General features: G+C 42.9%; 1 protein-coding gene across 1 annotated transcript; it reads right to left on the bottom strand.

The window, feature by feature from the left end:
• Positions 1–8331: 8331 nt before the first annotated feature.
• Positions 8332–30968, bottom strand: LOC139381713 (BTB (POZ) domain containing 17a). The gene is made up of 6 exons (XM_071125440.1): positions 30667–30968; positions 26534–26661; positions 26161–26318; positions 12341–12499; positions 11826–11985; positions 8332–9610 (listed from the first exon to the last, which is right to left on the bottom strand). The coding sequence occupies exons 1-6, from the start codon at positions 30767–30769 to the stop codon at positions 8855–8857; spliced, it is 1464 nt and encodes a 487-aa protein (XP_070981541.1). The 5' UTR covers positions 30770–30968; the 3' UTR covers positions 8332–8854.
• Positions 30969–60948: the final 29980 nt, after the last annotated feature.

The raw sequence follows: 60948 nt of genomic DNA, 5'->3' as shown, positions 1-60948 counted from the left end.
TCTTCTCTTATTTCCGGTATATATAAACGCAACATGCAACAATTTCAAAGATATTACTGAGTTACAGTTCACATGAGGAAATTGAAATAAATTAATTTGGCCACATGACTGGGGATATAGATATGCATCTGTTGGTCACAGATACCATGGATTTGTTTATATTTTTGTGCATTCAAATTGCCATCGATAAAATACATGCCTGCCCATACCATAACCCTACCGCCACCATGGAGCACTCTGTTCACAACGTTGACATCAGCAAGTCGCTCGACCACACGACATGATACACATGGTTTGTGGTTGTGAGGCCAATTGGATGTACTGCCAAACTTTCTAAAATGATGATGGAGGGGGCTTATGGTAGAGAAATGAACATTAAATTATCTAGTAACAGCTCTGGTGGACATTCCTGCAGTCAGCATGCCAATTTCACACTCCCTCAAAACTTGAGACATCCGTGGCATTGTGTTGTGTGACAGTACTGCACATTTTAGAGGGGCCTCTTATTGTCCCCAGCACAAGGTGCACCTGTGTAATGTTCATGCTGTTTAATCAGCTTCTTGATATGGCACACCTGTCAGGTGGATGGATTATCTTGGCAAATAAGAAATGCTCACTAACAGGGATGTAAACAAACCCAGACGATGGCAATTTGAATACACAAAAATACAACCGCAACATGTGTGATAGGTGGGTGTGTGCGTGTGTGGTGATGAGTTTGTGTATCTATTAAGGATGTAACGATTCACCAATATGCATCTGTCACCGATTCAACATTTTAAGATATGAGTGGATTGGTCCAACAACCCCAAACCAATCCAAATATAGCTTAAAAAATGTAAGCATTTTTTCAAACATTAAGAATCGCCGGTTCACAAAATGATTTTGCTCATAGGACATTCAGTAAATAAAGGATAATAGTTTTCACCTGGATTCACCTGGTCAGTCTGTCATGGAAAGAACAGGTGTTTCTAATGTTTTGTACACTCGGTGTATACTGCATGGTCATCTTTAGGTATACAGGGTAAAGTTGATAATTTCATAACGAGGACAGTAATCACTTTTGCAAGGCACACGGGATTTAACAAGTGTAATCAATAAGGGATCATAGCTTTTACCTGGATTCACCTGGTCAGTCTATGTCATGGAAAAACCGGAAATATATAAATACTTATGGTAATATACTAGTGGTAATGTCATGTACTTCTGGAAGAAGTGGGTGGAGGAGTCAGGCGCAGAGAGCAGGGTAGTTGATATGTGGAATGTTTATTCCCAAAACAACAGTGTCGGCCAACGCCACACACACGGGCGCAATAAGACCAAGTCCAAAACAGCAGGACGAAACGGTTCGAGAACAAAATAATTCCACAGAAATCACACACATCAAATAACAGAAAACAAGCCGGCACAAAAGCCGGCAGGCCTACCGGGATTAAATAGCCCAAAACCAAAACAAGAAACAGGTGCAACTAATCAGAAAATAACTAAATGAAACAGGAAAGGGAATTGGTGGCAGCTAGTAAGCCGGTGACGACAACCGCTGAGCGCCGCCCGAACAGGAAGAGGCACCATCTTCGGCGGGATTCGTGACAGGTAATATATACATGTTACAGTTTTCTGGTGAAAGAGAGGACCAAAATGCAGCGTGGTTATCTTTATACATCTTTAATGAAAGATGAAAAATGAACAATATACAAAAACAAGAACCGTGAAAAACCGAAACAGCCCTATCTGGTGCAACAAACACAGAGACAGGAACAATCACCCACGAAATACTCAAAGAATATGGCTGCCTAAATATGGTTCCCAATCAGAGACAACGATAAACACCTGCCTCTGATTGAGAACCACTCTAGGCAACCATAGACTTACCTAGACTACTCTACTAAACACAACCCCATTAATCTACAAAACCCCTAGACATGACAAACACATAATCACCCATGTCACACCCTGGCCTGACCAAAATAATAAAGAAAACATAAAATACTAAGGCCAGGGCGTGACACATGTGAACAGGAGTAATAGTGACCAGTAGCAGGATAAAATGGATAGATACAAATGGTAATGGCAAACAATAATTTAACAGTGGCCAGGGGATAGAAGCTGTTTAGGAATCTGCTGGTCTGATCCTTGATGTACCGGTACCGTCTGCCAGACAGGAGCATGGAGAATAGTCTGGCTGGATGGTCTCGATGGAGCAGTTGTAGAAGTTACTGAGGGCATCTGAGAGGCCATGACAACTCTTTTCAGCCTCCTGAGGGAGAAGATGCACTGCCGTGCATTCTTCACAACTGTGCTGGTGTGAGAGGACCATGATAAGTCCTCAGCGATGTGGACACAGAGGAACTTGAAGATCTTGACCCTCTTTACTGCGGCCTCGTGGATGTAGGGTGTGCACCCACCCCTGTTTCCTGAAGTCCACGATCAGCTCCTTGATCTTGCTGATGTTGTGAGAGAGGTTGTTGTCCTGGCACCACACTGCCAGGTCTCTGACTTCCTCCCTGTATGCTGTCTCATCGGCATTGGTGATCAGGTTGACCACGGTTGTGTCGTCAGCAAACTTGATGATGGAGTTGGTGTTGTGGGTGAAAATATAATACAATTGTATTTGTCATGTGCTTCGTGAACAACAATTAAAACACGTAATAATAAAAGTATACTAGATACACAATGAGCAATAATAACCTGGCTATAGACAAGTGGTACCAGTACTGAGCCGATGTGCAGTGGTATGAGGTAATTGAGGTAGATATAACTAGAAATAAAGTGACTTTATTTGATTTTTATTGTTTCAAAAAATTCTTTCAAAAAAAAAATGGAAAAGTGGTGCGTGCTATGAAGCCCCTAAATAAGATCTGGTGCAGCCAATTACCTTCAGAAGTCTCATAATTAGTTAAATAAAGTCCACCTGTATGCAATTTAAGTGTCACATGATCTGTCACATGATCTCAGTATATGTTCTGAAAGGCCCCAGAGTCTGCAACACCACTAAGCAAGCGGCACCACCAAGCAAGCGGCACCACCAAGCAAGCGGCACCACCAAGCAAGCGGCACCACCAAGCAAGCGGCACCACCAAGCAAGGGGCACCACCAAGCAAGCGGCACCACCAAGCAAGCGGCACCACCAAGCAAGCGGCACCACCAAGCAAGCGGCACTATGAAGACCAAGGATCTCTCCAAACAGGTCAGGGACAAAGTTATGGAGAAGTACAGATCAGGGTTGAGTTATAAAAAATATCTGAAACTTTTAACTTCTCACGGAGCACCATTAAATCCATTATTAAAAAATTGAAAGAATATGGCACCACAACAAACCTGCCAAGAGAGGGCCTCCCACCAAAACTCATGGACCTGGCAAGGAGGGCATTAATCAGAGAGGCAACAAAGAGACCAAATATAACCCTGAAGGAAATGCAAAGATCCACAGTGGGGATTGGAGTATCTGTCCATAGGACCACTTTAAGTCATACACTCCACAGAGCTGGGCTTTACGGAAGAGTGGCCAGAAAAAAAGCAATTTCTTAAAGAAAAAAATAAGCAAACATGTTTGGTGTTCGCCAAAAGGCATGTGGGAGTCTCACCAAAAATATGGAAGAAGGTACTCTGGTCAGATAAGACTAAAATTGAGCTTTTTGGCCATCAAGGAAAACGCTATGTCTGGCGCAAACCCAACACCTCTCATCACCCTGAGAACACCATCCCCACAGTGAAGCATGGTGGTGGCAGCATCATGCTGTGGGGATGTTTTTCATCAGCAGGGACTGAGAAACTGGTCAGAATTAAGGGAATGATGGATGGTGCTAAATACAGGAAAATTCTTGAGGGAAACCTGTTTCAGTCTTCCAGAGATTTGAGATTGGGATGGAGGTACACCTTCCAGCAGGTCAATGACCCTAAGCATACTGCTAAAGCAACACTTGAGTGGTTTAAGGGGAAATATGTACATTTCTTGGAATGGCCTAGTCAAAGCCCAGGCCTATATCTAATTGACAATCTGTGGTATGACTTAAAGATTGTTGTACACCAGCAGAACCCATCCAACTGGAAGGAGCTGGAGCGGTTTTGCCTTGAAGAATGGGCAAATATCCCAATGACTAGATGTGCCAAGCTTATAGAGACATACCCCAAGAGACTTGCAGCTGTAATTGCTGCATAAGGTGGCTCTACAAAGTATTGAATTTGGGGGGTGTGAATAGTTACGTACACTCAAGTCTTCTGTTTTTTTGTCTTATTTCTTGTTTGTTTCACAATAAATAAAAAAAATAGCATCTTCAAAGTGGTAGGTATGTTGTGTAAATCAAATGATACAAACCCCCCAAAAATCCATTTTAATTCCAGGTTGTAAGGCAACAAAATAGGAAAAATGCCAAGGGGGTGAATACTTTCGCAAGCCACTGTATTAATAACATCTATTAATTATTGCAATAATGAAGGTGGTAGATGCATCACCCCTAGATGATTTGTTTAGAGCCCAAGGAGCGGATTTGAGACACAGCAAATTATAGCTAAGTACATCCTCCTGCATGTTCATGACAAACAACATATACCTGTATATGGAATGAGTCACAAGGTTAGGATTTGTATGAAAGATGACAATAATTCACATTAGACAGTATCTGCTGTAAAGACTGTTCTCATTGTGTAGAAACCAGGGTCTGGCCCCCAAAACAAAGTTCCTCTCATCATTATCCATACCCGAGCCATCTTCACCTTGGTACCTCCTGGCACACAAACACCAACTCCTTCTATGGAATGCGGGCTCTGAGAGAGGACAAGACCATCTTAAATCAGTTGCTAGAGTTAAATCTCAGAAGCTCCTCTCAGTTCACACAGACACAATAGAGTTCTAAGAACCCTAACAGTATAATTAACATAATCTTTTAATTTCTCCACGATATGGGTCAATGCATATAGTCCGGGTAGCTATTTGGATAAACTATTTAACAAACAATTTAAGAAATCGTATGGCTTGAAACAGGGAAAAGGGAGTACAGAAGGTGGCTAAGCACGCACCCCTGGTGCCACCGTGTTGAGGGTCAGTGTGGCGGAGGTGTTGTTGCCGACTCTAACCACCACACACCAGAAAACACACGCACTCTGCACACACGTACACATGGGTTTTGTGTTGTAGATACAGTGCATTGCGAAAGTATTCGTCCCCCTTGAACTTTGCGACCTTTTGCCACATTTCAGGCTTCAAACATAAAGATATAAAACTGTATTTTTTTGTGAAGAATCAACAACAAGTGGGACACAATCATGAAGTGGAACGACATTTATTGGATATTTCAAACTTTTTTAACAAATCAAAAACTGAAAAATTGTGCGTGCAAAATTATTCAGCCCCTTTACTTTCAGTGCAGCAAACTCTCTCCAGAAGTTCAGTGAGGATCTCTGAATGATCCAATGTTGACCTAAATGACTAATGATGATAAATACAATCCACCTGTGTGTAATCAAGTCTCCGTATAAATGCACCTGCACTGTGATAGTCTCAGAGGTCGGTTAAAAGCGCAGAGAGCATCATGAAGAACAAGGAACACACCAGGCAGGTCCGAGATACTGTTGTGAAGAAGTTTAAAGCCGGATTTGGATACAAAAAGATTTCCCAAGCTTTAAACATCCCAAGGAGCACTGTGCAAGCGATAATATTGAAATGGAAGGAGTATCAGACCACTGCAAATCTACCAAGACCTGGCCGTCCCTCTAAACTTTCAGCTCATACAAGGAGAAGACTGATCAGAGATGCAGCCAAGAGGCCCATGATCACTCTGGATGAACTGCAGAGATCTACAGCTGAGGTGGGAGACTCTGTCCATAGGACAACAATCAGTCGTATATTGCACAAATCTGGCCTTTATGGAAGAGTGGCAAGAAGAAAGCCATTTCTTAAAGATATCCATAAAAAGTGTTGTTTAAAGTTTGCCACAAGCCACCTGGGAGACACACCAAACATGTGGAAGAAGGTGCTCTGGTCAGATGAAACCAAAATTGAACTTTTTGGCAACAATGCAAAACGTTATGTTTGGCGTAAAAGCAACACAGCTCATCACCCTGAACACACCATCCCCACTGTCAAACATGGTGGTGGCAGCATCATGGTTTGGGCCTGCTTTTCTTCAGCAGGGACAGGGAAGATGGTTAAAATTGATGGGAAGATGGATGGAGCCAAATACAGGACCATTCTGGAAGAAAACCTGATGGAGTCTGCAAAAGACCTGAGACTGGGACGGAGATTTGTCTTCCAACAAGACAATGATCCAAAACATAAAGCAGAATCTACAATGGAATGGTTCAAAAATAAACATATCCAGGTGTTAGAATGGCCAAGTCAAAGTCCAGACCTGAATCCAATCGAGAATCTGTGGAAAGAACTGAAAACTGCTGTTCACAAATGCTCTCCATCCAACCTCACTGAGCTCGAGCTGTTTTGCAAGGAGGAATGGGAAAAAAATTCAGTCTCTCGATGTGCAAAACTGATAGAGACATACCCCAAGCAACTTACAGCTGTAATCGCAGCAAAAGGTGGCGCTACAAAGTATTAACTTAAGGGGCTGAATAATTTTGCATGCCCAATTTTTCAGTTTTTGATTTGTTAAAAAAGTTTGAAATATCCAAAAAATGTCGTTCCACTTCATGATTGTGTCCCACTTGTTGTTGATTCTTCACAAAAAAATACAGTTTTATATATTTATGTTTGAAGCCTGAAATGTGGCAAAAGGTCGCAAAGTTCAAGGGGGCCGAATACTTTCGCAATGCACTGTATGTGGTAGTAGAGTAGTGGCCTGAGGGCACACGTTTAATGTGTTGTGAAATCTGTTGTGAAATGTATTTATGTGTTTTAATGTTTTTATGTGTTGTAATGCTCTTATCCAGAGCGACTTACAGTAGTCAGTGCATACATTTTCATACTTTTTTCTTCTTGATACTGATTCCCGGTGGGACAATATACAATTTAAAATTGTATATAACTACCTTAATTTTGCTGGACTCCAGGAAGAGTAGCTACTGCTTTGGCAGCAGATAATGGGGATTCATAATAAATACAAATACCTGGTGTCAACCCGTCAGGAAGTCCAGGATCAAGTTGCAGAGGTGGGTGTTCAGTACCAGCCTGGTGATGACTTTAGAGCGCACTATGGTGTTGAACGCTGAGCAGTAGTCAATGAACAGCATCCTCACATAGGCACTGCTCTTTTCAAGGTGGGAGAGGGCAGAGTGGAGTGCAATTGAGATTGTGGCATCTATGGTTCTGTTGGGGTAGTATGCAAGTTGGAGTGGGTCCAGGGTGTCTGGCATGATAGACTTGATGTGTGCAATGACCAGCCTTTCAATGCCCTTCATTATTACAGATGTGAGTGCTTGAGGGTGGTAGTTACTGTGGCAGGATGGCTTGAAGTTTTTTGGGGGATAGGAATGATGGTAGTTAGATTGAAATGTGGGGATTACAGACTGGGACATTGAGAGGTTGAACATATCTGAATACGCCTACCAGCTGGTCTGCACATGCCCTGAGGACACGCCCTGGAATATCGTCTTGCCCTGTGGCCTTACAAGTGTTGACCTGTTTAAAAACCTTACTCATGTTAGCCTCGGAGAGAGAGATCACCGAGTCCTACGGATTAGCGTGGAGCCTTAGGCAGGGCTCCTCGTTGTTCTTTGTCGAAGTGTGCATAAAAGGCATTAGGTTTGTCTGGTAGAGAGGTATCGTTGGGCAAGTCACGGCTAGGGCTTCATTTGTAGTCCGTAATGCACTGTAGCCCCTGCCACGTGTGTCGAGCGTCGGAGCAGGTATAATAGGATTCCGATATTGTCCTTTTGCCTGTTTGATGGCTAGGCGGAGGTCGTAGCGATACGTCACAATATTCATTTAAAGTGTATTATGATTTACATTAAATGAAACTTGGAAGTTCCCCATTTGAATGCACTCATATGCTGGCATAATCAATAAACAAAGACATAAGCTATATTTGTAATACATCACTCTAAAATATTGGAAACACAGAAAATGCCCTGGAAGAACTTCGCTTTATTGGATGGTACCACAAGCAACATATATCTTCAACAGTAATGTCAATGAAGAGGAAACACTCTGTTTCTGAACCTTGGTGAACAGCTTGAGAATAATAAAAGCTCCTAAAAAACTTTGTATGATTTTTTACATTTTCTAAGATAACTAATATTTACTATTATTAATCAAAATAAGTGACAATTAATCTAATCTAAAAATGTTTTTGATAAACTTAGTGTTATTTATTATACAAACTGGCTATATGGATTCAATCCATTTCACTATCAATTTCTAGTACTTTGGTTTGTAGACCTTGGTATGCTACATGAGAAACAGAATGGCTATAAGCACCTGGACAGGGTGACCATGTCAGATGTGATGAATGGCAAAGACCCCTTTGAGGTAAATGCCTGGCGTATAATATCACCAAGAGACATAGTATTTAAAACATAGCTAAGTTTGAAAGACATATTGATCTTGAATAAATACTGTTCAAAATGTTTCTAAAAGCTATCAAACAGATATCGTCTACTATCCATGTATCCCATACACTGCAGACATGATGGGGTGGGTTGGTTCTCCCTTGACATTGCGTATTATGCGATATGAGTGTGATGCTTTAAGAGGGCAGTGCTTGGCTTACATGGTGTCCACCATACCACTGCATGTACGGAGAGGGATTTCTCCCAAAATGTGCACTCATGCACTCCTCCACATGCATGAAGGGAAGTGAACAAGTGACCTGAAGGGAAGTGAACAAGTGACCTGAAGGAAAGTGAACAAGTGCACACTCAGAGCAGAAGGATAGAGAATTGGGACGCATAGAAAGAGTGGAGGTGGTCATTTCTTTGTAGCTATGAGGGTCTGGTAGAGCGGCTTCACCACGATGTGTAGATGGAGGGAACCATCGACCAAGTACTCAGATGTCTTACGGTGCAGATCGGCTTCCACCAGGAAGTCACCAGTCTCCTCGGTGCTCTGGTGGAAATTATAAACATGTCTCACCACCATCTTTCCCTGCTTCCTCGTCATCACCACCACCGTCTTCTGGAAGCTCACCCCGGCAAACTCTGCACTCGACGTAGCGGGAGTAATAATGATGCGCAGGCGGCCTCCGTCAACACGTGTCGGCTGTGTGGAACCTTGTTCGGAGTACATTGGCCTCATGCTGAGGGGCAACCAACGGGGCGAGAACAGGGAGTTCCAGGTCACCCTCTTGTTGGCATCATGGCCGCTGGGGCCCAGCTGCGTCTGGAAGCTGGTGCTGCGGTCGTCCCTCATGGGGTTGTTAATGACCCAAGGACTCCCCCAGGCAGGGGAGAGGTAGTTTCTGGGCATGAAGAGACTGCAGTTCACGTCAAAGTACTTGGCCATATGGAGGGGGGAGGAGGAGTGGAACTGGTAGGACTGATAGAGGAGGTCCCGGACCGACTCCTGGTAGCGGGCCAGAACAGGAGACTGGGTCTGCAGGCGAAAGAGCTCCAGAGGGGGCATCATGGCATAACGGACGGCTCTCAGAGCGTTCTCGGCCGTTAGAGCATCCGGTTCGTTCTGGTTGATCCAGGCCTCCAGTGCCGCGAAGAGCTCCATTTCACTCTGCAATTCAAAGTCACATTTTTAAAACATTATTGTTCCCACAGGCCGGGGAAATTAATTTTGCAGACAGTATTATATTAGACACAAATATAATCGGAAAGTATTCAGACCCTTTGCTATGAGACTCAAAATTGAGCTCAGGTGCATCCTGTTTCCATTGATCATCCTTGATATGTTTCTACAACTAGATTGGAGTCCACCTGTGGTAAATTCAATTGATTGGACACGATTTGGAAAGGCACACACCTCTCTATATAAGGTCACACAGTTGACAGTGCATGTCAGAGCAAAAATCAAGCCATAAGGTCGAAGGAATTGTCCATAGAGCTCCGAGACAGGATTGTCTCGAGGAACAGATCTGAGGAAGGGTACCAAAAAATGTCTGCAGCATTGAAGGTCCCCAAGAACACAGTGGCCTCCATCATTCTTAAATGGAAGAAGTTTGGAACCACCAAGACTCCTCCTAGAGCTTGCCGCCCGGCCAAACTGAGCAATCAGGGGAGAAGGGCCTTGGTCAGGGAGGTGACCAAGAACTTGATTGTCACTCTGACAGAGCTCCAGAGTTCCTCTGTGGAGATGGGAGAATCTTCCAGAAGGATAACCATCTCTGTAGCACTCTACCAATCAGGCCTTTATGGTAGAGTGGCCAGACGGAAACCACTCCTCAGTAAAAGGCACATGACAGCCCGCTTGGACCTAAAGACTCTCTGACCATGAGAAACAAGATGAAACCAAGATTGACCTCTTTGGCCTGAATGCCAAGCGTCACATCTGGAGGAAACCTTCCACCATCCCTACGGTGAAGCATGGTGGTGGCAGCATCATGCTGTGGGGATGTTTTTCAGCAGCAGGGACTAGGAGTCTAGTCAGGATTAAGAGAAAGTTGAATGGAGCAAAGAACAGAGAGATCCTTGGTGAAAACCTGCTCCAACAGGACAAGAACCCTAAGCACATAGCCAAGACAACGCAGGAGTTTCTTTGGGACAAGTCTCTGAATGTCCTTAAGTGTCCCAGCCAGAGCCCAGACTTGAACCCAATTGAACATCTCTGGAGAGACTTGAAAATAGCCGCACTCCCCATCCAACCTGACAGTGCTTCAGAGGATCTGCAGAGAAGAATGGGAGAAACTGCCCAAATACAGGTGTGCCAAGCTTGTAGCATCATACTCAAGAAGACTTGAGCCTGTAATCACTGCCAAAGGTGATTCAACAAAGTACAGAATACTTATTTATCTCAGATTTTTTTTAATATAAATTTGCCAACATTTCTAAAAACCTTTTTTGTTGTTGTAATTATTGGGTAGATTAATGAGGAAAACAACAATTTAATACATTTTAGAATAAGGCTGTAACGAAACAAAATGTTGTTACTGTTATTACTGCTATTGTTACTGTTATTACTGCATTGTCGGAACTAGAAGCACAAGCATTTCGCTACACTCGCATTAACATCTGCTAACCATGTGTATGTGACAAATAAAATTTGATTTGATTTGATTTGAAATGCGGAAAAAGTCAAGGGGTCTGAATACATTCTGAATGTACTGTAGACCATTCTCAAGACCAATTCTTGTTAGTCTACATCAACTCATTGCCTAAAGCTTGCAGATATATTTTCATTATTTTTATGGAGTCAGATAAACATTTTAATAGGTTAATTGCTTATTCTTATTACGAGTCGTGTGATGTGAGATATTTATAATATAATATAAACTTTATATGCACATGTAAAAAATTACTGCCCACTACATAAGCTAATTTAGCTTTGCACTTATGTTGTCATCTGATGAAAATTAATCTATTTTCTGCCGAATGTGTTGCACTAATGTATTTTGTGTAAAGGAAAACTATAGTTGCACATCCCTGATCACTCTATTGAAGAAAAATAACACTGTTGACTTTCAATGGTTAAAACGCAGATTTTTTTATTGGCCTGCGTTTTGAAAATGCGACCCCGTTTTGCTATTACGGCCCCTGCTCATAACAGAGCAAGCAGTAAAGCTTCATATGACAGTAATTTTTGCTTTGCTTTCATCTACAGATGAAAGGCCAAAATGTCATAAATATGCAGACTTTCATTAATTATTTCTCAAATATGCATTAAGAAAGGACTATTCAATGGATTACATTTCGTGAAAATCGCCCAAATTATGGTATTTGTTGTTGTCTGAGTTTTGTGAGGAATGACTCTCAAACAGATCTGGGATCAGGCGTACCTGCAGGATGAGGTCTGAGCGCTGCAGCAGGGTCATGAGCAGGTCGTTGCTGACATGCGTCCACTCCCCACTCTGCAGCACAGAGGACAGGTTCCAGGACAGGTACTGCAGACAGCTGTCCCGCAGGGCCATGTCTCCAGTCTGCAGGGCGTACTGGTACCTGCAATGTTGTCAACAAAAAGTCCAGACCATATTTCCATGATACCAACCGATGCACTTAGGTAATAGTACCTGCAATGGTGTCAACAAATAGTCCAGTCCATGCTTTCATGTTACCAACTGATGCATTTACGTACTTGTACCTGGAATAGTGATAACAATTAATAAGTCAAGTATATGTTTTACAAGTTGAACTAGTTGTTAATAAATGCAATCTTTATTGTAAAGACTAATATATGGATGTCATAATGAAAATACAGGTCTCTCTTGTGAAAGACGTCTTCTGACCTCAATGGGACTTGGTTAAATAATGGGACCTGGTTAAATAAACATTAAATAAATAAACGGTACAGTACCATTCCACCACGTGTCCAGAAGGGGAGTTGCTGGCCAGGTTCTGGGTCATGTACTGGGTGACCCCCTGCTGAAGGCCCTGGACGCGGTATTTAGTGGCCAGCTTGTGTAGAGAGGTGGCCTGCTCCAGACACAGGGAGATCTCTCCACAATACAGGTACCTGGATAGAGAGAGTGAGAAGGGGGAGATTAATAGATATTCAACATCTCTTAGTTGCACAATGGAACAACAAATATACTGTATACTGAACAAAAATGTAAACATGTAAAGTGTTGGTCTCATGTTTCATGAGCTGAAATAAAAGATCCCAGAAATGTTCCATACGCACAAAAAGCTTATTTCTCTCAAATGCTCTGCACCCATTTGTTTACATCCCAGTTAGTGAGCATTTCTCCTTTGCCAAGATAACCCATCCACCTGACAGGTGTGGCATATCAAGAAGCTGATTAAACAGCATTATCATTACACAGCTGCACTTTATTCTGGGGACAATAAAAGGCTACTCTAAAATGTACCGTTTTGTCACACAACACAATGTCACAGATATCTCAAGTTTTTAGGGAGCATGCATTTGGCATGTTGATTGTAGCTATGTCCACCAGAGCTGTTGCAACGTCTGCAACGTCGTTGTAGAGAATTTGGCAGTATGTCCAACCGGCCTCAGAACAGCAGATCACGTTTAACCACGCCAGCCCAGGACCTCCACATCCGGAGACCAGCCACCCGGACAGCTAATGAAACTGATGAGTATTTCTGTCTCTAATAAAGCCCTTTTGTGAGGAAAAACAAATTCTGAGTGAGTGGGCCTATACCCACCCAGGCCCATCCATGGCTGCGACCCTGCCCAGTCATTTGAAATGCACAGATTAGGGCCTAATGAATGTATTTCAATTGACTGCTTTCCTTTATATATGAAGTGTAATTTAGTAAATCTGTTGAAATTGTTGCATGTTGCGTTTTTTTTATTTTTTTTATTTAACCTTTATTTAACCAGGAAAGGCTCATTTAGATTTAAAATCTATTTTTCAAGAGCGTCCTGGCCAAGATAGGCAGCACCAAGTCATTACAAAAATTACAGACAAACAACATGAAAAACTACAAGTAATCTAGTAAAAACCATAGAATTCACAAGAGTATAACAAAATCAAAAACAGCAAATTAAAAACATTGACAGGTCAGGGAATCAGTCTCAAAATCATTCATCAATGATTTAAAAAATACCCATCGGGACAAGTTCTTCCAGTTGAAATTTTTGTTCAGTATATTATGTTAAAACCAAGGAGAGGAAAACAGCCATAGGGATACACAGGAAGATCCTTCCATAATACTAGGAGAGAAGGATAGAGAGAAAGAAGAGCAGGGGGTCAGAGGTCAGTCTCTCAGAAACTAGGTAACTTGGTTAGGGATAAATACTGTTTACGTTTGCACTTGATGCAGTCTACATCATAACTGAACTGAACTGACAACTGAAACAGTACCTCTAACACACACACACAGGTAAAATACACAGTCTTTGATCATCAAGCAAACATGTAAAGTTTTACTTGTGTTTGAAGCCAGCACTTTCAGCCAGAGGATTTTGAAAAGGAACTGAAGTCTCAACTCATGGTCACGTCATAGCTAGCGAACTACATTTGTTTATTTATCTAAACTAAAATCTATCTAGCTAGCTTTCATAATACGCTGGCTAGACATTCCGAAGCATATCAATGTAATTAGCAAGCTGCTATCTGTGTGATGTGATTTGTAACTTTGCAAGCTAACATTAGCTTCGTTAGGTTACGTTAACTAAGCGCTAGCTTGTTAAATAACTACTGTAGAGGCTAATGTGAGTATATGTGTTATATTTAGAGTCTGATCCCAAGAATATCTGCAGCGGCCTCAACATCAAGCTCAGCACCAGGAAATAGTGTGTCACCTTATAAAATCTTACTAAAATCTACTAAATCTTTCAATGACTCCATGATGAGCAAATAAATATACTGGAGCTAGACATAAACATGGTCCGTGTCTTGTTGTCATAGTTGCTGTGTTTACAAGTAGGCTACAACTTCTACTGTAGTTTTCTCTGTATTATGGAGGCTTAGTTGATTGTTCAGGCGAAGTCTACATTTGAGAAAATTAGGTATTAGTAAGGAGGGGATGGTGTGGGCGACTGAATGGTGTCTGTTGGGTGGTGGGTATTGTGTGTGAAGGTTAATATGCATGATCTATTGATACAAAGAAGAAAAAAATCACCAATACACTAAACTGTCTACCAGAAGAGTATTTCTCAACCTTTTCACACCTTTGCAGTCAGTTCGTTGGCATGGGGGAGAGGGGTTGTTAGTATACTCTTCTAGCCTATTCACTATATTGTTGGCAGTGCTTGTCTACTCAACAGCACAACTGTAGGTGCTCATATACAATAATACACAACTAGACTCTACAAGTCAATCACCCCTCAAACTTTTCACATCTTTGCTAAAAGCCGATCTCAATGCTCCATCATTGACTCATTGAGTGTAACAAAACGCATACCAGTCTACTGTACCCTTTTTTGTTTACAGACTAACATGGTTTATTGTATCCTCATGATCAGTCTTCATGACTTTCCAGGAGACTTGCAGTACAAACAAATATTTTGCAAGCGGTTGAAGCAGAAGATGGTGAAGAATGTGGACAACAGGCTTGTCCACCTGGCTGTGGAGTGCAGAAAGGACCAGACGGTTGTCTACAAGGAGCCAGAGTCACAGCCCCCGAAACTCAACATCCCTGCCAACATCGCCACAGCGCCAAAGCCGGCTAAACCAGCTGCAATTACCGAACACAAGAAGAGGTTCACCAGTTGAAGAACATTCTGGAACCTGCCTGGAACATTCAACCAACATAACATCCATATTTGGTTAGACTGGCGTTATAGTATAATATCCACTGAACAAAAATATAAATCCAACATGCAACAATTTCTAAGATTTCAGTCAATTGAAATAAATTCATAATCTATGGATTTCACATGACTGGGAATACAGATATGCATTTGTTGGTCACAGATACTGTAAAAAGAGGTAGGGGTGTGGATCAGAAAACCAGTCAGTATCTGGTGTGATCACCATTTGCCTCATGCAGCGCAACACATCTCCTTTGCATAGAGTTGATCAGGCTGTTGATTGGGGCCTGTGGCATGTTGTCCCAGTCCTCTTCAATGTCGGTGCGAAGTTGTTGGATATTGGCAGAAACTGGAACACGCTGTCGATCCACAGCATCCTAAACATGCTCAATGAGTGACATGTCTGTTGAGTATGCAGGCATGGAAGAACTGGGGCATTTTCAGCTTCAGGGAATTGTGTACAGATCCTTGGGACATGGGGCTGTGCATTATCATGCTGAAACATGAGGTGATGGCGGTGGATGAATGGCACGACAATGGGCCTCAGGTTCTCTTCACGGTATCTCTGTGCATTCAAATTGCAATCGATAAAATGCATTTGTGTTAATTGTCCGTAGCTTATGCCTACCAATACTATAACCCCTCTGCCTCCATTGGGCACTGTTTATAACGTTGACATCAGCAAACCTCTTGCCCCCATGATGCCATACACGCTGTCAGTCATCTGCCTGGTACAGATGAGCACATTTCTCCAACAATGGCAATCGAAGGTGAGCATTTGCCACTGAAGTCGGTTATGACACCGAACTGCAGTCAGGTCAAGACCCTGTTGAGGACGACGAGCACACAGATGAGCTTCCCTGAGACGGTTTCTGACCGTTTGTGCAGAAATTCTTCGTTGTGCAAACCCACAGTTTCATCAGCTGTCTGGGTGGCTGTTCTCAGATGATCCCTTAGGTGAAGAAGTTGGATGTGTAGGTACTGGGCTGGCGTGGTTGGAGGCAGGTTATGGTAGAGAAATGAACATTAAATTATTTAATTATTGTTATTTAATTAGTATTAAATACGGAAATATTACATTTACATAAGTATTCAGACCCTTTACTCAGTACTTTGTTGAAGCACCTTTGGCAGCGATTATAGCCTCAAGTCTTCTTGGTTATGATGCTACAAGCTTGGCATACCTGTATTTGGGGAGTTTCTCCATTCTTCTTTACAGATCCTCTCAAGCTCTGTCAGGATGGATGGGGAGCGTTGCTGCACAGCTATTTTCAGGTCTCTCCAGAGATGTTCGATCGGGTTCACTCAAAGACATTCAGAGACTTGTTCCAAAGCCACTCCTGCGTTGTCTTAGCTGTGTGTTTAGGGTCATTGTCCTGTTGGAAGATGAATCCCCCCCTTCTAAGGTCCTGTGCACTCTGGAGTAGGTTTTCACCAATTATCTTTCTGTACTTTGCTTCGTTCATCTTTCCCTCGATCCTGACTAGTCTCGCAGTCCCTGCCTCTGAAAAACATCCCCACAGCATGATGCTGCCACCACCATGCTTCACCGTAGGGATGGTGCCAGGTTTCCTCCAGACGTGACACTTGGCATTCAGGCCAAAGGGTTCAACTTTAGTTTAATCAGACCAGAGAATCTTGTTTCTCAGGGTCTGAAAGTCCTTTGGGTGACTTTTGGAAATCTCCAAGTGGGCTGTCATGTGCCTTTTACTATAAGAGTGGCTTCCGTCTGCCACTCCACCATAAAGGCCTGATTGATTGAGTGCTGCAGAGAAGGTTGTCCTTCTGGAAGATTCTTCCATCCCCCCATTTTCAACCTGAGTTTGTGGGATCTTGTTTTTGCACAGTAGCTGTATAGCCCTGCAGAACTTTACGTTTGTTTATCTTTTGTTGTTTTTTAGTGTTTATTTTAAATAAAGAAGATGTACACTTTCCACACTGCGCTTTGGTCTCATTCCAACAATGGACGTAACAGCCACTATGTTATTGGGGACCTTCAATGCTGCAGAAATGTTTTAAGGTGGACTCCAATCAAATTCTTTTCAAGAATAATCAATGGGAACAGGAAGCACCCGAGCTCAATTTCGAGTCTCATAGCAAAGGGTCTGAATACTTATGTAAACAAGGTATTTTAGTTTTTATTACTTAGAAATTTGCAAACATTTCTAGAAACCTGTTTTCGATTTGTCATTATGGCGTAGAGTGTGTAAATTGATGAGTAAAATGTTTTAATTTTAACGTAATAAAATGTGGAAAAAGTATACTTTTCGAATGCAGTGTATATAATGGTGTTTTCTATAAAAAAAAATACAAGTGTACTGACAAGTGACTAAATACAGTCAACATGTTTTAATAAAACAGTCCATTAGTGTGTCACTATAGGAAATAAGTAAACATTGCTTGTATTCAACACAGTTAATTTGCTCTGACCAGGTAATCAAATGGATATCCGGACTATTTGCACTGAGCCTGAGTAACCGGTTCCCCAGCACATTGACTCTGTACCAGTACCACCTGTATATAGCCTCGCTACTGTTATTTTCACTGTAATTTTACAGTTTTTTTTTATTTCTTTACTTATCTATTGTTTACCTAATACTTATTTTTTCTTAAAAATTGCACAGTTGGTTAGGGCTTGTAAGTAAGCATTTCACTGTAACGTCTACACTTGTTGTATTCGGCACACGTGACAAATAAGCTTTGATTTCATTAGAAATAAATAGGGCTGTATGTTCCTATTTAAAAATAACATTTAACTGTCACGTTCTGACCTTAGTTCCTTTGTTTTGTCTTTGTTTTAGTATGGTCAGGGCGTGAGTTGGGGTGGGCAGTCTGTTTTTCTAGGTTGGTTTTTGAGTTTGGCCTGGTATGGTTCTCAATCAGAGGCAGGTGTCGTTAGTTGTCTCTGATTGAGAATCATACTTAGGTAGCCTTTTTCCACCTGTGTTTCGTGGGTGTTTATTTTCTGTTTTGTGTGTCATCACTAGACAGGACTGTTTCGTTTGTTCGTTCTTCCTAGTTGTTATTTTGTTTAGTGTTCAGTTTTGATTATATTAAAAATCATGAACACTTACCACCCTGCACCTTGGTCCTCACCTTCTTCCACCGACGGCGGCCATTACATTAACATTTCGACGTCCAGCTCTTCTTGGAAGGAGGAATCATCAGATTCATAATAATTATTTAGCAATCTTTGAGGATAGTCAGTGACATCGCAGTAACATCGCACCTGTAAACTAGTTCCGCCCCAATTTTCAAAAGACTGCCTTCGAGGGTGGGAACAAGGAAGTTTGGCTCCTGTCAGGTTGTAGTCTTTACAAAGCCGGGGAAGATGAGTCAACCAAGATATCCTGCAATGGCCTGGCAGCAGTGGCGACTGGTCATTCAAGGAAGGTTTTGAGCCTCAACTGTTTAGCTAAAAACCTATCAAAAGATTGGACACACCTACTAATTAATGGTTTTTTCTTTCTTTTTTTAAATGTTCTACATTGTTGAATGATAACGTGAACATCACAACTATGAAATAACACATATGGAATCATGTGCATGACACAAGTCATTTTTCCAACACTTGTTTACAGACAGATTATTTCACTGTATCACAATTCCAGTGGGTCAGAAGTTGACATACACTAAGTTGACTGTGCCTTTAAACAGCTTGCAGAAAATGATGTCATGGCTTTAGAAGCTTCTGATAGGCTAATTGACATCATTTGAGTTAATTGGAGGTGTACCTGTGGATGTACTTCAAGGGCTGCCTTTGCTTGACATCATGGGAAAATCAAAAGAAATCAGCCAAGACCTCAGAAAACAATTGTAGATCTCCACAAGTCTGGTTCATCCTTGGGAGCAATTTCCAAATGCCTGAAGGTACCACGTTCATCTGTACAAACAATAGTAGCAAGTATAAACACCATGGGACCACACAGCCATCATACTGCTCAGGAAGGAGATGCGTTCTGTCTCCTAGAGATTAACGTACTTTGGTGCGAAAAGTGCAAATCAATCCCAGAACAACAGCAAAGGACCTTGTGAAGATGCTGGAGGAAACAGGTACAAAAGTATCTATATCCACAGTAAAACGAGTCCTATATCAACTTAACCTCAAAGGCCGCTCAGTAGGGAAGAAGCCACTGCTCCAAAACCACCATAAAAAAGCCAGACTACAGTTTGCAACTGCACATGGGGACAAAGATCATACTTTTTGGAGAAATGTCCTCTGGTCTGATGAAACAAAAATAGAACATTCAAGCCGAGAACACCATCCCAACCGTGAAGCACGGGGCAGGCAGCATCATGTTGTGGGGGTGCTTTGCTGCAGGAGGGACTGGTGCACTTCACAAAATAGATGGCATCATGAGGCAGGAAAATTATGTGGATATATTGAAGCAACATCTCAGGAAGTTAAATCTTGGTCGCAAATGGCTCTTCCAAATGGACAATGACCCCAAGCATACTCCTAAAGTTTGGAATTGAACCAGGGTCTGTAGTGACGCCTCTAGCATTGATATGCAGTGCCTTAGACCGCCGTCCCACTCAGTTGCCACTTCATGAAGTAGTCACATGGAAAGAATTTCAATTAACAGGCGTGCCTTTTAAAAGTTAATTTGTGGAATTTCTTTCCTCTTAATGCGTTTGAGCCAATCAGTTGTGTTGTGACATGGTAGGGGTGGTATACAGACGATAGCCCTATTTTCTAAAAAGAACAAGTCCATATTATGGCAAGAACAGCTCAAATAAGCAAAGAGAAACGACAGTCCATCATTACTTTAAGACATGAAGATCAGTCAATCCAGATGATTTGAAGAACTTTGAAAGTTTCTTCAAGTGCAGTCGCAAAAACCATCAAGCGCTATGATGAAACTGGCTCATGAGGACTGCCACAGGAAAGGACGACCCAATATAACCTCTGCTGCAGAGGATAAGTTCATTAGTTACCAGCCTCAGAAGTGGCAGCCTAAATAAATGCTTCACATTGTTCAAGTAACAAACATATCTCAACATCAACTGTTCAAAGGAGATTGTGTGAATCAGGCCTTCAAGGTCTAATTGCTGCAAAGAAATCCCTACTAAAGGACACCAATAAGAAGAAGAGACTTGCTTGGGCCAAGAAACACGAGCAATGAACATTGGACCAGTGGAAATCGGTGGACTCTGATGAGTCAATATTTGAGATTTTTGGTCTTTGTGAGGTCTTTGTGAGACGCAGAGTAGGTGAAAGGATTATCTCCGCATTATTTAGAATTCAAGGCATACTTAACCAGAATGGCAACCACATCATTCTGCAGCGATACGCCATCAAATCTGGTTTGCACTTAGTGGGACTATCATTTGTTTTTCAACAAGACAATGATGCAACACATCTCCAGGCTGTGTAAGGGATATTTGACCAAGAAGGAGAGTGATGGAGAGCTGCATCAGATAACCTGGCCTTCACAATCACCCGACCTCAACCCAATTGAGATGGTTTGGGATGAGTTGGACCGCAGAGTGAAGTAAAAGCATCCAACAAGCGCTCAGCATATGTGGGAACTCCTTCAAGACTGTTGGAAAAGCATTCCAGGTGAATCTGGTTGAGGGAATGCAAAGTGTGTGCAAAGCTGTCATCAAGGCAAAGGGTGTTTAATTTTAAGAATCCCAAATATAACATGTATTTTGATTCATTTAACACTTTTTTTGCTTACATGATTCAATATGTGTTATTTCATAGTTGTGATGTCTTCACTATTATTATACCATGTAGAAAATAGTAAAAATAGACAAAGACCCTTGAACCCAAAGTTTGTGTGCCCAAACTTTTGACTTGTACTGTTTATTATGTAAATATATAATTTTTCCTTGTTTTGCATGTTATTTTGGTATTATTAATACGTGTCACATATCAGTTTGAGAATGTAAAAATATAAATAATCATTGAGTTAATGTACATGTACAAATTTGGTCTCTTTTTTGCATTCTTGAGTATGGCAGCTCCAAAATGCAGGTGTTTCAGCCTAGCCCAGTGCTTTGTCTGGTGGTTGGTAATGTTTTCTAGTTTGGGTATCATTTTGGTAATGAGTATTGTGATGGTATTAAGTATTGAGATACTAAACCTAGTATCGGTATCGAAGCCAAAAATGATGGTATCGTGACAACACTACTATGATCAATGATTGATGTGCTGACTCCTCCATTGACCATTAGGTTTTACTACTCATTGATGTACTGTATTCTCACACCAACCAACCATGCTGAATTAGTCAAGAGGCTGCAGTTACTTAGTACACCCACAAGATGTCACACAAGCTATATGAAAATACAGAACTGTTGTACACTTTCATAAATACTGTATATAAAGCATTTGTGACATATACAGAAAAACTCCCTCTCCTCCAATTTTTTTTCAATTAACCCTAAACCTTGGTGTGTAATGCTTGTCAGGAGGGGAATTCCTCATTGTATAATTCCCTCTGACTTATTACCTACTTCCTCTAGTGGGGAGGGCAGCGGTCCACATCGTTAACCAGGCTACTTCCTCTAGTCTCCCTCCTCAACTGAAGAACCTGATATGGCAACACACACTGTGTATGTATGTGTGTGTGTGTGTGTGTGTACGCGCGCATGCAAGTGTCTCCCTTTTCACCCAAACTTAGAAGGCAGCACACTCAATGCTCTCCCTCACTTTAGCACCTTTGATGTGAGAAATATGCTTTATAAATCAAATGAATCAATGTGGGGCTTGCAAAGCAAAGCCCCAGCTTCAATCGCACTTGAGTTGCTTCTTTACAACTTTTGATCACTTTTATGCTTTTTAAAATATTACACATTGTCCTCCATTTCCTTGTTTGGGATTTCCTCAAGATTCTAAAAAGCCCCATCGTGACATCATCACTTCCATCTTCCATTCACTGTAAATGCAATAATGCAACTTTTGACACCAATCAGCTACTTTGACCATGTTGCAACAACTTAGGGAAGAAGTTAAAGCGTTTACATCTTGGTCTACTTCTCTGTTACTCAAATATGGGTTTTGAACCCTAAAAATGATTCTACACGTACGCAGGCCTCCTAATTGTCCCTAGAATTTCTAAGCAAACAGCTGGAGGCAGGGCTTTCTCCTATAGAGCTCCATTTTTATGGAATGGTCTGCCTACCCATGTGAGAGACGCAAACTCGGTCTCAACCTTTAAGTCCTTACTGAAGACTCATCTCTTCAGTGGGTCATATGATTGAGTGTAGTCTGGCCCAGGAGTGTGAAGGTGAACGGAAAGGCTCTGGAGCAACGAACCGCCCTTGCTGTCTCTGCCTGGCCGGTTCCCCTCTTTCCACTGGGATTCTCTGCCTCTAACCCTATTACAGGGGCTGAGTCACTGGCTACTAGGGCTCTTTTATACCATCCCTAGGAGGGTGGTGTGGGGGCTGTGCTTTGGCAAAGTGGGTGGGGTTATATCCTTCCTGTTTGGCCCTGTCCGGGGGTGTCCTCGGATGGAGCCACAGTGTCTCTTGACCCCTCCTGTCTCAGCCTCCAGTATTTATGCTGCAGTAGTTTATGTGTCAGGGGGCTAGGGTCAGTTTGTTATATCTGGAGTACTTATCCTGTCCTATCCGGTGTCCTGTGTGAATTTAAGTATGCTCTCTCTAATTCTCTCTTTCTTTCTCTCGGAGGACCTGAGCCCTAGGACCATGCCTCAGGACTACCTGACATGATGACTCCTTGCTGTCCCCAGTCCACCTGGCCGTGCTGCTGCTCCAGTTTCAACTGTTCTGCCTGTGATTATTATTATTTGACCATGCTGGTCATTTATGAACATTTGAACATCTTGGCCATGTTCTGTTACAATCTCCACCCGGCACAGCCAGAAGACGACTGGCCACCCCACATAGCCTGGTTCCTCTCTAGTTCCTCTTTCTAGGGAGTTTTTCCTAGCCACCGTGCTTCTACACCTGCATTGCTTGCTGTTTGGGGTTTTAGGCTGGGTTTCTGTACAGCACTTTGAGATATCAGCTGATGTACGAAGGGCTATATAAATAAATTTGATTTGATAAAAAATTACAGCTGATTTAGTAACCACATCAACATTTTCAGATTTTTTTTTTGCAGACAGCTGCCACTTTGACCACTGCCCCAACAAGTTAGACAAAAAGTTAGAGGGTATGACATCTTCGTCTACTTCTCTGCTATTCATATCTGTTTACGGAACAAAAATATTCACTACGGAACTAACGGTTCAGCTGTTTTAGTAACTGCATTTACCACACTTTTTCCAAACAACTGCCGCTATGACCACTCCCCCAGCAAGTCAGACAAAAACATATAAAATGTTCATCTACTTATCCGATTTTCAAAACAGAAGAAATATTAGGAATAGCTTGTATCAATCTGTAGATATAGCTTTTTATTTAAGTTACCCATCAACTGCTTTCTTTCTAGATGCAGCAAGTCATGTCAGAAGCTAGCAGATTAATTATTTACCAATAACATCTCCAAATTCCAATAAACTACATCGCGTTGAAGTTCACTTTTCTTGCTTTGTCTATAAACACTGTCACGAATCTAGCAAATACGTTTTGTGGGTCTATGTGCAGTATTTATTTAGTTTTAGCACAAACAAACTGCATTTTAGCATGGGCGGCAGGGTAGCCTAGCGGTTAGAGCGTTGGACTAGTAACCGGAAGGTACAAACCTGTCGTTCTGCCCCTGAACAGGAAGCTAACCAGTGGTTCCTAGGCCGTCATTGAAAATAAGAATTTGTTCTTAACTGACTTGCCTAGTTAAATAAAGGTAAAATAAAAATTAATTAGCTACAGTATAAGGGAGAAGTGTTGACAAGGCTACAGTTGCCTAGCAACTGAACCATACAGAAGCTAACCAGTGGTTCCTAGGCCGTCATTGAAAATAAGAATTTGTTCTTAACTGACTTGCCTAGTTAAATAAAGGTAAAATAAAAATTAATTAGCTACAGTATAAGGGAGAAGTGTTGACAAGGCTACAGTTGCCTAGCAACTGAACCATACAGATACTGACCACAACTACTAACCATAACCACAACTACTAACCATGACTAGTCTACTGACCATAACTATGACTGTATTGTATGTATCAAAATAGGCTCACGCGGTAAAAAAAAAAAAAAAAAACTGTTATGTCCACAACTAAGAATTGGCGGACAAGCGCTTTCATTTTCTGCTGCCGATGAAAATAGCCAAAATGTCGGAAAAACCAAACTAAAGGAATGAAAGGACAGGCAATGAAAGACATTGAGGCCTTCGGGGAAACCCTATATTAATCATAAGGGGCAAAAAAAAACTGGGAAAACTTGTCCAAAAGAGGCATGTGAAAGAACCATATATCAACCAAGCTAGCTTGCTAGCTGGCTAACGACGTTATTTAGTTCTGTTTAACTAGCTGCAGCGAAACATATCAGTTAATAGGCAATACATTAAGAAAGTGGTTGCTAGATTAGTCCGGAGAACGTATCATTTACATCTATCTATCCACCTGATGATTCGGTAACATTACACTGATTCCTGCATAAGGGCGAGTGTGTGGCTATAATGTTTCGTGCAGAATTGATTGTGTAAAGTTGACGGAGGAGCGCAGGTTGCAGCGGATTCTACACAGTCCCATACGAGAAGGAGCAAGCTTGGATTCTCTCAGGCTTGGAGTGACTGAATAGGTATATTATTGTACACTCAATGAACGTGAAGCAGATGATACACCAACAGAAGTTGCAATCCTGCAGCTGCTGGTCTAAAGAGAGAGTGTATGACCATTACTCAAGTAGTGTAAGCTAGACAAGGATATTCAAGCAGATTGTCTATCATCATTGTTACTGTTCGTTTTGGGTTAATGGACCTGTATAGACGCTACTTTGTTTTAGCTTATTTTTCGTTCATATTATTATAATATTATTTATGCTAGGCTTGTTAGGGACATGTAGAATTATACAGGCATCAGTTTATTTTTGTACCTTAATGAGATATTAGTGCCTGACATGAACGCAGGTCTTTGTGACTGTCAAGAGTGGGATGGCGCCCTAATGAGACCATCATCAAAACTGTCAAGGCTCTTGGTGTAATGTGTTGATTGACAGACACAGGGACTGAGGTCCTGGTCAGTCAGTAATGATACAATGTTGCAAACCTGGAGAATGTGTGTGTTGTGTAACTAAAAAATACCAATACTAGTAGGAATAGTTAAGTGTGCTTCATATACATTTTAGCTGCAAAACTCCAGATGTGGTTCACAAACAAAAACAATTAGAAATGATTGATTATCTGAAAATTTGGAATGATGCACATATATGGTTCTTTGTCTGCAGGGCTAGATTAAGCTATAAAATCAACTTTAAAACATTCAGGCTATCCTAACTTCAAGTGTTTGAAAGATATTTATCAACTATAACTATATACAGTTGCATAAATAACCCACCAAGAGTAAACTCGAGACACTAAAACAACTTTTACATGTTCAGGCTATCCTAACTTCAAATTCTTAAATTGTTCATTGTCTAAAACAATGGAAATTAGCATAATACAACTCACCAACAGTAACTCTTGAACCTTTCAATCTAGATACAGCAAACCAACTTTTACATGTTCAGGAAATCCTAACTTCAAATTCTTTAATTGTTTATTGTCTAAAACGATAGACATTAGCATAAATTAGCACAATATAACTCACCAACAGTAACTCTTAAACCTTTCAAGCTATTCTAACTTATCATCTACTTACCTTTTCAACTATAACCAGTCACTACAATTACTACTGCAGACACTATCACTACTATAACGTTTTTCAAAACCATACATACTTTAGAACTGCTTTGCTTTAAATAGTAAAGTATAACTTTTTAAACTTCTACCACTACTACAAAAATATGTTTAAAGTGTTAAAGCAAGTCCCATCAATTGTACTTCATGTACAATTACCATCTAGTTGTTGTTATTATTATTATTATTATTATTATTACCTGATGAACTTGTCGAAGACGGCAGCACACTCAGCGGTCTCCAGGAGGACCAGGGTGGTGCCGTTACGGCTGAGCAGCAGTTCCTCGAACACAGGGCTCTGCAGGGACAGCATCAGGGAGTGGGCCTGGATCACCTTTACCTGCTCTGCTCCCACTGTCTGGAAGAAGAGGAGGAGGAGGAAGAGAAGATTACTTTTTTAAAAGTCACAAACACTGTGATTTGTCTCTTTCCTTTATCCTCCCAAGACACATACATAAATACACAGAGAGGTTCAAGAACAGTGTCAGCCACCAGATTTTTCCCAGTAAGACCTAGGATTTAAACCGGTAACCCTCCGGCCCGCCTCTTTAACTCTCTAGGCTAGTTTCCTACCTGCACCCTGAGGGCCACATCACTGCCATTCCCCTGAGCCAGCAGGGCCTCCAGATGCTGCACCAGGGCCAGGGAGTGGCTGATGGTGTCCCCGCCACCATTCTGGGTCTCATCAGCCTTCATTATGCCTAGAATAGGAAGTTTTAGGTTTTAAAGGGCAATGACATTCTATGGTTTAACTTTTTGTTTCTACAAAACCAAAACATTTACCGTATTCACATGCAGACACTGGTATGATGCTGGAGATAATTAATATGAGGTTGAAAAGTGGTGTATTTGCCCTTTAGCAAGGGCATAGACGCAGGAGATGGCCTGGGCACCCTCACCAATGGATAGAGAAGGATGGGGAAAGGATGGTCGTTAAATAAAGAAACGGGACAAAGCCCAATCTATGCCCCCTCAACCTTCACCATGACTATTGGGAGTAGGGGGTAGAGTCCCAATCCATGGGATCAATCATCACAGCTGTGCACACTGGGTGATCGTAGGTCAGTTTTAATTCAACTTTGATTAATGTGCTGCTAATGTAGGCTGTGATACATGCCCTGACCAGATTCAAATGGGACTCAGAGACTGTATATTATTTGAATTGAAGATCTATTTTAGCTTTTATTAATTTGTCAGAGGCAGTTCCTCTTTTTCTGTTGGTCAAACTTCCTTTTCCGGAAGAAAGGGGAACAAGAAACATCAGTTACCTTTGTGTAAATTTACACTTTAACTTAATGTTTCCAGAAATCTCAACCAGTACTGATTCACACAGGCATGAGGATGACAGTGTAAATTACTATAAGACTGCACTAATTGTTGAAAACAATTAGTAGGCCTGCGGATCAATTTCCCAAAACTCAGTCGGGGTCTCAACTTATTGTTGATAGTTAGAATGGTACAATCCACAAGGTGCAATTTCGAAATTTGGTTGTGCATCAGCAGTTTTTCTCTTGTTATGTCAGTCACTGACATTCAAGTTTTATTACTCGTATGTACAGGATACACATGGTATACACCGCCCACCGAAATGCTTACTTGCAGGTTCCTTCTGGACAATGCAACAACAATAAGAAATAAGATAAGATAAGAATACAAACATAAAGTAAATGGCTCAGTAGAATAGATTAAACATTTTATAGTACAATATTTACACTTGTTTCGGGGAAGGGGGAATTGGAAAATTGGGGGCAAGTGTTGAAATGGTGCATTATTTAGCAATCGTAATAAGAGCCTGGTAGCTGCAGTTGTGATGTGTGTGTAGCATGAATGTATGTGTGTGTGTGTGGATGAGTGTATATCAGTGTGTGCTTGAGTTAGTGCATGTGTGCTAAGGTGCAGAGAGTCAGTGCAGGTGGTCAGTCCAATTCAAGTGTTAAGCACGCTGATGGCTTGTAAATACCAACAGGCTCAGAGACAGTTTCAATCAGACCTCATGAAGTAGTTGTTTCCCTTGCTCTGCTTTTGTGGAACGATAGGCAACGATGCTTCGTGGGAGGCAGTTGTTGATGTGTGCAGAGGGTCCCTGGTTTGAGCCCAGGTAGGGGCGAAGAGAGGGACGGAAGCAAAACTGTTACATTGATGCTGTTGACGTGGATTACTGGTTGCTGCAGAAAAGGAGGAGGTCAAAAGGGTGGTGAGTGTAACTGGTGGGAAATGGCTAGCTAGATAGCGGGGTGTGCGCTAATAGCCTTTCAATTGGTGACGTCACTCGCTCTGAGACCTTGAAGTAGTTGTTTCCCTTGCTCTGCAAGGGCTGCAGCTTTTGTGGAGCGATGGGTAACAATGCTTTGTGGGTGTCAGTTGTTGATGTGTGCAGAGGGCTCCTGGTTCAAGCCCAGGTAGGGGCGAGGAGAGGGATGGAAACAATACTGTTACACTGGCACCACAATGCCAGTTCACTTACCTCCTCCCTATAGGCTGACTATAGGTTATCAGGCCAACAAGCATGATGTCAGCAGCAAATGTGATGATAGAGTTGGTGTCATGCAAACAATGCAGTCGTGGGTGAATAGGGAGTACAGCAGAGGGCTGAGGACACACCCCTGGGGTGCCCCTGTGTTAAGAGTCAGTGTGGAGGAGGGGTTGTTGTGGTCTGCCCATCAGGAAGTCCAGAATCCGGTTGCAGATGGTGGTCTCCAGAACCAGGGCTCTGAGCTTTGTGTCAAGCTTGGAGGGAACAATAGTGTTGAATGCTGAACTGTATTCAATGAACAGCATTCTCACATAGATGTGTTATGGCTGTGTGAATAGTGATGGAAATGGCATCTTCTGTGGATCTGTTGGAGCGGTAGGATAATTGGAGTAGGTCAAGTGTGTATAGCATAGCATATGTTTCTTAGAACTTGGTGAGTGCGTGGTCCTATGGTTATTTTGCATACAACTTTCCCATAACTTTCTGGGAATTGTGCAGGATACCCAGCTAGCGCCTAAGAAACAACGTTCTTCCGTGGGTATTTCAGTACTTCGGCATAACATTTTCTGCAGGTTTCCTCATGGTTCTATTTAAAGTCATGTACTCAGAACTTCAAGAAGACGTTACATAAAAACCACAAGAAAACATTAGTAATGTTCAAAGAACGTTTTAAGAATATTATTCTGGTGGCACAGTGGACTAAATCCATGGATAGGGAACAGAAGATTATTGGTCTTTATCAATAAAACATCACATTACGGTACGGAGTGTTTGATTTGGCTGCTGGGGGGCAGCTTCGCTAAAACATTGACAACTAGCTACATGCAGTTTTCAAGGGATTGTTAAATAAATGTTAGCTATACCTATTTGGTTTTAATATCATCACCTCATGAAGAGCATAGTCTACACATTTCCAATTATTCCACATTTAGCTCTATCATCCGAGTTATAAAGCAAGTAACTGTTTATCTATATCATCAGAGTTATACAGCAAGTAACTGTTTATCTCTATCATCAGAGTTATACAACAAGTAACTGTTTATCTATATCATCAGAGTTATACAGCAAGTAACTGTTTATCTCTGTCATCAGAATTATACAGAAAGTAACTGTTTAGCTCTATCATCAGAGTTATACAGAAAGTAACTGTTTATCTCTATCATCAGAGTTATACAGAAAGTAACTGTTTAGCTCTATCATCAGAGTTATACAGAAAGTAACTGTTTATATCTATCATCAGAGTTATACAGAAAGTAACTGCATGCTTTTAATGACCAGTAAACATCAGTTGATCATGTAATTTCAGATACGTGAGGGTAGCCTATTCATTTGGCATGTTATTTAACTTGCTTCATCAGAAATTGGGCTTTTGGAAAGAGCTTGACATTGGCAAGCCCTGGTAAAGTTGTCTGTCGGACTACTGTCATCATCACTATAGACGGCAAGCAAATCAAACAATATTTGTTAGCTAGCCAGTTTGACGTGGTCAATAAATCAATGTAGCCAATCATGTCTGTCAGCAGCAATCTTGAAAAACTCTTAAAAACAATGTTGAAAAAGGGATGTTAGCTAATGCCGCTAGGTAGGCCTAAATTGGTCAGTGAAAAAAGTGCATTAGGTCTACTTAATATATGTTTAGCCAACTGTACAAAGTTTCTACTGGTAGCTTGCAAAGTAAAGATTATTGGCAAATGTGCCCTTCTGATGCTTGACAGGCAGAGCCCACAAAGGATGTAAAATGACCTAACCCACTCATTCTTGTCAGGTATAGTTAAACTTTATTTTATAACATTTAAATATCCAATTAATGGTGGCCAATATTGAGAGATATTGTGTGGCTACCCTCACGTATCTGAAATTACATGATCAATTGATGTTTACTGATCATTAAACACATGGAGTTACTTTCTGTATAACTCGGACGATGGAGCTAAATGTGCACAATTGTTTTTACATGGAATAGTCAGACATTTGTAGTTCTGACTACGCTCTTTAATTATGATGTGACGATACTAAAGTAAATAGTTAACATGTATTTAACAATCCCTTGAAAACGGCACCATCAATGGTTTTAGCGGAGCTTAGGGTTTCCCTGCCCCCCAGCAGGCAAATCGAACGCTCTGCACCTTATAGTGACATTTTATTGATAACAACCTATAGTATTGCATCTCACTGATGCTGTGCCACAATAAAAAAATACAGCACAGACAGTGGTGGTGTTGGGTGGCCTTACCTCCAGTGACAGAGCCGGTGTGGAGACAGAGAGACAACAGCAGCGTGCTGATCAGGTTGGTCTGGGCCAGGGGCACTCTGGGTCTGAGAAGGGCAGCAGGCATCTCTCCTTCTTTTCCTCTACTCTTACAGAAAGTACTTTTCTTCTGTCTCACTTGTCTCCCTTTCTCCTCTCAATCTCTCGACCTCCCTCTCTTTGTCTATTTTCCTCTTCTTCTTTTTCTCCTCTATATCCCCTTCTCTGTCTCTCTCTTCTCCCCTTCTTAGCTGGGCATGTGGTATCCTATGGCTGTCCTGCTCTGTCGGTCGGTCTGGCCTGATGCTGAAAGTGGAAAGAGGGGTCTGTATGTGGGACACTGGCTCTTCTAGGTCTATAGACATTGGCACACATCCGCTAGTTCCAGACCGCAGGATTCTGCACATGCACAGATACAATAGAACCATCCATCGATTGGTGGAATGAATCTGTCTCCAGCCCGCCCGGGTAGGCCATTGTCATGACGACCGCTTTGATTTTTGTAGTACTTTCTCTTATTTGGGTGTATTGCTGCTCAGTGCATGTCATAGATCTGGATCTGTATAGCAGGCCTTGGGCGGACATAGCTGCGATGTGAAGGATATAGAGTATTAGGAAGGTGCTAGGATAGAGCTTCTTCACTGGCAAAGGAACTACTGCATCAATTGATGGTAACATGTCATGCTGTGGTGTACAAAACAAATCTATGTGCCTGAGTGTGTTAGTGCGTGTTTGATTGTGCGTGTTTGTTAGTTTGTGTGTGTTAGTACATGTGCGTGTGGTCTGCTCTGAGCCAACCAAAATATCCAAATTTTCTAAATAATATACAGTATATCTCATTCAATTATTTAATCATAGCTAGTATGCTGGCATCATCATACAAATGGGACAATTGAGGCCATAGAACGTATTGACTAGGTTTGGTAGTGTTAGTCTGCACATTACATTGTATATGTGTTTGTGTGTCAGTGTTACCAGCGAGCTCAGTCCCTATGCGTGACACAGTGACCCAAGCCAATAATGTATCTAAGGCTTCAGGCGAGATCACGTTTAATTAATTAGAGAGACAATAAATGAGGCAATCAATGGTCAATCGTTCCATCTGTTTGTGTAGAGCAAACATCTTTTGGAATGTGACCTATACACAGACAAAACACAGATCTTATGACCCCACTAAAGAATGATAATTTAAGTTTAGGCACAGGGGAGAGTGGGGTACATTAAGCCAAAGGGGTAAGTTTGTTTCTAGGAATATATACACCAAATTAATAATTTGACAAAATATTTAAGAAGATGTTATCATTTCATGGAGTTTGTAAAGGAACCAACCAAATGGAAAAAGTGTTAAACAAGTTAGGTACAAAAAACAGATTTTCAACAAGTCAAATTATTTTTTAGTGTTAGTGGTTTCATGATGCTTGCATCTAAACCAAATTAGATAATTTAAAAAAAAATTCGATACATAAATTGGGGTCTCCATAAGCTTCAATATGAGGTCCTAAACATAGTATGAAAGTGCATCCTGAGCTAATATAGTTAAAATGTTGGCCATGGGGTAAGTTGAGCAAATATATGTTTTTTGTTCCAAGGCACTATCACTGGAATATTAATTGTTTGACCTTTATTTAACTATGCAGGTCAGTTAAGAACAAATTCTTATTTTCAATGATGGCCTAGGAACAGTGGGTTAACTGCCTTGTTCAGGGGCAGAACAACAAATGTTTACCTTGTCAGCTCAGGGATTCAATCTTGCAACCTTTTGGTTACAAATCCAATGCTCTAACCACTAAGCTACCTACCACCCCAATATAAGATAACAACAGGGCCTGGCCTATATCCGTTTTCTGCGGGAGACACCATGTGACCACTTGCTAAATATGGTCCCTTACGGCTATTCTTCAACGGAAATGCGTAAAAAGACGTCACACTGCTGTAGACACCTTGGGGAATACGTAGAAAACATAAGCTCATTCGTAGCTCATTCGCAGCCATATAAGGAGTCATTGGCATGAGGCGGTTTCAAAAAATGTGGCACTTCCAGGTTGGATTTTTATCTGGGTTTCGCCTGTAACATCACTTATTTTGTACTCACAGACAATATCTTTACAGTTTTGGAAACATCAGAGTGTTTTCTATCCAAAGCTGTCAATTATATGCATAGTCAAGCATATTTTTTCGTGACAAAATATCTTGTTTAAAATGGGAACGTTTTTCATCCAAAAATGAAAATACTGCCCCCTAACACCAAGAGGTTGCCTGATTTAAAAGATGCTGAACATGATTACAAGACAAAATTCAATTGTGAATGTGTTGAATTAAGTGTTTGGGAAGTAAAGATAGACATTGTAGTGGTAATATTTAATTCTGTACAGAAATTTGTAGGCAGGCAGGTTAACTTAGCTTGTCTCGCGGCTCAACTTACCGCATACGCAGGTTGTGCCACGAGACCACTTTTTATGGACAAGCTATGTTTTGAAAACGGTTATGCTTACATGAATGCTGATTATTTCCAGGGATACACAACATGCTGAATGTAGATATCTTTGTTAGAAAGAATACTATATTCTTTACTGAATTTAAAAAATGGCTCAACTTACCCCATTCTCCCCTAAGAAATAAAATGTATTAATGTTAGGTTTAGGAAAGAGTAAGGTTAAGGTAAGGGTTAGATAAGATAATGACTTTATTTTCCCCATTAACATTTTGGTTGTGGCTCTGCATAGATAACACATAATCGAAGATAGACAAAGGAAATATACAGACAATATATAGGGTTAGGGAAAGGCATAAAAATGTACATTGCCCCCATTCATTTTCTGCCGGTTATTAAACATGCACTGGCTTTAATTTACCCCAAGATCCCACAAAGACCCAAACTTTAACATGATTGTCCAGGCAGAATATAATCAATGGCTGGCTGCGGAAGCAGCAGCAGTAGCAGTCAGTGGTCCAGTATCATATCAATGTTGACCTTAGTCTATTCTGGCTGTCCTGGGGTGATTATTGATTACGTATGATGAACCTGTCAAAGTCAATAACCATCCAAGCAGGAAGTCACATTGTCTTTTGGGTTTTTAATTAGGCTTTTAGGAGAGGAGAGGGGGCAACATTGTCTGGCTGGGATCCAAAGAACAAATTCCTGGTCAGCAGAGAGTGCATGGACTTTAACCATGTGGGCAAGAAGTACTCTGGGATGGGTCTCAGAGAAAGCTCTCCTCTTTTTTCCCTCTCCTCTATTTTTTCCCTCTCTTTCTTAATGTGTGTTAAGATATAAATTTTTGTGCCAGAACTCAGAAAATACACAATAAACCCATTGGTTTTGATTATACATTTTGCACAGGAGTCCTAAATCTGGCCAATCATCAATACTAGCATCCTATTGCCACAAGAGGGTAGGCTCACTTCACGTCAAACACAAACCGTCTGCTTGTCTGTATGATCGAAAGGAGTCACAGCCTTATAGCCTCTGTGCTATCTAACTCTTGGCATCAACATTAGTCCTTGCATTCGTCATGGAAACAGTCTGAAGATAATGATGTCCATCTGTGAGTCCTCACCAGATAAAGAGATCCCTTCCCTTCGCCCTGATGATAAAGTAATTCTCTGTATCTTGTTTTGACTGTTTGAGTTTGTGGGTGTGTGTGTGTGTCTGATTGCTTGTTTTGTCATTTAACCCCCTGCTAACTAAATCTGTGTTAATGAACTAACTACTAAATTAATTCTGTGTAGTGTAAGATGTTGTTATGTAACCAATCACATTAGTGTATGTACACATTGTAGGTTAACAGATGAATTCATTCGCATAGCAAATCAGCTCATTCCATCTAATGGCTCCCTATCAGCCAGAGAAAGCACTTCTGTGACAATTAATTATTTACACAAAACACACCGAAGACAAGAAATCCCTCCCAAAAGTAGGGTTTTGATAATACCAGTATCGCGATATTTGATTTTCCATGTAAAATATTATGTGATATATATAAAAAAAATAATAAAAGCCAACAAAAAATTATAATGATGTTTGTTTCCAACATTAGGGCAGTTTTCCTAAAGAATTTAAAACTACTTCAAGTTATGTTTCCTTGCCATTATACCACTGTATTGTGATACTGATGTCGTCACAACCCTGCCCAAAAGGAAACACATTTTAGCAGACACTCTTACCAGTGCAATTAGATTTAAGTGCCTTGCTCAAGGGAACATAGAAAGATTTTCCACCTAGTTGGCTCTGGGAATCAAACCAGCGACGTTTCAGTTACTGGCCCAAATCTCTTAACTACTACGCTACCTTATCCCTATATAGAGCCCTGGTCAAAAGTAGTGCACTATATAGGTAAGGCATTTGGGACACCATCAAGGTATCTGTGAGTACATTTTTATGGGACGTGTCAGCCAAGAGGAGTGTCATTGCAGTGGTATGAGTCTGATAACATGCAGGAACCAACACTGTAAGCTCTAAGGCTGCATCTCAATTGGCACCCTATTCCTTGGACAAGGTATGACAGCAGGCCTCTGGTCAAAAGTAGTGCACTATATAGGGGATCGGGTGCCATTTGGGATGTCGCCTTACTGCATTATCACTCAGATAGGCCTTAACTAGGAACAAACAGAAAATAACTCCGGTATTTGGAGATCAAGCTCGTCTTAAAGGGATAGTTCCCACAAATTACAAAAAATTGCACATTAGTTTACTTACCCTGTAAGTAGTCTATGGATAAGATATGACAGCATTCCATGCTTTGGTTAAGTTTCCCTGGCAGTGGTTGGCACTGTTCCCAAACACGTAAGCATTTGTAAGTAGTGCCAGGGGAACTAAACCAAAGCATGTATTGCTGGCATACCTTGTCCATAGACTGCTTACAGGGTAAGGAAACTAATATGTAATTTTGTAATTTGGGTGAACTATCCATTTAACCTTTTCCAGCAGGACATCAAGTTTACATATTCATGTCCTCCCATACTGTCACAACTCCCGCAGAAGTCGGCTCCTCTCCTTGTTCGGGTGGCGCTCGGCGGTCGACGTCAACGGTCTTCTAGCCATCGCCGCTCCTTCTCATTGTAGCAAACAATCTCCACTTATTTAGTTTGGCCTAAACTATAACACGAGAGCTGTAATGTTTTGTACATTTTGACATTGGAGGACCAAAACATCTTACCCTCAGAAGAGTATACGTAAATATATATAAATCCAGACCATAGACCGCTGGGAGAGACAGAGAGTCCCTCCAGCGCCTCCACCAGCACAACAGGGGTTACCACTACTCGTCCCTCCTGTACCCGGTCCCAGTGGGATGCGTCTCGCCCTTCCCAGGGAATATGATGGGACGGCGGCACGCTGCCAAGGTTTCCTACTACAGCTGGACCTATATCTGACCACTGTTTACCCAGCTTCCTCGGGAAGGGAGAGGGTGTCCGCCCTCGTCTTGTGCCTCTCAGGGAGAGCTCTGGAGTGGGCTAACGCTTTGTGGGGAGAAGGAGATGCGGCGTTGGAAGACTTCAAGGAGTTCACCCTCAGGCAGGGGACAAGGAGCGCCCAGGAATTCGCCCTGGAATTTCGGACCCTGGCCGCCAGAGAAGGATGGAACGACAGGGCCCTTATCGACCACTACCGCTGCAGCTTGCGCGAGAATGTCCGTCGGGAGTTGGCCTGCAGGGATACCACCCTCACTTTCGACCAGCTGGTGGACCTGTCCATTCAGTTGGACAACCTGCTGGTCACCTGCGGACATCCAGAGAGGGCTCTGTCGGTTCCCTCTCCCAGCACCGCCGCTCTGGTGCCTATGGAGCTGGGAGGTGCTGCGCTCAGGGAGGCCGGAGGAGGGGCCTTCACGTGCACCATCTGTGGCCGCAGAGGTCACAATGCCGGTCGGTGCCAGGTTGGTTCATCTAGGGGTCGAGGCAGCAGGCAGGGCACTCTGGCGTCACTCCAGGTGAGATTGCACCACTGTCATCCAGAGCCCTTTGTTGTACACCTGTCTGTGCATGTAAAATTTTCCCTGCATTCCCAGCATAAGGCGCTTGTCGATTCAGGCGTGGCTAGGAATTTTATTGACAGAGCATTCGCCCATAGTTTAGGGATCCCATTGTTCCAGTGGTTAGGCTTTTCCCAGTTCACGCTTTGGATAGTCGACCATTGCGGTCCGGGTTGATTAGGGAGGCCACCACTCCCCTGGGCATGGTGACGCAGGGGGGTCACGAGGAGAGAATCAGTCTCTTCCTCATTGACTCTCCTGCATTTCCCGTGGTACTTGGCCTTCCCTGGTTAGCTCGTCATGGCCCCACCATTTCATGGCAACAGAGGGCTCTCACTGGGTGGTCCCGGGAGTGCTCGGGGAGGTGTTATGGGGTTTCCGTTGGTGCTACTACGGTGGAAAGTCCAGACCAGGTCTTCACCGTGCGCATTCCCCCTGAATATGCCGATTTGGCTCTCGCCTTCTCCAAAAAGAAGGTGACTCAATTACCACCCCATTGACAGGGGGATTGTGTGATATATCACCTGGTAGGCGCCACACTTTCCAGGAGTCACGTGTATCCCCTGTCACAGGTGGAGACGGCGGCGATGGAAACATATGTCTCCGAATCTCTGCGTCAGGGATACAGTCGGTCCTCCACTTTACCCGCCTCCTCGAGTTTCTTTTTTGTGAAGAAGGAGGGAGGTCTGCGCCCGTGTATTGTCTTTTGAGGTCTAAACCAGATGACTGTGAGGTACAGTTACCCACTACCTCTCATAGCCACAGCGATTGAGTCAATACATGGGGCGCTCTTCTTCACCAAGCTAGACCTCAAGAGCGCTTACAACCTGGTGCGTATCAGGGAGACGAGTGGAAGACGGCTTTCAGTACTACCTCAGGCCGTTATGAGGTACTCATAACGAGGTACTCGTCATTCCGTACGGGTTGATGAATGCTCCATCAGTCTTCCAAGCCTTTGTAGACGATATTTTCAGGGACCTGCACGGGCAGGGTGTAGTGGTGTATATTGATGACATTCTGATATACTCCGCTACACGCGCCGAGCATGTGTCCCTGGTGTGCAGTGTGCTTGGCCGTCTGTTGGAGCATGACCTGTACGTCAAGGCTGAGAAATGCCTGTTCTTCCAACAGTCCGTCTCCTTCCTAGGGTACCACATTTCCACCTCAGGGGTGGAGATGGAGAGTGACTGCATTTCAGCTGTGCGTAATTGGCCGACTCCCACCACGGTAAAGGAGGTGCAGCGGTTTCTAGCTTTTGCCAATTACTACCGGAGGTTTATCCGGGGTTTTAATCAGGTAGCGGCTCCCATTATCTCACTGCTGAAGGGGGGACTGGTACATTTGCGGTGGTCGGCTGAGGCGGACAGGGCTATGGTCACCTAAGAGCTCTGTTTGCCTCGGCTCCCGTGCTGGCCCATCCGGATCCCTCTTTGGCATTCATAGTGGAGGTGGACGCGTCCGAGGCTGTGATAGGAGCCGTGCTCTCGCAGGCTTGGGCACGCCACCGAGGCCAAAACTATGATGTGGGGGACCGGGAGCTGTTGGTTGTGGTCAAGGCTTTGAAGGCGTGGAGACATTGGCTTGAGGATGCTAAACACCCTTTTCTCATCTGGACTGACCACCGCAACCTGGACTACATCCGGGAAATGAGGAGACTGAATCCATGTTTTTTTTACCCGTTTTGTTTTCACCCTGTCCTACAGACCAGGTTCCCAAAATGCGAAGGCAGACGCACTGTCCCGGCTGTATGACACTGAGGAGTGGCCCATGGATCAGACTCCCATACTCCCGGCCTCCTGCCTGGTAGCGCCGGTGGTGTGGGAGCTGGACGCAGACATTGAGCGGGCGTTACGTGCAGAGCCCGCTCCCCTCCAGTGTCCCGCTGGGCGTCTGTATGTTCCGTCTGCAGTCCGTGACCGGTTGATCTATTGGGCCCACACGTCACCCTCCTCTGGTCATCCTGGTATCAGTCGGACGGTGCGCTGTTTGAGTGGGAAGTACTGGTGGCCTACCTTGGCCAAGGACGTGAGGGTTTATGTCTCCTCCTACTCAGTGAGCGCCCAGTGTAAGGCTCCTAGGCACCTGCCCAGAGGGAAGCTACACCTCTTACCCGTTCCACAACAGCCTTTCTAACCGATCTTCCTCCCTCACAGGGAAACACCACGATCCTGGTCGTTGTGGATTGGTTCTCTAAGTCCAGCCATCTCCTCCCTCTGCCCGGTCTCCCTATGGCCCTACAGACTGCGGAGGCCTTGTTTACTCACGTCTTCCGGCACTACGGGGTACCTGAGGATATAGTGTCTGATCGAGGTCCGCAGTTCACTTCAAGGGTCTGGAAGGCGTTCATGGAACGTCTGGGGGTCTCGATCAGCCTTACTTCAGGGTTTCATCCCGAGAGTAATGGGCAGGTGGAGAAAGTGAACCAGGATGTGGGCAGGTTTCTGCGACCGGCCGGGGGAGTGGGCGAAGTTCGTGCCCTGGGCCGAGATGGCTCAGAACTAGCTCCGCTAGTTCTAAAATAATGGATAAATACCACCCCCCCCCTGTTTTATATAATGTACTCTCTTATAGTTTTTACTTGCCATTTTCCTTAAAGCTACACTAAAGAAAATTGTTTTGGTAAACATCTGATGGATGGGGCTGTTGAGACGTAACCATACACATTTATAGACAGAGCTATGGACTGAATATCCATGAGATTGAAATAATAGTTTTAACCAGAGCCATAAACAGTGCCTAGTGAAAGTCTACACAACCATTACACCCATTGTGTTCTCATTATGCTGCCTTAAATTATATTTAAAAAGGGATCAAATCAGATTTTTACCCCTGATCTACACAACCTACTCCACGTTTCAAAGTGAAAGAAAATTAAAACCAAGATGTCTATATATTGTATTTTCATGTATTAAATCTTATTCTAAATGATTCACCGCTGTAATAGCTGCCAAAGATGCTTCCACCCAGTGTTAACTCTGGGATGTGAAAACATACAAATTCATTATTTTGTGTTAATTTGGAAAATGTCCTATAATTGTTTGTTCACTTTGAAAATGTGGAGCAGGTTGTGTAGATTTGTAGGGAGAAATTTCAAATGAATCCCTTTCTACATTTAATTTCAAGGCAGCAAAATGTGAAGACTGAGCAAGGTGTATGTAGACTATTTAGATGGCTCTGGTTTGAACCATGTTTTGAGTCTATTCATGGGTTGCACCTCCGTTACACGTTTGTGCCATTATTGTGAACGTTCTAAAAATGTCTCAACCATAGGGGTACGAGGTAGTTGAGCTAATATGTGCATGTAGGTAGAGGTAGACGTGACTAGGCAATCAGGATAGATAATTAACAGAGTAGCACACATGAAGAGTGTAAAAGTGTGTGTCTGTGTGTGTGTGTGTGCACGTATGTGTCAATATGCATGTGTGTGTGAGCATATGTAGTGTGTGTGTGTGTGTGTGTGTTGGAGTGTAAGTATGTTTGAGTGTGTGGGTACAGTACAGAGAGTGTGCATATAGTCAGGGCAAGAGAGTAAGTGCAAATAAAGGGTCAATGCAAATAGTCCGGTTGGTGATTTGATGAACTGTTCAGCAGTCTTATGGCTTAGGGTAGAAACTGTTCAGGAGCCTTTTGGTCCCAGACATTGCGTTCCAGTACCGCTTGCTGTGCAGTAACAGAGTGAAAGTCTATGACGTGGGTGGCCGGGGTCTTTGATCATCTTCCCGGGCCTCCCTCAGACACTGGCTGGTATAGAGGTCACCAGTTCTCAAGAGAATCTTCATAACATTAAGACGCAACCTGCAACCCATGAATACACTGTTTACAATTAAATTATTTGCAGACATTGGAGTAAAATAAGCTTAATTTAAAAAAAAATGTTTTTAAGTAAGCCTATCATAACCCCCTCAATTCAGTCTTGGTTAAAACTTAACAGCCCTTCACTGACAGGAAGGTAGCCTTAAGAGTGCATGGTGGGTAGAGGAATTGACCGACAAATCTATGGATATAGCAGCATATAGCCTCATTTCGTCTGTCAAACAGGTAGGTCTACCTCTTATTTCTAAACTAGGAAGAATGGGGCTCCAACACAAAGCCCTCTTGCTGTTAGTAAAGTCTAATTAAAGACAGTTGAAATTATGGCTACTCAAATTTGCCTACTTTCAGCACCATGAGTTGTCAATTTCCGATTGATTGTCCCGCAGCTGCTTCTTCAAGTTTCAGCATCACAATGTAAGTTACTTGAATCTGGCTTATTGTGAGGTCAATAACTGATAAATAGGCATACATCATGGGTAAGAAACATATTTTTATTAATAAATTAAATTATAGTAGACGCAAGATATCAAAGTTGACCTCGGTCTTCCTTCTCATCTTCGTGCTCTCCTTCTGAAACTGAACAGAACATAGGTTATAGGCTAGTCCGCACGCAATAACGTTTTTTTGGACTAGGCCTAATCAACAACAAATAAATCAGAAGAAGCCTTTGATTCCGTAGGCCTGCCAATGTAGGCCTAAACAGCACAGCCATTGGTTAGACAGCACACAAAACATTATTGATCAGCAAGGGCAGAGAAGGCCGGTGCTCAGGGTTGGAATATCCATTGCAGTGTGTAATTCAGCCTAGTTTTCTTTGCACCATCCCAGCAGCTACATTAGAAATATAACTTTGCTCTGTGCTTCCCCGAGCATGAACTTTGTAGCCTATAGCCTATAGGCTATGGATAATTTGATTGAAGCCACACAAAGTAACCTGTAGGCGCACTTGATATTGTGCGCCCAGTGGAGAATCAGAGATTAGGAGCTGCATTGGGTATACATCGATATAAAGCCTAATAAGTACCTAATTCTAAAACTGAGAAATATAGAATGTCATCAACTACAAATGACATGAGCCTCCCCTGGACTAGGTTTAAAAAATACTAAACCATCCCCTTGACTGAAATTGAAAAAGTGTGACCCTCCTCCATTTTCCTCCAGGTACCCATTATGTACATTTTGATCCATCCCTACATTCTTTTGCGATGATGTGCTATTTGGCCGTTTCACCTTCCTTGGTTGAATGCACTTGTTGTTGCTTTCTCATCCCTCCTCCCTCATGTAGACTGCAAAGCCAGTCGAACATGAACAAGAAACATGTACAGTGCCTTGCGAAAGTATTCGGCCCCCTTGAACTTTGCGACCTTTTGCCACATTTCAAGCTTCAAACATAAAGATATAAAACTGTATTTTTTTGTGAAGAATCAACAACAAGTGGGACACAATCATGAAGTGGAACGACATTTATTGGATATTTCAAACTTTTTTAACAAATCAAAAACTGAAAAATTGGGCGTGCAAAATTATTCAGCCCCTTTACTTTCAGTGCAGCAAACTCTCTCAAGAAGTTCAGTGAGGATCTCTGAATGATCCAATGTTGACCTAAATGACTAATGATGATAAATACAATCCACCTGTGTGTAATCAAGTCTCCGTATAAATGCACCTGCACTGTGATAGTCTCAGAGGTCCGTTAAAAGCGCAGAGAGCATCATGAAGAACAAGGAACACACCAGGCAGGTCCGAGATACTGTTGTGAAGAAGTTTAAAGCCGGATTTGGATACAAAAAGATTTCCCAAGCTTTAAACATCCCAAGGAGCACTGTGCAAGCGATAATATTGAAATGGAAGGAGTATCAGACCACTGCAAATCTACCAAGACCTGGCCGTCCCTCTAAACTTTCAGCTCATACAAGGAGAAGACTGATCAGAGATGCAGCCAAGAGGGCCATGATCACTCTGGATGAACTGCAGAGATCTACAGCTGAGGTGGGAGACTCTGTCCATAGGACAACAATCAGTCGTATATTGCACAAATCTGGCCTTTATGGAAGAGTGGCAAGAAGAAAGCCATTTCTTAAAGATATCCATAAAAAGTGTCGTTTAAAGTTTGCCACAAGCCACCTGGGAGACACACCAAACATGTGGAAGAAGGTGCTCTGGTCAGATGAAACCAAAATTGAACTTTTTGGCAACAATGCAAGACGTTATGTTTGGCGTAAAAGCAACACAGCTCATCACCCTGAACACACCATCCCCACTGTCAAACATGGTGGTGGCAGCATCATGGTTTGGGCCTGCTTTTCTTCAGGAGGGACAGGGAAGATGGTTAAAATTGATGGGAAGATGGATGGAGCCAAATACAGGACCATTCTGGAAGAAAACCTGATGTAGTCTGCAAAAGAACTGAGACTGGGACGGAGATTTGTCTTCCAACAAGACAATGATCCAAAACATAAAGCAAAATCTACAATGGAATGGTTCAAAAATAAACATATCCAGGTGTTAGAATGGCCAAGTAAAAGTCCAGACCTGAATCCAATCGAGAATCTGTGGAAAGAACTGAAAACTGCTGTTCACAAATGCTCTCCATCCAACCTCACTGAGCTCGAGCTGTTTTGCAAGGAGGAATGGGAAAAAATGTCAGTCTCTCGATGTGCAAAACTGATAGAGACATACCCCAAGCGACTTACAGCTGTAATCGCAGCAAAAGGTGGCGCTACAAAGTATTAACTTAAGGGGGCTGAATAATTTTGCACGGCCAATTTTTCAGTTTTTTATTTGTTAAAAAAGTTTGAAATATCCAATAAATGTCGTTCCACTTCATGATTGTGTCCCACTTGTTGTTGATTCTTCACAAAAAAATACAGTTTTATATCTTTATGTTTGAAGCCTGAAATGTGGCAAAAGTCGCAAAGTTCAAGGGGGCCGAATACTTTCGCAAGGCACTGTAGATTTGTATATTGTGTTATTGACTGTACGTTTGTTTATGTGTAACTCTGTGTTGTTGTTTTTGCTTTATCTTGGCCAGGTCGCAGTTGTAAATGAGAACTTGTTCTCAACTGGCCTACCTGGTTAAATAAAGGTGAAATAAAATATGTATATAAAAACAAAATTTATCTGAAGTTGGAACCAAAATGGCAAAACATTATATTTCATGCTGAGTCAATTCGATCACATGATGAAAGGGACAGGGTTCAGTGATAAAGGTAACTCACTAGACACTGTTCAGACGACACTGCTGCTGCAGAAACAAGAAAACAAATGGGTGCTCTAAAGTATATAGGGACCGGTTAGATTATTTTGCACGCTGCATACTTGCCCTAGAGAAGGGAGGCATCTCATCCTGATTGTAGTATCTGGTGAACACTGGTAAAAGAAAGAACAGTGAAACATTCAAAGCGTACATTTCCTCATAGTGGATGTTGTAGAACAAAAATGGTTGTGGCCCACTCAAGTTTGACAAACTGTCTAATAATTACTGCGAGAAGCCTTACCACTACTGACCAGCTGCAGGTACAACTCAAATATGCAGATGGCTACCAGCCTTATCCAAAGACTGACATCTACTCTAAAGGAAAGTGAGGTCATTTGCCTGTGTGTTACACTGCACTCATTATTGGGGCAGGGATTATGGGATGCAAGTCTGAGGGGCGAGCAACAATCTGCACAGCATCCTGCTCAAATGGATGGATCGTTAAAGATGCCACGACCAGTGTGACTTTTAAGTGCACAGAGCAGCCTTTTAAGTAATCTACTCTACCCAGCCGTAGTGACGGATGCACACAAGTCACATTGTTTGCGGAGTGTGTAGCAAGGGTGAATGCAAGGATGGTTGCAGTTTTCTTTCCTGTGGAGGCAATGCCAAATGCACCACCACCAATCACGTCTGCTTGGATTGGGGACCGTGGAAATGGCTGGGGTTGCCAGGATAAGACTCTACGTTGAGAGAGCTCTTCAGGAGTACCATACCGATCGATGTATGTGTGTAGGTGAGTACTTGCTCCCATCCTTTAACATAGTATACCATGTTACAGATACATGTACAGTACCTTCATTTTGTTGTGTTACAGTGTATTTAATATATAATATATATATATATATATATTTGTATTCTCACCTATATACACACAATACCCCATAATTGTGTGTATATGGGCAAGAACATATATTTTTAAATCCATTTTAAATTCAGGCTGTAACACAACATGCTGACCACACCAGTCGCATCACGTGCATGAGCATTGCAAAATAAATGTACACATGCATTTTAGTCAGGCATTGGACCCACATTGCTCGCACGCGCCAACGAGCCACTGCATTGCCAGGTGCTAAAATAGAAGTGTATTATATTTGTGGTGCAGAATGCGCTGCAAGTCCTGCCTCTCCCATCTCAGCATTGGCTTTTAGAAGCATATACCCACGTGCCATTACCCACATGGGTGATTGAAAGATGAACTGAGGTCGGTTATGGTAATATACCTTATTATGAAAGTTAGTTGCCAATCGCCATAAAATGTCCAAAGAAGAAAAAGTCTGTAAGGAGGAAAGATGACTAGAAATGATTCGGTTGACCGTTTTATGTGTGGATTAAATGTCGGAGAAGAGGACCTTGTGCATTTCAGGTAAAATAACAGCTCAATGTGTATATCCCCGTATCCCAGTACAAGTTAGCTAGTAACAGCAAGCTATCTATCTAAATAGGACAAATTAGCTAGCAACAGCAAGCTAGCTCAATTGCCATAAATGTTTAATGCTTTTCGACCTGTCCCCAAATTAATATAATTGATTCAGAGTTTGTTTAGATATTTCAACCTGCGTGTCGTTATCGCTTTAGGTGTAGGAGAACAAAATCAATTTGCGCACGATGGCGCAAGCGGATGCACGCACGCATCCGGTTTGGGCATAGTGTAAGAGCTTTCTACACCTGGTTTGTGCAACATTTGCACATTATTCTTTCCAAAAATGTTCAAGCTCTGTCAAATTGATTGTTGATCATTGCTATACAACCATTTTTAGGTCTTGCCATAGATTTTCAAGTAGATTTAAGTCAAAACTGGAACTCGGCCAATGATTTTACCTGTGCTTAGCTCCATTCTGTTTATTTTTTATCCTGAAAAACTTCCCAATCCTGAACAATTACAAGTATTCCCGTAACATGATGCAGCCACAACTATGCATGAAAATATGTAGAGTTGTGCTCTGTAATGTGTTGGATTGGATTTGCCACAGACATAACACTTAGTATTCAGGACAAAATGTTATTTGCTTTGCCACATTTTTTGCAGTATTGCTTTAGTGCTTTGTTGCAAACAGGACACATGTTTTGGAATAATTTTTTTCTATACAGGCTTCCTTCATTTCACTCTGTCAATTAGGTTAATATTGTGGAGTAACTACGGTGTTGTTGATCCATTCTCAGTTTTCTCCTATCACAGCTATTCAACTCTGTAACTGTTTTAAAGTCACCATTGGCCTCATGGTGAAATCTCTGAGTGGTTTCCTTTCTCTCTGGCAACTGAGTTAGGAAGGATGCCTGTTTCTTTGTAGTGACTGGGTGTATTGATACACCATACAAAGTGTAATAAAAATGTCACCAAGCTCAAAGGGATATTCAATGTCTGCTTTTTAAAAATTGTTTACCCATTTACCAATAGGGGCCCTTCTTTGCAAAGCATTGGAAATCCTCCCTGGTCCTTGTGGTTGAATCTGTGTTTGAAATTCACTGCTCGACTGCGGAACCTTACAGATATTTGTATGTGTGGGGTACAGCGATGAGATAGTCATAAAAAATAATGTTAAACACTAATACTACACACAGAGTGAGTCCATGCAACATATTACGTGATTGCACATATCTACTCCGGAACTTATTTAGGCTTTCCATAACAAAGGGGTTGAATACTTATTGACTCAAGACGTTTCAGCTTTTCATTTTTCATTCATTTGTAAACATTTCCACTTTGACATTATGGGGTGTTGTGTGTAGGCCAATTACAAAAAAATATCAATCTAATCCATTTTAAATTCAGGCTAAAGCAAATGTGGAAAAATTCATTGGGTGTGAATAACTTCTGAAGGCACTGTATATAATCAATCAATATCAATCAAGTAGTAAACCCACTAGGTTTTGTGTAGATCTTGTGTAGTGGTGATGAGTAGTGATTAAGGAGTACTTTTTCATGCGGGAAGGAGGACATTATAACATCATCCACTTGAGTGAGAAATAAAAAGCTGCTTGTCCCTCAGGGCAACATCAAATAAATCTAAAGATGAAATTAACTGATAGAAAACCAATCTGACATTGGAAGTCAGAGATAACGCTGACCTACATGTATATGGGAAACAACTTAAAAGAGATAGCCAAGTAGCAAAGTGTTATTTCTGGAAAATATCCTTCATAGACTTAGATATTAAATAAATTAAACTGAGCATTCTAAATTATTCAATCCATGACATAGTAAGTCCCTTTTTATACATTCCTTTTTTTAGTAGAGCATTCATCCAGAAAAAAAGAATATCCATTCTTATAGAGCCCCATAATGGACTAAGGCTGTTATAATGTGGACACAAGGGATCATCAACAATTCAACCACATAATTTCTGTGTGCATACAGTTCAACTGAGCTCTCAATCTTGTCTTTACTTCATGCATGTTTGACATTTAGCCAGTTATATAATGGGTCAGGGACAGGAAAGGGGGCAATTGCAGTTTGACTGTTTGTCAGCAGCAGAACACCTGATTTCTGCATTGGGATGATCAGCTGATAGCCCACCCCAGAAGTCATTCTAGCTTGCTTGGAATGTGTGACCAGGGAGTGTGTTTTTGCAGAGCATGTTGCCGATGCTAAAAATGAATAATGGGGACTAAACTATTGCACACTATTACTCTTAAAGGAGTGCTGACAAATGGCTGTAGCAGTGATTGAGGCTGTCAGAAACTACACGCAGCATTGTTAGATATTTTTTGGGGGGTTCCGCCAAGATATCAAATGCAATAATTGCTTAACCATGGGAAAAAACAAAAAAGTGAGGGTTGGAGCGTATGTGTGTGTGTGTGTGTGTGTGTGTGTGTGTGTGTGTGTGTGTGTGTGTGTGGGGGCGTGTGTGTGACCGACTGTGCAAGATATCAGCAGGGCTTCGGATCCAGGATAACCGAGAGATGGAAAAATACAGAGTACAGGCCAGGTTACTCTCAGGTTTACATCTGACCATTAGAGGCAGAGAGAGAGAGAGAGACAGGTTGTGTCCCAAATAACACTCTATTACCTATAAAACCCACTACTTTTGACTAGGGCCCATTGGGCTCTGGTCAATAGCAGTGCACTATGTAGGGAATAGGGTGCCATTTGGGACATAGACAGCTTGCTGTGAGTGTGAGGAGATGGTATCATAAAACAGCTTGTTAAATGTGACCTCCTGGAAAAATATAAAATATTATGACTTTGAAAGGACAGAACTCTGATTAATTTCTGTCTGATTCATTCTTTCTTGAAAACACATACACACACACACACAAACCATTCCTTCTTAACGAATGACATCAACCCCTGAAGTGAGACCTCTGTAGCTGTTGGAGGTAGCAGGCAGTGACTGAGTAGATTGAAACTAGACTGTGATGGGGCATATTTGCAGAGAGATTAGTAGGTATCATAAAACTGTACGTTCAGAATAAGCAGATCTCGCATCCACTCTTCTTGTGTTTGTGTCAAGACCCCCCTAACGCATATTCTTCCTACCACGCACCACCCAGGCCCTGGCCATCGGCTCTGCCTGATTGAAAGCGACCTATGCCTGTGCACGATCAAAGGCTCTGGGGTTCATTATCTACTTGACTGAGCCTGTGGTGTAAGAAGCGGGGCGGTAGGATGGTAAACATATAGTACATACAGTGAGGAGACCCCCGCTCCGCTCTGACGATCCCCATCTATCTCCGACCCCCCACCTAGCCCTCCTTGCTGTGTTCTCTGATCTGCAGTCCTACCTGAAACCACAGGAGAGATATAATGGGACAAATCACCAGTAAAATACATTGGTCTGGTGATCCCCACATCTCTGACCCCCTCGAAGTCCCTCTCACTCCCATCTCACCGCCACATCTCATATCTGCAATGTAACACCGCAGGACAGCCATAATGGGACAAATTGTAACAATTGTCCTCTTCTTCTGACGAGGAGTAAGAGAGGTCGGACCAATGTGCAGCGTGGTAAGTGTTCATTTTAATATATAAAACTGAACACTACAAAAATACAAAATAACAACGTGAATGAACAAACGAATATTTCGAAACAGTCCCGTATGGTACAAACACAGACACAGGAAACAATAACCCACCACTCAAAAGTGAAACCAGGCTACCTAAGTATGGTTCTCAATCAGGGACAACGATTGACAGCTGCCTCTGATTGAGAACCATACCAGGCCAAACACAGAAATCCCAAAACATAGAAAAAGGAACATAGACATCCCACCCAACTCACGCCCTGACCATACTAAAACAAAAACATTACAACAGAACTAAGGTCAGAACGTGACAGTACCCCCCACCCCCCAAAAGGTGCGGACTCCAGCCGCAAAACCTGAACCTATAGAGGAGGGTCTGGGTGGGTGTCTGTCCGTGGTGGCGGCTCTGGCGCGGTACATGGACCCCACTCCACCATAGTCTTTCTCCGCCTCTTTAACCGCCTCCGTGGCCTCTTTAGAGCGGCGACCCTCGCAGCCGACCTCGGACTGGGGACCCAAGCCACGGGTCCCGAATGGACGGGAGATTCTGGCAGCACCGGACAGGCGGGAGACTCCGGCAGCTCCTGAGTGAAGGGCGATTCCGGCAGCTGGCGAGCGGCTCTGGCAGCTCCTGACTGACAGCTCTGGCAGCTCCTGGCTGACAAACGGCTCTGGCAGCTCCTGGCTGACGGGCGGCTCTGGCAGCTCCTGGCTGACGGGCGGCTCTGGCAGCTCCTGGCTGACGGGCGGCTCTGGCAGCTCCTGGCTGACGGGCGGCTCTGGCAGCTCCTGGCTGACGGGCGGCTCTGGCAGCTCCTGGCTGACGGGCGGTTCTGGCAGCTCCTGACTGACGGGCGGCTCTGGCAGCCCCTGACAGACGGGCGGCTCTGGCAGCTTAGGACAGACGGGCGGCTCAGGCAACTCAGGACAGACGGGCGGCTCCGGCAGCTCAGGACAGACGGGCGGCTCCGCAGCTCAGGACAGACGGGCGGCTCCGCCAGCTCAGGACAGACGGGTGGCTCCGGCAGCTCAGGACAGACGGGCGGCTCCGGCAGCTCAGGACAGACGGGCGGCTCTGGCAGCTCCTGGCTGACTGACGGCTCCGGCAGCTCCTGGCTGACGGGCGGCTCCGGCAGCTCAGGACAGACGGGCGGCTCCGCAGCTCAGGACAGACGGGCGGCTCCGCCAGCTCAGGACAGACGGGTGGCTCCGGCAGCTCAGGACAGACGGGCGGCTCCGGCAGCTCAGGACAGACGGGCGGCTCTGGCAGCTCCTGGCTGACTGACGGCTCCGGCAGCTCCTGACTGACGGGCGGCCCCGGCAGCTCCTGACTGACGGGCGGCCCCGACAGCTCCTGACTGACGGGCGGCTCCGGCAGCTCCTGACTGACGGGCGGCTCCGGCAGCTCCTGACAGACGGGCGGCTCCGGCAGCTCCTGACAGACGGGCGGCTCCGGCAGCTCAGGACAGACGGGCGGCTCCGGCAGCTCAGGACAGACAGGCGGCTCTGGCAGCTCAAGACAGACGGCGTAGGGCTGGTGCCATGTAACCCGGCACGAGGAGACGCACTGGAGACCAGATGCGCTGAGCCGGCTTCATGGCACCTGGCTCAGTGCCCACTCTAGCCCGGCCGATACGAGGTGCTGCTATGTACCGCACCGGGCTATGCCTGCGCACCGGGGACACCGTGCGGCATAACACGTTGCCTGCCCGGTCCCTTTCTCACCATGGTAAGCACGGGGAGTTGGCGCAGGTCTCCTACCGGACTTCGCCACACTCCCTGTGTGTCCCCTCCCAATACATTTTTGGGGCTGCCTCTCGGGCTTCCAACCGCGCTGCTGTGCTGCCTCCTCATACCACTGCCTCTCTGCTTTCGCTGCCTCCAGCTCTGCCTTGGGGCGGCGATATTCTCCCGGCTGTACCCAGGGTCCCTTGCCATCCAGGATCTCCTCCCATGTCCAGGAGTCTGGAGATCGCTGCTGCTGCCCGTTACCACGCTGCTTGGTCCTTTGGTGGTGGGTGATTCTGTAACGATTGTCTTCTTCTTCTGACGAGGAGTAAGAGAGGTCGGACCAATGTGCAGAGTGGTAAGTGTCTATTTTAATATATAAAACTGAACACTACAAAAATACAAAATAACAATGTGAATGAACAAACGGAAATCGAAACAGTCCCGTATGGTACAAACACAGACACAGGAAACTATCACCCACCACTCAAAAGTGAAACCAGGCTACCTAAGTATGGTTCTCAATCAGGGACAACGATTGACAGCTGCCTCTGACTGAGAACCATACCAAGCCAAACACAGAAATCCCAAAACATAGAAAAAGGAACATAGACAACCCACCCAACTCACGCCCTGACCATACTAAAACAAAAACATAACAACAGAACTAAGGTCAGAACGTGACACAAATGTACAGTTGAGCACATTGGTGACCTCTTCTGCAAAGAAAGTGTTGGTGACCTCTTCTGCAAACTCTAATGCTTGAAAACATAAACTATTTTCATAACTATTTGTAATATTCCATACTTGGCTCCAGCTAGAAGATCTAATTATTCAAACTGTTGCTTTATTGCTTACTCAAGCTCCCAATGCCAAAAGACTACAGAGCAATGAGGAACAAATAATTATTGTTATAATTGTTTTATTAAAATGTCTTGTATTAGTGCTAATGTAATGCAATGCAAATGTAATTCACGCGCACATTCACTTAGTTTGTCTATACGCCACTCACTATTATCAAATCAAATCTACTTTTATTTGTCACATACACATGGTTAGCAGATGTTAATGCGAGTGTAGCGAAATGCTTGTGCTTCTAGTTCCGACAATGCAGTAATAACCAACAAGTAATCTAGCTAACATTTCCAAAACTACTACCTTATAGACACAAGTGTAAGGGGAAAAAGAATATGTACATAAAGATATATGAATGAGTGATGGTACAGAGCGGCATAGGCAAGATACAGTAGATGGTATTGAGTGCAGTATATACACATGAGATGAGTATGTAAACAAAGTGGCATAGTTAAAGTGGCTTGTGATACATGTATTACATAAATATGCAGTAGATGATATAGAGTACAGTATATACATATACATATGAGATGAATAATGTAGGGTATGTAAACATTATATTAGGTAGCATTGTTTAAAGTGGCTAGTGATATATTTTACATCATTTCCCATCAATTCCCATTATTAAAGTGGCTGGAGTTGAGTCAGTGTGTTGGCAGCAGCCACTCAATGTTAGTGGTGGCTGTTGAACAATCTGATGGCCTTGAGATAGAAGCTGTTTTTCAGTCTCTCGGTCCCAGCTTTGATGCACCTGTACTGACCTCGCCTTCTGGATGATAGCGGGGTGAACAGGCAGTGGCTCGGGTGGTTGTTGTCCTTGATGATCTTTATGGCCTTCCTGTGACATCGGGTGGTGTAGGTGTCCTGGAGGGCAGGTAGTTTGCCCCCGGTGATGCGTTGTGCAGACCTCACTACCCTCTGGAGAGCCTTACGGTTGTGGGCGGAGCAGTTGCCATACCAGGCGGTGATACAGCCCGACAGGATGCTCTCGATTGTGCATCTGTAGAAGTTGGTGAGTGCTTTTGGTGACAAGCCGAATTTCTTCAGCCTCCTGAGGTTGAAGAGGCGCTGCTGCCCCTTCTTCACGATGCTGTCTGTGTGGGTGGACCAATTCAGTTTGTCTGTGATGTGTACGCCGAGGAACTTAAAACTTACTACCCTCTCCACTACTGTTCCATCGATGTGGATAGGGGGGTGTTCCCTCTGCTGTTTCCTGAAGTCCACAATCATCTCCTTAGTTTTGTTGACGTTGAGTGTGAGGTTATTTTCCTGACACCTCACTCCGAAGGGCCCTCACCTCCTCCCTGTAGGCCGTCTCGTCGTTGTTGGTAATCAAGCCTACCACTGTTGTGTCGTCCGCAAACTTGATGATTGAGTTGGAGGCGTGCGTGGCCACGCAGTCGTGGGTGAACAGGGAGTACAGGAGAGGGCTCAGAACGCACCCTTGTGGGGCCCCAGTGTTGAGGATCAGCGGGGTGGAGATGTTGTTGCCTACCCTCACCACCTAGGGGCGGCCTGTCAGGAAGTCCAGTACCCAGTTGCACAGGGCGGGGTCGAGACCCAGGGTCTCGAGCTTGATGACGAGCTTGGAGGGCACTATGGTGTTAAATGCCGAGCTGTAGTCGATGAACAGCATTCTCACATAGGTATTACTCTGGTCCAGATGGGTTAGGGCAGTGTGCAGTGTGGTTGAGATTGCATCGTCTGTGGACCTATTTGGGCGGTAAGCAAATTGGAGTGGGTCTAGGGTGTCAGGTAGGGTGGAGGTGATATGGTCCTTGACTAGTCTCTCAAAGCACTTCATGATGACGGAAGTGAGTGCTACGGGGCGGTAGTTGTTTAGCTCAGTTACCTTAGCTTTCTTGGGAACAGGAACAATGGTGGCCCTGTTGAAGCATGACGGGACTGTTTCGAGCATGTTGAAGCATGAACAACAGACTGGGATAGGGATTGATTGAATATGTCCGTAAACACACCAGCCAGCTGGTCTGCGCATGCTCTGAGGGCGCGGCTGGGGATGCCGTCTGGGCCTGCAGCCTTGCGAGGGTTGACACGTTTAAATGTTTTCCTCACATCGGCTGCAGTGAAGGAGAGTCTGCATGTTTTAGTTGCGGGCCGTGTCAGTGGCACTGTATTGTCCTCAAAGCGGGCAAAAAAGTTATTTAGTCTGCCTGGGAGCAAGACATCCTGGTCCGTGACGGGGCTGGTTTTCTTTTTGTAATCCGTGATTGACTGTAGACCCTGCCACATACCTCTTGTGTCTGAGCCGTTGAATTGAGATTCTACTTTGTCTCTATACTGACGCTTAGCTTGTTTGATTGCCTTGCAGAGTGAATAGTTACACTGTTTGTATTCGGTCATGTTTCCGGTCACCTTGCACTGATTAAAAGCAGTGGTTCGCGCTTTCAGTTTCACGCGAATGCTGCCATCAATCCACGGTTTCTGGTTTGGGAATATTTTAATCGTTGCTATGGGAACGACATCTTCAACGCACGTTCTAATGAACTCGCTCACCGAATCAGCGTATTCGTCAATGTTGTTGTCTGACGCAATACGAAACTTATCCCAGTCCACGTGATGGAAGCAGTCTTGGAGTGTGGAATCAGATTGGTCGGACCAGCGTTGAACAGACCTCAGCGCGTGAGCTTCTTGTTTTAGTTTCTGTCTGTAGGCAGGGATCAACAAAATGGAGTCGTGGTCAGCTTTTCCGAAAGGAGAGCGAGAGCGGGGCAGGGCCTTATATGCGTCGCGGAAGTTAGAATAGCAATGATCCAAGGTTTTTCCAGCCCTGGTTGCGCAATCGATATGCTGATACAATTTAGGGAGTCTTGTTATCAGATTAGCCTTGTTAAAATCCCCAGCTATAATGAATGCAGCCTCCGGATATATGGATTCCAGTTTGCAAAGAGTCAAATAAAGTTTGTTCAGAGCCATTGATGTGTCTGCTTGAGGGGGAATATATACGGCTGTGATTATAATCGAAGAGAATTCCCTTGGTAGATAATGCGGTCGACATTTGATTGTGAGGAATTCTAAATCAGGTGAACAGAAGGACTTGAGTTCCTGTATGTTGTTGTGGCCACACCACGTCACGTTAACCATGAAGCATACGCCCCCGCCCCTCTTCTTACCAGAAATATGTTTGTTTCTGTCGGCGCGATGCGTGGAGAAACCAGCTGGCTGCACCGACTCCGATAGCGTCTCTCCAGTGAGCCATGTTTCCGTGAAGCAAAGAACGTTACAGTCTCTGATGTCCCTCTGGAATGCTACCCTTGCTCGGATTTCATCAACCTTGTTGTCAAGAGACTGGACATTGGCGAGAAGAATGCTAGGGAGTGGTGCATGATGTGCCCGTCTCCGGAGTCTGACCAGAAGACCGCTTTGTTTCCCCCTTTTACGAAGTCGTTTTTTTGGGTCGCCGGCTGGGATCCATTCCGTTGTCCTGGGTGAAAGGCAGAACACAGGATCCGCTACGCGAAAGTCATATTCTTGGTCGTACTGATGGTGAGTTGACGCTGCTCTTATGTTCAGTAGTTCTTCTTGACTGTATGTAATGAAACCTAAGATGACCTGGGGTACCAATGTAAGAAATAACACGTAAAAAAAACAAAAAACTGCATAGTTTCCTAGGAACGCGAAGCGAGGCGGCCATCTCTGTCGGCGCCGGAAGTATTATTATGATAATTACCTGATGCTAATTGTATTAGCAGGTAATTGCTAATTGCCTAATTTGAATATTGTATGTAAGATTCTAATTGTAAGATGCTAATATATCTGGAGGCTTACAATGTATTATGTATGCTTAGCTACTGTAATTCTATATTTACAGTCCAGTACTGTAAAGAGAAATGCATTAAGAGGGCCCAATGGCATTCCGCTACACTGCTATAAAATTACAGCAATTGTAAAGGACTGTTACACCTGTATTGCTGTATATTGACATCAGCAGACTGTGAATTATGGTGCATTGTGGGGAAATTCTTTGGGCGGCAAAATAATCTCTGGCTCATTAACATATTTTGAGGCTTGCCTTGTAAAAGGCTATATTAGTGACAATTCTGAAATCTAAAAACTTTTTTCTGTAAATATACAGTAATATTCTGGCTAACGTCCTGCCAGTAATTTACTGTAATTTAGTACCAGAATACAGTAGCATAGCATATTTTTGGTATTGTTGTTTATGGTTCATTAACATACACTACATGACCAAAAGTATGTGGACACCTGCTTGTCGAACATCTCATTCCAAAATCATGGGCATTAATATGTAGTTGGTCCCCTCTTTGCTGCTATAACAGCTTCCACTCTAATGGGAAGGCTTTCCACTAGATGTTGGAACATTGTTGGAATGTTGGAACATTGCTTCCACAAGCACATTAGTGAGGTTGGACACTTACGTTGGGGGATTAGGCCTGGTTCACAGTCAGCGTTCCAATTCATCCCAAAGGTGTTCGATGGGGTTTAAAGTCAGGGCTCTGTGCAGATCGGAATAATGGTCTAGAGCTCCTTTTCATGGTTCGGGGTAGTTCATGGTTCGGGATTGATGAGGAATTAAAAAAGGTTATGGTTGAGAGAGATTAAGCAAAAGGTGTGGCTAATAAGTCTGGCTGCATAGCTAATTGGCAAATGTACTGTAAATTGAGAAATTATGGGAGTAAACTGAAGAAAAAAAAGAAGAAACTGTGTTAAGACACTAAGATAAATTATATCAAGTATGATGTAAAAACACTTTGGAATACTTTAAATTCAATTATGTGAGTGGAGAGGGCAGAAAGACTAATTCAACTCCATCTTTCATTGAATCAGAAGGCTCATTTATCAGAAAACCTTTTGATATTGCCAATTATTTTAATGACTCAGACATAAAATGCCAACATCAAACTGTGAGCCATCATATTCATGCATAGAAGTCCAAATAATTAAAGAAAACATTGACATTTTGAATTCTGTAAAGTTAGTGTGGGAGAGGTGAACAAAGTATTGTTTTCCATAATAATGAGAAAACACCTGGTATTGACAACTTAGATGGAAAGCTACTGAGGATGGTAGAGGACTACATTGTGACTCCTGTTTGTCATATCTTTAATCTGAGCCTTGAGAAAAAGTTTTGTCATCAGACCTGGAGGGAAGCTAAAGTATTTTGGCTACCCAAGAATGGCAAAGCATCCTTTACTGGTACTAACAGTCGGCCAATGAGCTTGCTTTTGGCTCTCAGCAAACGTTTTGAAAAGATTGTGGTTGACCAGATTCAATGCTATTTCTCTGTGAACAAATTAACAACGGACTTTCTGCATGTTTATGGAGAAGGGCACTCAACATGTACTGCACTGACACAAATGACTGATGATTGGCTTAAAGAAATTGATAATAAGATGGTGGGAGCTGTATTGTTAGACTTTAGTACAGCCTTTGATATTATTGACCCTAATCTGTTATTGGAAAAATATATGTGATACTGTATGGCTTTACATCCTCTACCATATAATCGGTTTAAGTTCTATCTATCCAATATAACACAGAGGGTCTTATTTAATAGAAGCTTTTGTGGTATCCTGCAAGGCAGCTGTCTTATTTCTTAACTGTTCTCTATTTTTACTAATTATCTACCACTAGCCTTAAACAAAGCCTGTGTGTCTATGTACGCTGATGATTCAACATTATAGAAGTCGGCAACCACAGCTAGTGAAATCACTGCAACTCTTAACAAAGAGTTGCAGTCAGTTTTGGAATGGGTGGCTAGTAGTAAATTAGTCCTGAACATATAACAAATTAAAGCATTGTATTTGGTACAAATCATTCCCTAAGTTTCAGACTTCAACTGAATCTGGTAATGAATGGTGTGGCGGTTAAGCAAGTTAAGGAAACAAAACTTCTTGGTGTTATATTAGATTGTAAATTGTCATGGTCAAGGCATATTGATTCAATTGTTGTAAACATGTGGAGAAGTCTGTCTTTGATAAAGAGAATCTCTGCTTTTTTAACCCCACATTCGACCTAACAAGTCCTGCAGGCTCTGGTTCTCTTAACGATTACCTGGTTTATGGTCAAGTGCTGCAAAAAAGGACCTAGGAAAGCTGCAGCTGGCCCAGAACAGAGCAGCACGTCTTCCCCTTCACTGTAGGAGGGCAAATGTCAACAAGATGCATTTGTTTTTGTATTTGTATTTATTAAGGATCCCCATTAGCTGCTGCCAAGGCAACATTAAGGCAGCTATATACAATTTAAAATATGACATGACATTACATTTCGTAACACTTTACCCAATACATTTAGTGTCTTCCCTCAGGCTACTACTCCATTACCATACATTTACAATACAACATCCATGTGTACGTGTGTGTAGAATGCGTGTCTTATCATGTGTCTGTGCCTGTCTCTCATGCCAGTCTCACTTGACTTAAAGTAGTAGAAGAAAGATTGACTCCATCACTTCTTGTTTTTATGAGAAATATCAATGATGAAAATTCAAAATCGTTTGTATAATCAAATAACATAGTTCTGACAGACATACATACCCCACCAGACATGCCACCAGGGGTCTCTTCACAGTCCCCTGATGTCCAAAACAAATTAAGTCAACGCACAGTATTGTATAGACTAGAGCCATTGTTACACGGAATGCCCTTCCATCTCAAATTAACAGACAGCAAAATCAGCTTTAAAAAAATAATAAATAACACCTCACTTAACAACGCCTCCCCCCAACTGCCCTAAATAACTTGTATAAAGTAAAGTAATATGTTTTTCCTAAATGTATTTGTATTTTGATCAAATTGGAGCTCATTAGTGTTCATTTTTACATTAACATTTTGGTCATTTAGAAGACACTCTTATTCAGAGCGACTTCCAGTCAGTGCATTGAACTAAGGTAGATAAACAAGAACATATCACATTCATGCAAGTAAAGATATTATGTTACCGTTACCGAGAATGTTGTTATAGTTAAGCTACTTGCATGTTTGTTTTTTATTTATTTTTTAAATACAAAATACATGTGTTCTAATTAAATTGTTACAAAATTAATGAATTGTAGTTTAGGCCAGTGAAATACAAATTACATAATAGGTATTGAAAGTATTGTAATACACGACATAGACAAAAGTAGGTGGATACCCCTTCAAATTAGTGGATTTGGCTATTTCAGCCACACTTGTTGCTGACAGGTGTAAAAAATCAAGAGCACAGCCATGCACTCTCCATAGCCCGTACTGAAGAGCTCAGTGACTTTCCAAATGACATACAATACACACACACAAACACACAGACACACACACAGACTGATTATATGCTTTCTGAGAACAAATATCTCCCTCCTCCATAGAATATCTACCGTAATGCTGCCACGAGCCAAATACACTATATATGCAAAAGTATGTGGACACCCCTTCAAACAGATGAATAAAATTGAGCACACCGCCATGTAATCTCCATAGACAAAAATTGGCAGTAGAATGTCCTTACTGTAGAGCTCAGTGACTTTAAACGTGGCACCGTCATAGAATGCCACCTTTCCAACAACTGAGTTTGTCAAATTTCTGCCCTGCTAAAGCAGGCCAGTGAAATGTAAGTGCTCCCAAGTGGCACAGCGGTCTAAGGCACTGCATCTCAGTGCTAGAGGCATCACTACAGACCCTGGTTTGATTCCAGGCTGTATCACGTGATTGGGAGTCTCATAGGGCGGTGCACAATTTGCCCAGCGTCGTTAGGGTTTGGCCGGGGGTATGCCGTCAATGTAAATAAGAATTTGTTCTTAACTGACTTGCCTAGTTAAATAAAGGTACAAAATATATATATATATATATAAAAAAATATATATTGTGAAGTGGAAACGTCTTGGAGTAACAACAGCTCAGCTGGGAAGTGGTAGGCCACACAAGCTCACAGAACGGGACTGCCAATTGTTAAAGTGGGTAGCACATAAAAATCATCTGTCCTTGTTTGTAACACTCACTACCGAGTTCCAAACTGCCTCTGGAAGCAACATCAGCACAAGAACTGTTCGTTGGGATTTTCACGAAATGGGTTTCCATGGCTAAGCAGCCATACACAAGACTAAGATCACCATGCGCAATGCCAAGCTTTGGCTGGAGTGGTGTAAAGCTCGCCGCCATTGGGATCTGGAGCAGTGGAAAGGAATCACTCTTCACCGTCTGGCAGTCTGATGGATGAATCTGGTTTTGGGGGAATGCCAGAAGAACTCTACCTGCTCGAATGCATACTGCCAACTGTAACGTTTGCTGGAGGAGGAATAATGGTCTGGGACTGTTTTACATGGTTCGGCCTAGGCCCCTGATTTCCAGTGAAGGGAAATCCTAACGCTACAGTATACATACCCTCGTAAAACTGACCATCCTACGATTCTTGACTTTGGCGATGTCATTTACAAAATAGCCTCCAACACTACTCAGCAAATTGGATGCAGTCTATCACAGTGCCATCCATTTTGTCACCAAAGCCCCATATACTACCCACCACTGCGACCTGTACGCTCTCGTTGGCTGGCCCTTGCTTCATGCTCATCGCCAGACCCACTGTCTCCAGGTCACCTATAAGTCTATGCTAGGTTAAGCCCCACCTTATCTCAGCTAACTGGTCACCATAGCAGCACTCACCCGTAGCACGCGCTCCAGCAGGTACATTTTACTGGTCACCCCCAAAGCCAATTCGTCTTTCGGCCGCCTTTCCTTCCAGTTCTCTGCTGCCAATGACTGGAACGAACTGCAAAAATCACTGAAGCTGGAGACTCCTATCTCCCTCACTAGCTTTAAGCACCAGCTGTCAGAGCTGCTCACAGATCACTGCACCTGTACAGCCCATCCATCTACCTCATCCCCATACTGTTATTTCTATTTTTTATTTTGCTCCTTTGCACCCCAGTAACTCTACTTGCACACTCATCTTCTGCACATCTATCACTCCAGTGCTTAATTGCCATATTGTAATTATTTAGCCACCACGGCCTATTCATTGCCATACCTCCCTTATCCTACCTAATTTGCACACACTGTATATATACTTTTTCTATGGTATTATTGACTGTATGTTTGTTTATTCCATGTGTAACTCTGTGTTGTTGTTTGTGTCGCACTGCTTTGCTATATTTTGGCCAGATCGTAGTTGCAAATGAGAACTTGTTCTCAACTAGCCTACCTGGTTAAATAAAGGTGAAATATATTTATATTTTTAAAATCCCTGACGTCAACCCCATCGAACACCTTTGGGATGAATTGGAACGCTGACTGCGAACCAGACCTAATCACCCAACATCAGTGCCCGACCTCACTAATGCGGTTGCGGCTGAATGGAAGCAAGTCCTCGCAGAAATGTTCTGACATCTAGTGGAAAGCCTTGCCAGAAGAGTGAAGGCAGTTATAGCAGCAAAGGGGAGACCAAATCAATTTTATTGGCCATGATTTTGGAATGAAATGTACGACGAGAAGGTGTCCACATATTTCTGGTATTGTATTATACGGTACAGTGCATTCGGAAAGTATTCAGACCCCTTCCCCTTCCCATTTTCCACATTTTGTTACATTACAGCTTTATTATAAAATGTATTTAAAAAATGGTTTCAGTAGACACAATAACCCATAATTACAAAGTGAAAACAGTATTTTTGAAAGGTTTGTAAATTTATTACAAATAAAAACAGAAATACCTTATTTATATAAGTGT

Source organism: Oncorhynchus clarkii, chromosome 23 (assembly GCF_045791955.1).
Source record: "Oncorhynchus clarkii lewisi isolate Uvic-CL-2024 chromosome 23, UVic_Ocla_1.0, whole genome shotgun sequence".
NCBI lineage: Eukaryota > Metazoa > Chordata > Actinopteri > Salmoniformes > Salmonidae > Oncorhynchus > Oncorhynchus clarkii.
This window is presented reverse-complemented; position numbering and strand designations above follow the sequence as displayed.

Excerpts from the sequence above, each read along its gene's own strand:
- LOC139381713 (XM_071125440.1), bottom strand. The coding sequence starts at position 30,769 with ATGCCTGCTGCCCTTCTCAGACCCAGAGTGCCCCTGGCCCAGACCAAC. Across the intron at positions 26,662-30,666 it reads CACCGGCTCTGTCACTGGAG|GCATAATGAAGGCTGATGAG; the intron begins GTAAGGCCACCC and ends TTCCTATTCTAG. Across the intron at positions 11,986-12,340 it reads TCTGGACACGTGGTGGAATG|GTACCAGTACGCCCTGCAGA; the intron begins GTACTGTACCGT and ends ACAACATTGCAG.